Raw genomic sequence first — 72,089 nt, forward strand, 5'->3', positions numbered from 1 at the left:
AATAAAAATCTATCACATTTAATGTCACGAATGCATTGTACCAAATGACAAAACAGCGTTACAACTGATCGAAGAGCAACATTCTCTTTTTAGGTAAAAACAAAACTTAGTTCACGTACACAATCCACGTAGAAACTATAAAGCCGCACTCTAGAAAAACAAACTAGTGTAGTCATAGTTACTATAAAGATTTCATTAAGGAAGTGAAACCGCACCACCGTCATCTCCGGCACCAGGACCTCCACCACCAATCCCACCGCCACCCAGAGCCGGCAAACCACCAAAACCATTAGCAAGGCCTCCAAAAGTTCCAATACCACCGGCGGCTGCACCGGGCCCACCAAATCCATAACCTGCACCCACACCTCCGATCCCATTGTCAGTGCCAATGCCAGCTCCAATGCCACCCCCACCAATGGGTTGGCCGTCGTTACCAATGCCAGAAAAACCACCTAGTCCGCCAAAAGTGAACACGTTCTTTTGGTCGGTGAGACCAACAATGCTTCCTTTGTTGTCGGTCTCACTTGGAACGTTTCTAGCGATAGTAACTTGTGTTACTATCGCTAGAATTGCAACTAACAAGAAACGCCATTTTGACATTTCTTCTTTGAACCACTTTTTGTATGTATTTAGTTATAAGTGTATATGTTTGATGCAAGAATTTGAAATGTGGAAATGCCCCTTTTAAAGGGAAAAGTAAGGCAGTAGAGAACGGTTGGGAAGAGTAAATGATCACCTATATTTCACCCATAATCTTCGATTTCATTTTTTTATATTTTGATTGATTGATACATCAATCATTTAAGATCATAATATTTTTTTTGTTCATTAGATGGAAACAACCAATGAAGATCAGATGCTCAAATTGCTTCGTTGAAAGTTTTGGTCGATATAATCACGAGAAAACATGTTTTGTTTATGAGAACGATATGTTAGATTTAGTCTTTCGATCAACAAGATCAATGCAAAACATGTTGGAAGCTTCGACGAGCCCAACACACCCACTATTGAGGACCTAGATTATACTACACTCACTACACCAACACTTTGACGTTGGTTAGCCTTTAATTTTATGAATCCTTAGTGCACAATAATAGTGAGGCGACAGTGTCGACCATATATCATTCAGGCGGTATAACCGACCATATATAACTTAGGCGGCAGAGCCGACCATATAATGAGAACAACTCAAGTGCACTAAGAACTTAAACACAAACTAAGGCTTAACCGGGAAACTTAAAAAAGAACACTTTTATTAATACAAAGAAACAATTACAATATTATGAACTCAACTCACACTCTTCTTTACTTCTTCACAACTTCTTCTAACTCTTCTTAACTTCTCTACTTCACTCTTTTCACAACTTACTTCACACCTTACACAAATGAACCCACCACCTATATTTATACTACTCCATGGAAGTTTCTAGAAACTAGATATTTTCATGGATATATAAATATCTAGATATTTTTATACATAGAAATATCTAGATATTTCTTACACATATAAATATCTAGATTTTTCTATACATTTTAATATATAGATATTTTTCATATACCTATTAATATCTAGATATTTTACCCATATACATTTACTAATTCCATATTATTCTAAATTTGCATTGTATTTTAACAAAACAAAACTCCTGTGCTACTTCTAATGCTCCCATCACTAGCTTGTTAACTTGCTAAGGTTGACTCTTTTGATTGATATATTGAATTAACATCGAGATTGTGATAACATAATAACCATATATATTCGATGAATTAAAAAGGCTATTAATCACTTAGAAGATTAAGTTGATGACTAATAATTAACATGAAGATCTTGTTGGATCGAAATCAGATAATCATATGTAAGTCAATAATTAAATGTATAAACTGATGAAAAAACGCACACATATATACAACTTTCTTTTGCGTTGACCACTCGTTATGGTGACTGTCACGTAAAGGCATTTTGGGTTTTCTGGGCAGGATGTGTGTTGGGCGACAAATGCCATTTTTTGGAGGGGTGTTACGTGGGAGTGTGGTCGGAAGTGTTGTGGAAGGTTTTGATGACATAGAAAACATGATTGGAAGTTACGTGAAGAAGAAATAAATTAATAATATAATGATGTGTCAAAATTTGATTGGCTGTGGATTTCAACTTGCCTATTGCCTTGGATTTGACGGGTGTCATGATCGTCGTTTTTGTGTCGCCTAGCTAGGATTTGACGAGCGTTATTTCTTTACGTAAAGAATTATCTTAAAACCATATCAGGCCACTTAAATTCCATTATAATGAATGATATTACAAGAGCTTCTCTTTAACACTCATGCTGATCGAATACAATAACATGACATAGTGTCGTGGTTATTTAATCACCATCCCTAGAGACTCACCATAAGAAAACAATCACTAATCAACTCTCATTGAAACTCTCTTTTTCTTTAATCTTCCAACAAATCAATCATATATAAACAGAATACAATCATATATCCTAATTTTGACAACAAATCAAGTCCCAATTAAAGGATTTATTACCCAATTAATCTACATGATTTAGGTTTTTTTTTTTTTTTTATTGGCGGATAGAGTCACTGATGGTCCGAGCGCGATGTCGGAACCCACCCACCCGATCATTTCCTGGTATAAATATTACAGTCCTATTGCTCGTCATGAGGCAACCCCCTCGACGAATCCATACGAACATCGCGTGTGGTAAAACCTCCTCGAGTGAGGCTCGAGCGCAAGACGTCCACAACTTCCGAACCCATGAAATTAGCGCGTAGCTTCAAAAAGAATATTTTGTAGCTCATGGGATCAAACCCCCTGAGCTAACACACTAACACTTTGAGGTTAGTTGATATAGTTACCTGAATCATATTGTACACATAGATCTATAGACACATCAGATAGATGCATTATTATATTATACAGAAGAGATGCATGATTGATCATAGATGAATATGCAAGGAATGAGTGACGTAAAGATGAAGGTAGATCATATCATATCATGTAGTAACTGTAGTCATGCAAATTTTCTCATCTACACTAGTAGCTATACTACACCAAACAAAGACCAACATTTACTGCAATTAATTTTTCTGTCAGAACACAGCATACTGAGTAAAGACAGAGGGTCCATTTCTAACCAAATCCATATGGGGATTGGAGACAACAAGAGATGGAGTAACTGCAGCCATTTGTTATTTTAAGTGTGTACATATATACTGTATATATTAACTAGAGAAGGTAAACTAGTTATAGTTACTGAACCATCTCCAATATGGTCAGAAACGATAGATTGAAAAATTATGTGTGGAGCCATTTGTAATTTGAAGTGTGTACATTTATGAATCAGAGAATGTAAACTACATTACAGAACAATCTCTATGCTCCAAAGATTGAATAATGTGGTAACTTTATATAGTTTTGTACTTTTGGTTCAAAATAAAATTCTGGAGTCACACAACCATTTTTATTTAGAGTCGTTATATAAACCAATGTTCAACATACAAAACTTTAACGTCTATCCATATAATCTGGTAAGACTTACACATGCACGGGATCATTGTAACCAGCTATCGAGGTCATAACTCTTGTCTAAAGTCATCAGCAGCAACACTATCGTAATCATTGTCAGAAGAAACAGCATCATAATCATTATGTTTGACATACATATGAATATAATTTGAGTACCATTCTAACATCCCTTCTTCATGTTTTTGTTGAAAAAGAAAAATAGATGACTCGTTGAGAAACATGCCAACCACTTCTTCCATTGTTGGCCTAAGCATTGGATCTAATACAATACACGACAACCCGATGTTGATGAATATTTCAGCAGTACTTGCATCAACATTATTGGGATCAGTCAGATATGCAATTGGTCCTTGTGGCAACATTCTCCAAGCCTACATCAAGTCAACATGTTTGTTACTGTACTATTTTTTTTCTTTCACATGTACTTCTAGCATTTGTACGAACAGGACAATACTTCCAAGAATCAAGATTGAAAGAAGTGGAATAATTAATATGCTTGTCGATTAACTTAACGTCTTCCAAAAAGTATGTTATAAGTTGAAAAAGTCAGGTTACCCTGCACGCCGTAATTTCTTTCCATGTCAATTATGTTTTTGGAAAGTATTGGGTTTGATTTGTAAATGATAAGAATCCATCTATTTTTAAAATTTTGGATTCTATACAAGCACAACTCTAATGCTCTACCATATCATTGTACCTGGTAATTGTTGCATTGTACCAACTGAAGGATCTCCAATACTTTACGTCCGGTTATAGTTTCCAAAACCAATAGACCAAAATTAAAAACATCTACCTTGGTTGATACACATCCAGTTATCAAATATTCTGGTAGAATGTGTCCCCTGTTACATTTGCAGGTATCAGGGTCAATTAAAAAAAATAAATTACAACAATATAGAGAAAGGGCGACCGGAGGTCCAAAGGGTTATGATTGTCTACATCTCACCTCGACTTACCCTGCGTCGGGATTGGATAATGTTGTTGTTTTTCATTAGTATAGCCAATATTTAATTAGTAAAACAGAATTGCTTATAGTAATTTCAATCAGAAGGGGATGATGGCCAATATGATTGTGATTGTGATCACATTTACTCCTTTAAGTAATTTCATTATACTTGGTTCGTCCCTATTACTACTATTTTGGATTATCCAGTGCACTCTTGGCAATAGTTTGTTGATAATGATAATTAGGAAAAGAGAACTTTGTCATGTTTTATGAGCAATTCAATATTTAGCAAAAATATGACGCAATGGCAGGGCACTTACTATTTCTGATTATCCAATGCACTCTTACTACTACTTTTTATTATAATCATGTACTCATTGAAGAGGATAGAAGTACTGGGTTTGGATTAAAGACTTTTTAAGTTGGGTCTTCTATGAAAACATGAATCTTTAATTTAGTGTATGTGTAGTTTTAACTAAACCATTAATATTTTTTGTTGTTGTTACCTGTTGATAAGTAGGTTTGGATTGCAAACTTATTGATTTGTGAGTACCATGAAGACCTGAATATTTATTTTAGTGTATATTTAGTTTTAACAAATGGTGATTATTTTTACCCATTTAGGTGATATTTTGGGTTAATTTGTATTAATGTCGAACAACATTATGCAAATTGCAAAAATAATAGGGTGTTGATGCCAAATAGCATTATATTCAAAGTTCTAACAATTAATTTTGTTTCTGGATTATTCAATAAAACCGTAATTTCACGTGTCATTTAACTAGTGTAGTTCCACTGAGAGGCTCCTTCAACAAAAGAGAAAAAAACAAAGATGGAGAAATTCTAAAAACTTTGAATATATGTGCATGAGCTAAAAATTATGTACTTACTGGGTCCCACAAATCATATCAACCTCAACGTAGTCACTTTCTTCAATTTGCAAGGCGAACCCAAAATCTGACAGTTTTGGGTAAAAGCTTTCATTTAAAACAACGCTTCTAGAATCTAAATCACCATATTGTTGGAGGTTTTATTAAATTCTTTCGTGTAGGGTAAATTAATCGATAGCCGGATAAATCACTGAATCGTGGTATCACTTTCCGAAAGTAATTATTCGACCCTTATAGCCTGGGTTACACGAATATCACTTTGGGATAAGACAGAGATTAAATTCTTGTTTTGGCAGAAACAAGAATTCCTTTTGCAGAAGAATATTTTGGTGTTCGTAACTTGTATATATTTCTCATGCATATTGGTTAATATATTTATATACACCCTTAATAATGAAAGAGTCTTTTATTAAAATCAATTGGCCGATTGATTAATAAAAGTATCTTCTATAATATTCAAAAGTGGTTACAGGAAGAATATTTCTATAAACAAATATTATCACTTCCATCATTAAAGTAAAAGTTGTTACTTTTACAATAAACAAATATTATATTTTACAACTATCAAAGCATGAGTGATCACTTTATAATAAACAAGTATTATTCCTTCAACCACTAAAACAAAAGTGGGTGCAAGAATAATTCTTCCGTAATCACTCAAAATTGTGTTAAGTGTTTTCTTACTGCTGTCTCTTAAGAACCAGCACTGCAAAAGGACCAGCAGCGTAAAAATCAGCAAACAGGACCAGCAGCGCAAAAGTCAGCATACAGGACCAGCAGCGCAAAAGTCAGCATACAGGACCAGCAGCGCAGAGGAACCAGCAAACAGGACCAGCAATGCAGAACAACCAGCACAAAACACTTAGCCAAATTTCAGCTTACTAAGAAAACTTAGTACTGAAAACACTTAGTCAAATTTCAGGTAGACCAAGTCATGATAGTAAATAATGGAAAATCACTTTTGGGTTCGGATAATCTATCACTTAATAGGTGTACACTCCGTACCTCCAAACCCATTTACAAGTGTAGATTAAAACCCAAAATTACACTAAATTTACAACAATCCTCCCCAATTTAGTGCAATTCGTTTCATGAGAATTAAACAAATTAAAACAAAACTCATGCATAAATGAAAATATCTTGAAGATTGAATTTTCACCTTAGTACATTACACATTCCAAATATTCGAGAATCGGGGTGTTCTAAGAATTGAACCCTTCAACCCATTTGAATAACTGAAAATAACATACACATAAGTTTTCAAATACTCTAAAGCTATCCTGACACTTTACAAGCCATGTGTCCATATCCATTCATGAATGTATCTAAAGCAAAAGTCCAAGCTTTGTTGAAGCGGCAAAACTTCACATTCACATAGGTAGTTCATTTCAGTCATGCACCTGCTATTGCACTTTTTCAAACAAACCACTAAGAAGCTAAACTTCATCCTCACCTTCAACATGTCCGAGTACATACCTTACCTTGGGATGATACAAAATTTTGTACTCCAAATTTCTAAGTATAAGTCTTCCACATTGAATTCAACTTCTAATTTTCATCAGAAGGGAATTGGGTATCTTATAATTAGAAATTTATGTGGACTTTAAACCCATCCCCACAGCAGACTTGTTCACCAAGTCTCTTGCCAATCCCTTCGTCAAGTGATCAGCTAAATTCTGTTGTGACCTCACGAACACTATAGAAATCACCCCATTCATGATGAGTTCACGAATCATGCTATGTCTGACACCTAAGTGTCTAGACTTTCCATTGTACATCTGGCTATAAGCCTTTGCCAATGTCGCAGCACTATCACAATGGATAGACATGGGTGCTATAGGTTTAGGCCATAATGGTATCTCATGGATCAAGTTTCTAAGCCATTATGCTTCTTTACCAGCAGCAGCTAAAGCAACAAACTCAGATTCCATCGTTGAGTTGGTAATACATGTCTGCTTCTTAGAAGCCCATGAAATAGCACCTCCCCCAAGCAAGAACACCCAACCACTCGTTGAAGAATGATCTTCAATATTGGTTATCCAACTCGCATCAGAATATCCTTCTATTACCGAAGGAAACCCATTATAAGATAAACTATAGTCCATAGTTTTCTTCAAGTACTTCAGTACCCGCCTAATTGCTTGCCAGTGATGAGTACTAGGATTACTAGTATATCTACTCAGTTTTCCCACAGCAAAAGCAATATCCGGCCTTATACAAGTCATGGCGTACATCAAACAGCCAATCACCTGAGAATACTCAAGTTGTGATACAGCTTCACCTTGATTAGGCATAAGCTTCTCACTTGGATCAACAGGGGTACTCACAGGATTACATTCAAAGCAATTGAACTTTTTCAACACCTTCTCAATATAATGAGATTGACAAATCGAAATTCCTTTGCTTTCACGTTTGATCCTAATGCCAAGGATAACGTCAGCCCCCCCCATATCTTTCATGGAGAATTTTGATGACAACAATTCTTTTGTTAAATCAACCTGACTTTGGTCAGTCCCAAAGATTAACATGTCATCAACATATAGACAAATTATAACTCCTTTACCAGAATCATCAAATTTACTATATACACATTTATCTGCTTGGTTTAATTTAAAACCACTAGATAAAATCACTTCATCAAACTTTTGATGCCATTGCTTAGGTGCTTGTTTCAAACCATATAAGGATTTCACAAGTTTGCACACCTTGCCTTCATTTCCTGGCATGACAAAGCCCTGAGGTTGGTTCATATAAACCTCCTCATCCAATTCACCATTCAAGAATGCTGTCTTCACATCCATCTGGTGAATAACTAGATTGTGAATCGTAGCCAAAGCAATCAGCAGTCTAATGGTAGTGATACGTGCCACGGGAGCATAAGTATCAAAATAGTCAATTCCAGACTTTTGTCTAAAGCCTTGAATGACTAACCTTGCCTTGAACTTTTCAATAGTTCCATCCACCTTCATCTTCTTTTTGAAAATCCATTTGCAACCCAAAGGTTTGCAACCAGGAGGTAGATCAGCTAACACCCAAGTGTTATTGCCCATGATAGAATCTATCTCATCATTAATTGCCTCTTTCCAGAATGCAACATCCTGAGACCTCATTGCTTCATCATATGTTTTAGGATCATCATCAACATTGAAACAATACGAATATTGGGTAGAAACATCATCCCTAGAACCTTCAACTAAGTATAGTTGAAAATCTGGTCCAAATGATTTAGGTTTCCTTTTTCTTTTGCTTTTCCGAAGCTCAAGTGACTGATCAACGGCCTTTTCAGAGACTTCATCATTACAATCCTTATTGATTCCATTGTTACTTGGAATCATATCCTTTGGTCTAGGTATAGATGAAAATCGATTTTCATCAAAGATTGCATCCCTTGAATCAATCACGGAATTGATTGAGACAAACTCATTAGGCTCTATTACATAGAACCTATATGCCTTGGAATGTTCAACATATCCAACAAATATGCAATCTATACCTCTTTCACCTAAACTTTTCTTCTTGGGATCAGGTAGTCTTACAACCGCCCTACAGCCCCATACCCGAAGATAATTCAAGTTAGGTTTCCTTTTATTCCAAAGTTCATAAGGTGTAATCTTGTTTCTTTTGTTAGGAACTCTATTAAGCAAATAACAAGCTGTTAACATAGCTTCCCCCCAAAATCCTTCACTTAAACCCGAATAGGATAACATGGAATTAACCATTTCCTTAAGGACCCTATTCTTCCTTTCAGATATACCATTTTGTTGTGGAGTATAAGGAGCTGTGGTCTCATGGATAATACCAACGGATTGGAAATACGATTGGTCAATGTATTCACCTCCCCTATCTGTTCTAAGTCTTTTAATCAAAGCCTTTTGTTGTAATTCTACTTCAGTTTTAAATATTTTAAATTTATCTAATGCTTCATCCTTAGTATGTAACAAATAAACATAGCAAAATCTAGAAGCATCATCAATAAAAGTCACAAAATATTTCTTGTTCCCTAAAGTAGGAGTAGCATGCAAATCACATAAATCACTATGTATTAATTCCAAAATTTCAGTATCACGATGTACATTTTGAAATGGTTTCTTAGTGATCTTTGTTAACATACACGTTTTACACTTTTCATTGTTCATGTCAAAAGCCGGTATTAATCCATCTTTAGACATATCTTGCATTCTTTTAAAGTGTATATGTCCTAGTCTAGCATGCCAAAGTGTAGAATTATTTATGCTAGAAGTAGATATAAAAGCAAAATTAACATTCAAGTGATTAATGTTAAGTCTAAACATTCTATTGCATAAATAACCAAAACCAACAAACATACCATGTTTTGACAAAACAAACTTATCAGATTCAATCACTTGTTTATAACCACAACAATTTAACACACTACTGGAAATCAAATTTTTTCTTATTTGTGGTACATGCAAAACATCAAACAAACAAATAGTTTTTCCAGAACTAAAACACAAATCCACACTTCCACGTCCATGAACAGAGGCTGTTGACTCATTTCCCATATGAAGAATTGATCCATCAGTCATGGACTCGTAAGTCTTGAACCAAAATCTATCCTTGCATACATGGGTGGTGGCTCCCGAGTCAACCCACCACGCGACATCATCATCCTGCACAAAATAAGCCTCAGATATATATGAAACATAATAATTCTCATTTGAATTATTAAATATATTCTGACCTTTCGAGTTGTGGTTGTTTAAACCATTTCCCGAACCGCTTGTGCTAGATCCTTTGGCATTATTATTACCAAAATTAACCTTGCAATCCTTTTTCATGTGTCCAGTTTTACCACACTTCCAACAAGTCAATTTAGACTTCTTGTTCGGAATAGCCTTGTTATAACCTTGATGTTTACGTTTGCCCTTTTTGTCATTATTACTAGTGAACTTTTTATGTTCCACCATATTGACAACAGACGTACCAGCAACTTCGTTGCTCTTTGGCTTGTCATTATCCTGCAACCTGAGGGATTCCTCAATACGCAGATGACTACCCAACTCAACAAGAGTTAACTCCTCCTTCTTATGTTTCAAAGAATGTTTAAATTCTTTCCAAGATGGAGGTAGTTTATCAATTATGCTTGAGACTTGAATAGACTCATCCATATTCATCTTATGTTGTATGAATTGACCAAGTATACGAATGAGCTCATTGTATTGTTCCAAGACCGGTCTAGAATCGACCATCTTGTAATTATTAAAATTACTCACAAGGAACTTTTTACTAGAAGCATCCTCAGACATATACTTGGTTTCTAAACAGTCCCATAGTTCTTTAGAAGATTCAATATTTAGGTAAATATCAAAAAGGGAATCAGCCATACCATTGAGGATTAAACCTCTAGCGATGTAGTCATCGTTCTCCCACTTGCACCTTTTCCGAATTTGTTCAATAGTGGCATCATCACCATGATCGTCAGGAATTGGTGTGCTGAGTACGTACATCACACTCATGCTGCTCAGAAAGAAGTGCATCTTCTTTTGCCATCTCCTAAAATCAATTCCCTCAAACTTATCAAGTTTGGAGAAATTCGCCGTCATGTATTTCATCGTAGCCGCCATCGATTATAACAAATAATTACTTTCGATTGTTGGAGGTTTTATTAAATTCTTTCGTGTAGGGTAAATTAATCGATAGCCGGATAAATCACTGAATCGTGGTATCACTTTCCGAAAGTAATTATTCGACCCTTATAGCCTGGGTTACACGAATATCACTTTGGGATAAGACAGAGATTAAATTCTTGTTTTGGCAGAAACAAGAATTCCTTTTGCAGAAGAATATTTTGGTGTTCGTAACTTGTATATATTTCTCATGCATATTGGTTAATATATTTATATACACCCTTAATAATGAAAGAGTCTTTTATTAAAATCAATTGGCCGATTGATTAATAAAAGTATCTTCTATAATATTCAAAAGTGGTTACAGGAAGAATATTTCTATAAACAAATATTATCACTTCCATCATTAAAGTAAAAGTTGTTACTTTTACAATAAACAAATATTATATTTTACAACTATCAAAGCATGAGTGATCACTTTATAATAAACAAGTATTATTCCTTCAACCACTAAAACAAAAGTGGGCGCAAGAATAATTCTTCCGTAATCACTCAAAATTGTGTTAAGTGTTTTCTTACTGCTGTCTCTTAAGAACCAGCACTGCAAAAGGACCAGCATCGCAAAAATCAGCAAACAGGACCAGCAGCGCAAAAGTCAGCATACAGGACCAGCAGCGCAAAAGTCAGCATACAGGACCAGCAGCGCAGAGGAACCAGCAAACAGGACCAGCAATGCAGAACAACCAGCACAAAACACTTAGCCAAATTTCAGCTTACTAAGAAAACTTAGTACTGAAAACACTTAGTCAAATTTCAGGTAGACCAAGTCATGATAGTAAATAATGGAAAATCACTTTTGGGTTCGGGTAATCTATCACTTAATGGGTGTACACTCCGTACCTCCAAACCCATTTACAAGTGTAGATTAAAACCCAAAATTACACTAAATTTACAACAATCCTCCCCAATTTAGTGCAATTCGTTTCATGAGAATTAAACAAATTAAAACAAAACTCATGCATAAATGAAAATATCTTGAAGATTGAATTTTCACCTTAGTACATTACACATTCCAAATATTCGAGAATCGGGGTGTTCTAAGAATTGAACCCTTCAACCCATTTGAATAACTGAAAATAACATACACATAAGTTTTCAAATACTCTAAAGCTATCCTGACACTTTACAAGCCATGTGTCCATATCCATTCATGAATGTATCTAAAGCAAAAGTCCAAGCTTTGTTGAAGCGGCAAAACTTCACATTCACATAGGTAGTTCATTTCAGTCATGCACCTGCTATTGCACTTTTTCAAACAAACCACTAAGAAGCTAAACTTCATCCTCACCTTCAACATGTCCGAGTACATACCTTACCTTGGGATGATACAAAATTTTGTACTCCAAATTTCTAAGTATAAGTCTTCCACATTGAATTCAACTTCTAATTTTCATCAGAAGGGAATTGGGTATCTTATAATTAGAAATTTATGTGGACTTTAAACCCATCCCCACAGCAGACTTGTTCACCAAGTCTCTTGCCAATCCCTTCGTCAAGTGATCAGCTAAATTCTGTTGTGACCTCACGAACACTATAGAAATCACCCCATTCATGATGAGTTCACGAATCATGCTATGTCTGACACCTAAGTGTCTAGACTTTCCATTGTACATTTGGCTATAAGCCTTTGCCAATGTCGCAGCACTATCACAATGGATAGACATGGGTGCTATAGGTTTAGGCCATAATGGTATCTCATGGATCAAGTTTCTAAGCCATTCTGCTTCTTTACCAGCAGCAGCTAAAGCAACAAACTCAGATTCCATCGTTGAGTTGGTAATACATGTCTGCTTCTTAGAAGCCCATGAAATAGCACCTCCCCCAAGCAAGAACACCCAACCACTCGTTGAAGAATGATCTTCAATATTGGTTATCCAACTCGCATCAGAATATCCTTCTATTACCGAAGGAAACCCATTATAAGATAAACTATAGTCCATAGTTTTCTTCAAGTACTTCAGTACCCGCCTAATTGCTTGCCAGTGATGAGTACTAGGATTACTAGTATATCTACTCAGTTTTCCCACAGCAAAAGCAATATCCGGCCTTATACAAGTCATGGCGTACATCAAACAGCCATTCACCTGAGAATACTCAAGTTGTGATACAGCTTCACCTTGATTAGGCATAAGCTTCTCACTTGGATCAACAGGGGTACTCACAGGATTACATTCAAAGCAATTGAACTTTTTCAACACCTTCTCAATATAATGAGATTGACAAATCGAAATTCCTTTGCTTTCACGTTTGATCCTAATGCCAAGGATAACGTCAGCCTCCCCCATATCTTTCATGGAGAATTTTGATGACAAAAATTCTTTTGTTAAATCAACCTGACTTTGGTCAGTCCCAAAGATTAACATGTCATCAACATATAGACAAATTATAACTCCTTTACCAGAATCATCAAATTTACTATATACACATTTATCTGCTTGGTTTAATTTAAAACCACTAGATAAAATCACTTCATCAAACTTTTGATGCCATTGCTTAGGTGCTTGTTTCAAACCATATAAGGATTTCACAAGTTTGCACACCTTGCCTTCATTTCCTGGCATGACAAAGCCCTGAGGTTGTCATAACCCGTCCTTAACCATAAGAACGTGTTAGATAACGTATGATTTCATTGCGAGGTATTGACCTCTATATGCGACATTTTTAAAAAGGAAAACTGCATATATTATACATTACAAACCAAACCATTATTTTTGTTACAAGCTTTAGACAATAAAAAGATGATTATCGTTTAACGATAATCTTCGACTTACAAACTTTACAAATGATAATAACAACACGATTTCTAGCATATTTTACAACACACGTCCTCGGATATGCAGTTTTATTTTTGACACAAATATGAGTACGCATGATCCTGCTTAGATTCAACATAATGCAGCGGAAGCTTTAATTATCACCTGAGAATAAACATGTTTAAAAACGTCAACATAAAGTTGGTGAGATATAGGTTTAGTGCGCAGCAATATATATATAGACCACAAGATTTCGTATATAAACATTTCAATAAAAATATTCTAAGTGGTTGAGCACTTGGTAACCATACTTAACAATTAATCACGTCGCATATCCCCTTTAATATGAAATCTTACTACACTGTACCAAGTGTAGTCACGAAACGAAGTACTGTGCAACCGTTGAATACTGGTCGTCCAGTCCGATTGGGGTTGTCAGGCCCGATAGATCTATCAACAGGATTCGCGTTTACAATACCGCTGTAAATATTAGTTACCAAGCTACAGGGAAGTATGCCAGTGGTACAACTCAACGTAGAATATATTTTTCAGTTACTTGTGTCCATAATGTAAAACATAAAATACATGTATTCTCATCCCGAAATATTTAGAGTTTAAAAGTGGGACTATATACTCACTCTTGTCTTGATGATATATATATTTTGACTCGGTCTTCCGGTTGATATCACGAACCTATCCATATATAATATATCAATATGTTTTCATTTTAAAACAAACGTTATATATATATATACTTGTTATACTTTTAATATTTTGAATATTTCCTTAGTCCGTAGTTAGCATTCCGATGTTAGTAATTCAATTTTTAATGGTTCATTTTTAGATGTTTAATATACCCGCAATAAACAAAACCCCCAACGAAATAAATAAAACCCCATCGTATATGTATTGGTCGAGATTAATCTTGACCCATGGTACCGGTGTTGTCAAATGACGTGTTGCGTACATAAAGTACCGGTGTTGTCAAATGACGTGTTGCGTACAAACATGGGATCTTATGATTAATCTTCTCGTATTGTTTACGGGTGATCCTGAACCATATAAAATTATAAAATATCATGTTATCTTAGAAATATGTGATTTATATCATTTTTTTTCCAATTGATCCCGTAGTTGAAATGATCTAGGATAACCAATTTTGTTTCGGTCATAGTTTCTTCGTTACAAATCCGTTTTCGTTGATTCAAATTGCCATCTTCTTGGATCGAGTTCTTCTTTAAGACTATGAACTGTAAATACCTTGGTTTGTATTCAAAATCATACGGCATAAGTGAAACATTAGTGAAACATATGAAGTTAAACATTTTTTTGTTACAACAAAATCATTTAATGACCATTTTTCTAAAAATACTTATACTTTGAAAAAACAAGTTTTACCTTGTTAAATTAGTATATACATAAGTTATATTACAGGTCTTGAAGTATTTTAAAAGTTAAGTTAGAAGGATCTATTTAGTTTGCAAACAAGTTTGAAAACATTCAAACTATGTTCTTGTTGTTAAACTTTTGTACCACAAAATAAGATAGCTATATATATATGAATCGAATAAGGTTATGAACATAGATTCTACCTCAAGTTCCTTGGATGAAGTTGCTGTAAGAGAGAAGTAAGAAGCTAGAATCAAAAGGGTGATGGAAGTGGATGAAAGATTGGAAGTAAGTTGGTGTTCTTGGAGGGTTTTCTTGAAGTGTTGTTGTATGGTTTTCTTATGGTGTTTTAGTATGGTTTTTGAAGCTAGATCTTCTTGGAAACTTTGCTGAATTGATTAAGGGTTTTAAGGGTTGTGAAAGAGTGTGTGTTTAACTAAAAATGAGGTTAGAAAATGAACTAGAAATGGTGATACTTATAACCTAAAAAAAACATGTATCATGTAATACATGATAAGATTTTTAGTTTGTAATTTTGTTAATTAGTCAAGTAATCATCCAAAAGTAATTACCTAGCTCTAAGGGCATGAATAATGGCTGGTTAGGTGGTGATTTTGATGTGTATTTACTATTAGTAAATACGTATAGGAGCTAGGTATGATACGAGTACAAATACTCTAAATATACGTATAGAAATTTTGTGAAAAATGGAATGAGGATTCAAATATAGCTATCTTTTGTGAATACACTTATATGATTTTATGTATTTAAGTTCTTAAAAGTGATTAAATACATTACTTATACAATATATGTATAAACATTATAGTCTTAAGTATTTAAGTCAAATAACGTTACGTATTGTTATCGTTTTGAAAACTTAAGTTAGTAGTTTCAAAATACACATATAACTTGTTGTTATTAATACAAAATGAGATATTAAAACATTTATTAATCATGTTAAATATGTATATATACATTTATATACACAAACGTATAATTATCATATATTGTATAGTTCGTGATATCATCGGTCAAACTAGACGGTCAAACGTTGTGTAAAACTCTTTTCGGAAATATAAGTCTCGACAATTTGGATTGCTTATCATGTTGGCAAGGTTTAATTTATGTAAATATTAATCTTATAAGTATAGTATGATCGAAAAAGTGCGGGTCGTTACATTACCTCCCCGTTAAATAAATTTCGTCCCGAAATTTTAAAATTGTACCTATTTTGCGTCATCGAGAAACAAATGCGGATACTTTCGTTTCATCTGATCCTCTCGTTCCCAAGTAAACTCGGGACCTCTTCTAGCATTCCAACGAACCTTAACAATCGGTATATTGCTCTGTTTGAGCTGTTTAACTTCACGGTCCATGATTTCAATTGGTTCTTCGACGAATTGTAGTTTCTCGTCGACATGGATTTCTTCAAGAGGAATGGTGAGGTCTTCCTTTGCAAGACACTTCTTCAGGTTTGAGACGTGAAAGGTATTATGTACTCCAGCGAGTTGTTGCGGTAACTCGAGTCGATAAGCTACCGGTCCAATGCGTTCGATGATCTTGAACGGGCCTACGTACCTTGGGTTCAGTTTACCCCTTTTGCCGAAACGTATTACACCTTTCCAAGGTGACACCTTTAGCATAACCATGTCCCCGACCTGAAACTCTAATGGTTTCCTTCGAACATCGGCGTAGCTCTTTTGGCGACTACGGGCTGTTTTCAATCTCTCCTTGATTTGCACTATCTTCTCAGTCGTTTCATGTATGATCTCGGGACCAGTTAAATGTCGATCTCCTACTTCATTCCAACAGATAGGAGATCTACACTTCCTTCCGTACAATGCTTCGAATGGCGCAGCTCCAATGCTCGCATGATAACTATTATTATACGAGAATTCTGCTAACGGTAGATATTTATCCCATCCGTTTCCAAAATCGATCACACATGCCCTGAGCATGTCTTCGAGAGTCTGAATCGTTCTTTCACTCTGTCCATCGGTTTGTGGATGATATGCGGTACTCATATACAAACGAGTTCCTAGTGCCTCCTGTAGTGATTGCCAAAACTTTGAGGTAAATCTACTATCACGATCGGATATAATGGAAATAGGTATTCCATGCCTTGAAACAACTTCCTTTATATACAATCGTAATAGTTTCTCCATTCTATCCGTTTCCTTTATAGGCAAGAAATGTGCAGACTTGGTGAGACGATCAACAATCACCCAAATGGTGTCGTATCCCCAGGCAGTCTTTGGTAACTTCGTGATGAAATCCATGGTAATACCATCCCATTTCCATTCTGGGATTTCTGGTTGTTGAAGTAACCCGGACGGCTTTTGATGTTCTGCTTTGACTTTGGAACAAGTTAAACATTCCCCAACATATGTTGCAACGTCTGTCTTCAAATTAGGCCACCAATAATGCGTCTTAAGATCTTGGTACATCTTTCCAACTCCAGGATGTATCGAATATCTTGTCTTATGTGCCTCGTTCAATATCAACTTCCTTAATCCACCCAACTTCGGTACCCAAATACGATTTGCAAAATATCGAATTCCATCTTCCCGCATAACGAGTTGCTTCGCATACTTCTTCATTATTTCATTTCCTATATTTTCTTTAGTAAGTGCTTCTCGTTGAACTTCTTTGATTTGTGAGTTGAGATTCATGCGAATTTTTATGTTCATCGCTCGTACTCGAATTGGTTCTCGTTCCTTTCTGCTTAGTGCGTCAGCCACCACATTCGCTTTCCCGGGATGATAACGAATTTCACAATCATAGTCGTTTATTAACTCGACCCACCTACGTTGCCTCATGTTCAATTGTTTCTGATCAAAAATATGTTGAAGGCTTTTATGATCAGTAAACACAGTGAATTTAACCCCATACAAGTAGTGTCTCCACATCTTCAATGCAAACACGACTGCTCCCAATTCTAGATCATGCGTCGTATAATTTCGCTCGTGAATCTTCAATTGTCGGGATGCGAATGCAATAACTTTCTTCCGTTGCATAAGAACACAACCAAAACCTTGTCGCGAAGCGTCACAATATATTTCAAAATCATCGTTCCCTTCTGGTAACGATAAAATAGGCGCCGTAGTTAACTTCTTCTTCAGTAATTGAAATGCGTTCTCCTGCTCCGAGGTCCATTCATATTTCTTCCCTTTTTGCGTTAACGCTGTCAACGGTTTAGCTATTCGGGAAAAATCTTGAATAAACCTTCTATAATAACCGGCTAAACCCAAAAATTGGCGTATCTGCGTTGGTGTCTTAGGAGTCTCCCATTTTTCAATAGCTTCAGTTTTTGCTGGATCAACCTGAATTCCTTCGCTATTAACAACGTGACCAAGAAATTGCACTTCTTTCAACCAGAAAGCACACTTAGAAAATTTAGCATAAAGTTGTTCTTTTCTCAACAACTCCAGTATCAACCTTAAATGCTCTTCATGCTCTTGCTCACTCTTGGAATAGATAAGAATATCATCAATGAAAACGATAACAAACTTATCTAAATACGGACTACAAACTCGATTCATGAGGTCCATGAATACAGCTGGCGCATTCGTCAATCCAAACGGCATAACCAAAAATTCATAATGACCATAACGTGTCCGAAAAGCAGTTTTCGGAATATCCTCTTCTTTGACGCGTAGTTGATGATAGCCCGATCTTAAGTCGATTTTTGAATAAACACATGATCCTTGCAATTGATCAAATAAGTCATTAATTCTCGGTAGTGGATACCGATTCTTGATAGTTAACTTATTTAATTCACGATAGTCTATACACATCCTAAAAGATCCATCTTTCTTCTTAACAAACAAAATTGGAGCTCCCCACGGTGAAGTACTCGGTCGTATGAATCCACGGTCCAGTAATTCTTTTAACTGACTTTGAAGTTCTTTTAACTCGGACGGTGCAAGTCTATATGGAGCACGAGCCACTGGTGCAGCTCCTGGTACTAAATCTATTTGAAATTCTACCGATCTAAATGGAGGTAATCCCGGCAATTCTTCCGGAAAAACTTCAGGAAAATCTCTTGCCACAGGCACGTCGTTGATGCACTTTTCTTTCTTTTCGACTTTATTAACATGTGCTAAAATAGCGTAACATCCCTTTTCTAAACACTTCTTGGCTTTCAAACAGCTAATGAGTTTTAGCTTTGAATTACCCTTCTCTCCATAAATCATCACTGGCATTTTATCCTTACCAGGAATACGAATTGCCTTCTTGGCACAAACAACTTCCGCTCCTATTTTGGACATCCAGTCCATGCCGACTATTACATCAAAACCTCCTAATTCTACGGGTATTAAGTCGATTTTAAACGTTTCTCCAGCTAGATTTATTTCACAATCACGACAAATTTTATCGGCTTTAATTAGCTTACCATTAGCTAACTCAATCAAGTACTTAGCATCTAGAGGTAATGATGAACAATTCAATTTAGTGTAAAAATTTATACACACGTAACTTCTATCGGCGCCAGTATCAAATAAAATAGATGCTGATAAGTTATTAATGGTAAACGTACCCGTAACAAGTTCCGGGTCTTCTCGTGCCTCTCTAGCATTAATAACAAACGCTCTTCCACGTGCAGGTCCGCCATTCTGATTCGGGCACTGGCTCTTATAATGACCTTGTTTTCCACACCCAAAACAAGTAATGTTAGCCAAAGCAGTTCTATTTGCGTTGGTGGCAGGAGTCTTGTTGCCATTTGTAACGAGAGCCTTACAATCTTCCGCAAGATGACCTTGTCGATTACACTTGGTGCATAACACACTACAGTAACCAAAGTGATGTTTGTGGCAACGGTTGCATAAAGGATTTTGTCCTTTATAACCAAAGCTTAAACCACTACCCGCACCTTGCGTGTTTTCTTGTTTCTTAAAAGATTGTTGTTGGTTACCTCGATCATAATTTCCATTCCACTTTCTTTTGTTACCTGATACCTTCACATCAGTATTGGATACTTTCTTATCCATGATGACCTGATCCATTAGCTCGTTTGCCATGGTTATAGCTTCATGAATTGTCTTAGGTTTCGATGCTGTAACATTTGCCTTGACCTTTTTGGGCAAACCAGCTTTGTACATTTCAATCTTCCGTTCTTCGGTTGGAACCAATTCAGGACATAGCAAAACTAATTCCATGAATCGCTGGTTGTAGTTGGTGATTTCAGTACCAACCACCTTCAAACTTCGTAACTCATCTTCTAACTTAATAACCTCATTCCTGGGACAATACTCGGTGATTATCATTGCTTTGAATTCTTCCCATGGAGTATCATAAGCTACATCTCCTCCTACCGCCTTCACATAATTCTTCCACCATGTGAGTGCACTATCTTGTAAAGTGCACGATGCAAACTTGGTCATGTCTTTTTCATCACAACCGCTGATTTTGAACACCGTCTCCATCTTTTCTATCCATCGGGTTAAACCGATAGGTCCTTCCGTTCCACTGAATGATGATGGCTTGCAAGCTTGGAACGTCTTGTAGGAGCATCCTACACGAGGATTTGGATTAACTGCAGCAGCTCTTGCAGCCTCAACCCATAACATTCTGTCGTTCACTCGCTGGTTGATGAAGTCCTCGACTTCTTGTTCCGTCATTCGATTCAATCGCGCCATTTCCTAATGAAAGAAAATAATTATTCACATGGATTATTATAGATGTAGTGTGTATTTATAGTACATTATAGCTTATTAATAATATGAACTAGGTATTATTATAAAAGCCTTTTCTTCTTATTAGCGTTTTATAATTATATCTTGGGTAGTACCTACCCGTTAATGTTCATACTTAATAGCTTAGTACAGAATCAATTACTACAATCTAAATAATACTTAACCATGGAAAATTATTGCATTTCATACTTCAATATTTTACATATGCTTATCTTACATCGAACATTAAGCAAACCACACTATTAATATTATACAAAACATTATTCGGTTCCATGGTTTGACACAGCAGCGCATCGTTTGATCTATTTTCTAGGACGTTTAGACACAAAGATTTGCTTAACGCTTATCCTAACTGTCTGCCTATATTTTGGCTGTGGGACTGAAGAACTGGATGCCGGGACAGAACGAATAGGAATAGCGGGGATAGGGGTGGTAGTGTTGAGTGGAATTGGTGCCACATCATTCTCATTAAACTCGGGATTTGGATTTTCTAATTCATTAGCCTTTCGTTTCTTTCCTAGTTCGAACTCGTCTTTTGTAATTTCCTGTATTTCTTCCTCGGGTTCACTTTCCTCCTCGGGTTCACTTTCCTCCTCGGGTTCACTTTCCTCCTCGGGTTCACTTTCCTCCTCGGGTTCACTTTCCGGGTTCTCTATAGTTGGTTCATCCGGAATTTGTGAGTCTTCCCCAAGGATATCATTTTCGTCATCGGACAGGTTAATGACTGGAACGCCATCTGAAGATTCTGATTCGGAGTCGTTGATTGTGATAACAATTTTTGAGCTCGACATCTATCACACAACAACTAACCCATTAGTACTTATATAATATTTACATATAAATTTTAACCAACAGTGATAAGCAATGGTTTTTTTTTTTTTTTTTTTTAAATCAGACCCGGTCAAAGTCCAGACTTACTAATGTATCCTAACGGCTTCTCGGTTAGACACACTAATGCAGACCTGGTTCGCTAAGACCAACGCTCTGATACCACATGTCATAACCCGTCCTTAACCATAAGAACGTGTTAGATAACGTATGATTTCATTGCGAGGTATTGACCTCTATATGCGACATTTTTAAAAAGGAAAACTGCATATATTATACATTACAAACCAAACCATTATTTTTGTTACAAGCTTTAGACAATAAAAAGATGATTATCGTTTAACGATAATCTTCGACTTACAAACTTTACAAATGATAATAACAACACGATTTCTAGCATATTTTACAACACACGTCCTCGGATATGCAGTTTTATTTTTGACACAAATATGAGTACGCATGATCCTGCTTAGATTCAACATAATGCAGCGGAAGCTTTAATTATCACCTGAGAATAAACATGTTTAAAAACGTCAACATAAAGTTGGTGAGATATAGGTTTAGTGCGCAGCAATATATATATAGACCACAAGATTTCGTATATAAACATTTCAATAAAAATATTCTAAGTGGTTGAGCACTTGGTAACCATACTTAACAATTAATCACGTCGCATATTCCCTTTAATATGAAATCTTACTACACTGTACCAAGTGTAGTCACGAAACGAAGTACTGTGCAACCGTTGAATACTGGTCGTCCAGTCCGATTGGGGTTGTCAGGCCCGATAGATCTATCAACAGGATTCGCGTTTACAATACCGCTGTAAATATTAGTTACCAAGCTACAGGGAAGTATGCCAGTGGTACAACTCAACGTAGAATATATTTTTCAGTTACTTGTGTCCATAATGTAAAACATAAAATACATGTATTCTCATCCCGAAATATTTAGAGTTTAAAAGTGGGACTATATACTCACTCTTGTCTTGATGATATATATATTTTGACTCGGTCTTCCGGTTGATATCACGAACCTATCCATATATAATATATCAATATGTTTTCATTTTAAAACAAACGTTATATATATATATACTTGTTATACTTTTAATATTTTGAATATTTCCTTAGTCCGTAGTTAGCATTCCGATGTTAGTAATTCAATTTTTAATGGTTCATTTTTAGATGTTTAATATACCCGCAATAAACAAAACCCCCAACGAAATAAATAAAACCCCATCGTATATGTATTGGTCGAGATTAATCTTGACCCATGGTACCGGTGTTGTCAAATGACGTGTTGCGTACATAAAGTACCGGTGTTGTCAAATGACGTGTTGCGTACAAACATGGGATCTTATGATTAATCTTCTCGTATTGTTTACGGGTGATCCTGAACCATATAAAATTATAAAATATCATGTTATCTTAGAAATATGTGATTTATATCATTTTTTTCCAATTGATCCCGTAGTTGAAATGATCTAGGATAACCAATTTTGTTTCGGTCATAGTTTCTTCGTTACAAATCCGTTTTCGTTGATTCAAATTGCCATCTTCTTGGATCGAGTTCTTCTTTAAGACTATGAACTGTAAATACCTTGGTTTGTATTCAAAATCATACGGCATAAGTGAAACATTAGTGAAACATATGAAGTTAAACATTTTTTTGTTACAACAAAATCATTTAATGACCATTTTTCTAAAAATACTTATACTTTGAAAAAAACAAGTTTTACCTTGTTAAATTAGTATATACATAAGTTATATTACAGGTCTTGAAGTATTTTAAAAGTTAAGTTAGAAGGATCTATTTAGTTTGCAAACAAGTTTGAAAACATTCAAACTATGTTCTTGTTGTTAAACTTTTGTACCACAAAATAAGATAGCTATATATATATGAATCGAATAAGGTTATGAACATAGATTCTACCTCAAGTTCCTTGGATGAAGTTGCTGTAAGAGAGAAGTAAGAAGCTAGAATCAAAAGGGTGATGGAAGTGGATGAAAGATTGGAAGTAAGTTGGTGTTCTTGGAGGGTTTTCTTGAAGTGTTGTTGTATGGTTTTCTTATGGTGTTTTAGTATGGTTTTTGAAGCTAGATCTTCTTGGAAACTTTGCTGAATTGATTAAGGGTTTTAAGGGTTGTGAAAGAGTGTGTGTTTAACTAAAAATGAGGTTAGAAAATGAACTAGAAATGGTGATACTTATAACCTAAAAAAAACATGTATCATGTAATACATGATAAGATTTTTAGTTTGTAATTTTGTTAATTAGTCAAGTAATCATCCAAAAGTAATTACCTAGCTCTAAGGGCATGAATAATGGCTGGTTAGGTGGTGATTTTGATGTGTATTTACTATTAGTAAATACGTATAGGAGCTAGGTATGATACGAGTACAAATACTCTAAATATACGTATAGAAATTTTGTGAAAAATGGAATGAGGATTCAAATATAGCTATCTTTTGTGAATACACTTATATGATTTTATGTATTTAAGTTCTTAAAAGTGATTAAATACATTACTTATACAATATATGTATAAACATTATAGTCTTAAGTATTTAAGTCAAATAACGTTACGTATTGTTATCGTTTTGAAAACTTAAGTTAGTAGTTTCAAAATACACATATAACTTGTTGTTATTAATACAAAATGAGATATTAAAACATTTATTAATCATGTTAAATATGTATATATACATTTATATACACAAACGTATAATTATCATATATTGTATAGTTCGTGATATCATCGGTCAAACTAGACGGTCAAACGTTGTGTAAAACTCTTTTCGGAAATATAAGTCTCGACAATTTGGATTGCTTATCATGTTGGCAAGGTTTAATTTATGTAAATATTAATCTTATAAGTATAGTATGATCGAAAAAGTGCGGGTCGTTACAGAGGTTGGTTCATATAAACCTCCTCATCCAATTCACCATTCAAGAATGCTGTCTTCACATCCATCTGGTGAATAACTAGATTGTGAATCGTAGCCAAAGCAATCAGCAGTCTAATGGTAGTGATACGTGCCACGGGAGCATAAGTATCAAAATAGTCAATTCCAGACTTTTGTCTAAAGCCTTGAATGACTAACCTTGCCTTGAACTTTTCAATAGTTCCATCCACCTTCATCTTCTTTTTGAAAATCCATTTGCAACCCAAAGGTTTGCAACCAGGAGGTAGATCAGCTAACACCCAAGTGTTATTGCCCATGATAGAATCTATCTCATCATTAATTGCCTCTTTCCAGAATGCAACATCCTGAGACCTCATTGCTTCATCATATGTTTTAGGATCATCATCAACATTGAAACAATACGAATATTGGGTAGAAACATCATCCCTAGAACCTTCAACTAAGTATAGTTGAAAATCTGGTCCAAATGATTTAGGTTTCCTTTTTCTTTTGCTTTTCCGAAGCTCAAGTGACTGATCAACGGCCTTTTCAGAGACTTCATCATTACAATCCTTATTGATTCCATTGTTACTTGGAATCATATCCTTTGGTCTAGGTATAGATGAAAATCGATTTTCATCAAAGATTGCATCCCTTGAATCAATCACGGAATTGATTGAGACAAACTCATTAGGCTCTATTACATAGAACCTATATGCCTTGGAATGTTCAACATATCCAACAAATATGCAATCTATACCTCTTTCACCTAAACTTTTCTTCTTGGGATCAGGTAGTCTTACAACCGCCCTACAGCCCCATACCCGAAGATAATTCAAGTTAGGTTTCCTTTTATTCCAAAGTTCATAAGGTGTAATCTTGTTTCTTTTGTTAGGAACTCTATTAAGCAAATAACAAGCTGTTAACATAGCTTCCCCCCAAAATCCTTCACTTAAACCCGAATAGGATAACATGGAATTAACCATTTCCTTAAGGACCCTATTCTTCCTTTCAGATATACCATTTTGTTGTGGAGTATAAGGACCTGTAGTCTCATGGATAATACCAACGGATTGGAAATACGATTGGTCAATGTATTCACCTCCCCTATCTGTTCTAAGTCTTTTAATCAAAGCCTTTTGTTGTAATTCTACTTCAGTTTTAAATATTTTAAATTTATCTAATGCTTCATCCTTAGTATGTAACAAATAAACATAGCAAAATCTAGAAGCATCATCAATAAAAGTCACAAAATATTTCTTGTTCCCTAAAGTAGGAGTAGCATGCAAATCACATAAATCACTATGTATTAATTCCAAAATTTCAGTATCACGATGTACATTTTGAAATGGTTTCTTAGTGATCTTTGTTAACATACACGTTTTACACTTTTCATTGTTCATGTCAAAAGCCGGTATTAATCCATCTTTAGACATATCTTGCATTCTTTTAAAGTGTATATGTCCTAGTCTAGCATGCCAAAGTGTAGAATTATTTATGCTAGAAGTAGATATAAAAGCAAAATTAACATTCAAGTGATTAATGTTAAGTCTAAACATTCTATTGCATAAATAACCAAAACCAACAACATACCATGTTTTGACAAAACAAACTTATCAGATTCAATCACTTGTTTATAACCACAACAATTTAACACACTACTGGAAATCAAATTTTTTCTTATTTGTGGTACATGCAAAACATCAAACAAACAAATAGTTTTTCCAGAACTAAAACACAAATCCACACTTCCACGTCCATGAACAGAGGCTGTTGACTCATTTCCCATATGAAGAATTGATCCATCAGTCACGGACTCGTAAGTCTTGAACCAAAATCTATCCTTGCATACATGGGTGGTGGCTCCCGAGTCAACCCACCACGCGACATCATCATCCTGCACAAAATAAGCCTCAGATATATATGAATCATAATAATTCTCATTTGAATTATTAAATATATTCTGACCTTTCGAGTTGTGGTTGTTTAAACCATTTCCCGAACCGCTTGTGCTAGATCCTTTGGCATTATTATTACCAAAATTAACCTTGCAATCCTTTTTCATGTGTCCAGTTTTACCACACTTCCAACAAGTCAATTTAGACTTCTTGTTCGGAATAGCCTTGTTATAACCTTGATGTTTACGTTTGCCCTTTTTGTCATTATTACTAGTGAACTTTTTATGTTCCACCATATTGACAACAGACGTACCAGCAACTTCGTTGCTCTTTGGCTTGTCATTATCCTGCAACCTGAGGGATTCCTCAATACGCAGATGACTACCCAACTCAACAAGAGTTAACTCCTCCTTCTTATGTTTCAAAGAATGTTTAAATTCTTTCCAAGATGGAGGTAGTTTATCAATTATGCTTGAGACTTGAATAGACTCATCCATGTTCATCTTATGTTGTGTGAATTGACCAAGTATACGAATGAGCTCATTGTATTGTTCCAAGACCGGTCTAGAATCGACCATCTTGTAATTATTAAAATTACTCACAAGGAACTTTTTACTAGAAGCATCCTCAGACATATACTTGGTTTCTAAACAGTCCCATAGTTCTTTAGAAGATTCAATATTTAGGTAAATATCAAAAAGGGAATCAGCCATACCATTGAGGATTAAACCTCTAGCGATGTAGTCATCGTTCTCCCACTTGCACCTTTTCCGAATTTGTTCAATAGTGGCATCATCACCATGATCTTCAGGAATTGGTGTGCTGAGTACGTACACCACACTCATGCTGCTCAGAAAGAAGTGCATCTTCTTTTGCCATCTCCTAAAATCAATTCCCTCAAACTTATCAAGTTTGGAGAAATTCGCCGTCATGTATTTCATCGTAGCCGCCATCGATTATAACAAATAATTACTTTCGATTGTTGGAGGTTTTATTAAATTCTTTCGTGTAGGGTAAATTAATCGATAGCCGGATAAATCACTGAATCGTGGTATCACTTTCCGAAAGTAATTATTCGACCCTTATAGCCTGGGTTACACGAATATCACTTTGGGATAAGACAGAGATTAAATTCTTGTTTTGGCAGAAACAAGAATTCCTTTTACAGAAGAATATTTTGGTGTTCGTAACTTGTATATATTTCTCATGCATATTGGTTAATATATTTATATACACCCTTAATAATGAAAGAGTCTTTTATTAAAATCAATTGGCCGATTGATTAATAAAAGTATCTTCTATAATATTCAAAAGTGGTTACAGGAAGAATATTTCTATAAACAAATATTATCACTTCCATCATTAAAGTAAAAGTTGTTACTTTTACAATAAACAAATATTATATTTTACAACTATCAAAGCATGAGTGATCACTTTATAATAAACAAGTATTATTCCTTCAACCACTAAAACAAAAGTGGGTGCAAGAATAATTCTTCCGTAATCACTCAAAATTGTGTTAAGTGTTTTCTTACTGCTGTCTCTTAAGAACCAGCACTGCAAAAGGACCAGCAGCGCAAAAATCAGCAAACAGGACCAACAGCGCAAAAGTCAGCATACAGGACCAGCAGCGCAAAAGTCAGCATACAGGACCAGCAGCGCAGAGGAACCAGCAAACAGGACCAGCAATGCAGAACAACCAGCACAAAACACTTAGCCAAATTTCAGCTTACTAAGAAAACTTAGTACTGAAAACACTTAGTCAAATTTCAGGTAGACCAAGTCATGATAGTAAATAATGGAAAATCACTTTTGGGTTCGGGTAATCTATCACTTAATGGGTGTACACTCCGTACCTCCAAACCCATTTACAAGTGTAGATTAAAATCCAAAATTACACTAAATTTACAACACATGTATGATCGGACCAGGAGCCTGGTTGTGAAGGTAAACAAATACTCTAGCAATTCCTAGTAATATTTGGTACCTTTGGTTCCAGTCCAAAAGAGTACACAGTGGATCTACAAACAAAGATCACAAAACATATGATTATCAAATTTCTAGCAAAAAGTTAAATACATGAGCTACCACTGTAATATATGATATAAAATTTACCAAAGGGACATTGGTCAAGTGGTATCAAATTCCAATCATGAGGTTGTCGTTTCAAGTTTAAGGGTGGGGACATATTCGTGAAAATATGTATAAATTTGTAGTGGACTGTGTGAATTATTGTCTTTAAAAATATATATCTAATATGGAGTATAGGATTTTTATAAGAAACGATTTAAAAGTAAGAGTTCATACCATGTAACATGCTATGCAGGGTTTTACGCGAAGCCAAATTATAGACGAGAAGCATTATTGGTCCTTGAATGCAATATCCAACCAACTCAATCAAATTCTTATGTTTAAGCTTTACAAGTATTGATACTTCATTCATAAGATGTTTATACAGTACTTCATCTACACCTTGTTTATTTTTAACTAGATTGTCAAGTTGAAACATAGAATCAGAATGAGGTCCAAGAATTGTAATAGCTTGTCCATATTGTAGCCTTCCCTGAAATTAGGAGAAACCAATCTGAAACATTTAGCAAATCAGGGAAAAAACTAGAGTAAAAGGAAGTATCAGATACCTTGTACATGGAACAATATCCCCGAACGAAAATATTATTAGCTTCAGAGAAATTATCAGTTGCAAATTTGATAGTGTCAAAATGGAACCTACGTAATTGTTGGTTTTCATCTAGAAGAGTACTGAGGTATAGTTCCACGAATTTTAAACTTCTTGCTTCAACTAAAAGTTCAACGAATAACATGTAACTAAACAAAAATAATAATAATAATAATAATGTACATTTTTTGCTGTAAATAGGTACATTAATCTAAGGAAAAACAAATTGAAAAGAACATGATAATATGATACCTAGGTTTTCCCAATTGGAAGGAAAGACAGATGTAGAAATCTTTTTCCCAAATATTGTCATGCCTCAGGCCTGCAATTTATCATCTTCTTTCACCTGTAAAGCTAGGATATACTCAAGGGCCGAAACAACCTGACCCATTGTAGGGCGCTGTTTCGGATGGTTATGCAAACACCCAACCGCTAGCTGCGCAAACTCTTTTAAACATCTAGAAGATATTTTGTCACTTATATTGTGATCAACGATTTGCTTTAGCCTACCTTCTTTGATACAGTCTTGTACCCAACATGCTAACCCCCATTGATCCTCATCAAGACTTCTATCTACTGCTCGTTTCTCACACAAGACTTCAAATAGTACCACCCCAAACGCATATATATCAGACTTTCGGGTTAGCCTACCCGTCTGATAATAATCAGGATCTAGATATCCGAATGTACCTTTCACTAGAGTGTTGACACCAGTATCTGTCTGATTTATTGGACCTATCTTGGACAGCCCAAAGTCTGAAATCTTAGCAGCCCAATTGTCGTCCAACAGTATATTTGAGCTTTTAACATCCCTGTGTATCACTCCATGATTTATACCTGTACCCGTGTGAAGGTAATCTAACCCACGAGCAGCCCCTATACATATTTTTAGCCTTCGAACCCAAGTGAGAAGAGCTCGTAATTTGTGGAGATGATCTTCAAGGGTCCCTCGAGGCATAAATTCGTAAACAAGTATCATCTCTTGCACATCATTGCAATAACCAATCAAAGACACTAAATGACAGTGCCTCAACTTAGAAAGCATCTTAACTTCTGCCCAAAATTCGAGTGCTCCTTGATTGGAAGTTGTATCCAGTCGCTTTACGGCAACATCCAAACGAGTTACCCCATTAGTAATTGTTCCTCTATAAACCTTGCCAAAACCCCCACGTCCGATAACCAGCGATTCATCAAAGTTATCAGTTACTAACTGAATCTCGGCAATTGTAAACTGACGACATGGGTACTGTAATGACTCTAGGGATATGGAGGTTTCAGCATCCACACCGGACATGGTTATTGACATGATCTTTTAATACAATAATTGTTGATGATGATCTTCTAATACAATAAATGATGATGATATGGGCTTTAGTGTGAAATGAGAGACTTATAAATTGATTACAGAGTATAATTTTGTCATAATAACTACTAGTGACTAACATGGTTTCCAAGAAATTACACGGATATGACACTGTCAACTTCACATGTTGTCGTGTTGTATTGGTCAATTGTCAACACACAAAAAAGAAAGAACAAATTAAAAAGATAAACATAGATCCAAAGTGTTTCTACACGAAGGTTCCTTTTTTTTTTTTTTTTACTTTTCTTGATTGCATTCACTTTCAATCTTCAAAAGTAACAACCACAATTAATTAATAACCATTTGTTTTTAGGTTTAAAAAATTTAAGCTGGAGGTTGTAATAAAAATGACATATACCTTTTGTTTGACCTATCCCTTTCCTGGAGGTTGTAAAAGAAAATAGAAGCTGGAGCTTGCAACTCAAATTCCTGCTATTTAATTTTGTTTAATTTACTCCTTTAAACAGAAATTATTCTGAATCCTTCAATTTATCATCATGATCATTCACTCGCTCAAACGACGAATTCCTGTTCGTCTCAATAACATCAATTTTCTCTTTATTCTCAGACTCAATTTCAATTTCTTAAAACCTCGTTTTAATTCCACAACTTTATTATTCAATTCTAGTGAATTAGACATTGATGAAATTAAATCATGTTGTAGCCTACATACCTCATATTTAAAACTTTCAATCTCATCTTCAAGTTGCTTGCTTTTAACAACTGATGATTGCTTACCGTTAACAAGTAATGGTTTGTCTTGCTCAACAACTGAAATTGAAACAATGTTTGCTCGAGAATCTTGCTCCGGTGATGATATTTCGACGTTTACATCGCCGTGACGTTAACGACTGTTTATCAGAAGCCCTAGCTAGGGTTTGTACGGTTTCGAATAAGTTTTAAACAAACCGCATCGAATGATTCTGAAATTCTAGGGATTTTTAGTTGAGGTACAGTCGTTAATTCTTACAACGTTGTTGAACACGAGTGAACATCAACAAAAAAAACAGAGATCAAAATTGTGTTTTTATTTTTGGTGTGTGCGCCATTGAATCAGTTATGTATAGTACATGTATATACATTATTGTTTGTAAAGAGAAATAGTTGAATTGACAAATATACATTCACAGTTACTTTATTTGATCCAACCACCCCCTAGTGAAATTTTAGACTACCGTAACTGAAATTGATTGACCCAACTTGATCAAGGTGACCACCTAAGTTTAAAAAAAAAAAAAAAAAATACATGAACCACCCGTGTAATTTGAAATAAACCACATGTAGTACTTGGAAGCAATCTCTTTATCTGTCGGACATAGAGAACTTTCTTTACTTTTAGAGTGTTTCAATCGGAGTAGAGAAATGACTTCTCTTTATTCAAAGATAGAGATAAGATTGTCTACAGTTGCGTAACCAGGATTATAACTCGTTGGTGTCATAAAATAACGTCAAAATGTATTAAGTTGCAAAAATTATCGACAAATTAGGATTATGTACAAAATAAAAAATCAAGTTAGTTTCAATCACAACTATCCCTACGATATTTCATTCGTTGGTAACGATTCATAATTGTTTCATATGTAACACTAGCAAGCACTTTTCTTTCTATGACATCAAGAAGACAACCATTCAAAATTTCATCATTCACTCAATTACGTAAATCTGATTTTACAAGCTTTATTGTCAGAAAATACCTTGGCCATTACAACAGGCAAAACACCTCTCTATTGTGTTATTATTATTATTATTATTATTATTATTATTATTATTATTATTATTATTATTATTATTATTATTATATGAATATGAAATATGAAATATGAATATGAATAATTATAAAACTCCATTTTGTTTCGCAAACTTAGGTAACACCAACGATTTTTATTTGTTTTACTAAAATTGATAATTGGGCTGTATATAGTAATAAACAATTAAGTTACGTAACTGCATTTTCAAATCAAGATATCCAATAGGAAAATTGTATTAAACATATAAACTTTTGTTTAGTGGGTCGTGAGATTATTAAAGTGGGATGCATCATGCATGCGTTGGGGTCAATTTTTAAGAATCTACAAATTCCACCTACTAAATTGTGTAAACTACTAGCAGACCATTTTATTTTTATTTCGATGGTGTCATTTGACCACACCAAGTAACATGTGGCTCCGCCACTGATTGTTTACGTCTCACATCTTCATAATTCACGCATGTGAGATTGGATTTGTTATTGTTGTATCAACTACATAAATTATTATTATAAACTATACAAATCTAGTATCATCAAATTGTATGAAAAGAATATTCACACTTTTTTCAAAGGGAACACATTACCCGATACGAATTTTACAAGAATATATACATAATATTCACTAAATCATGAACCCAGGTTCTCAAGTCAAAGGGGTATCTCGATGCCCCAAGGCCTCACCTTTTGGTATTCACACTTATCAGAGTGTGTGAATAAATGAGATGTAACAAATTTACTCACAATTCTAAAAGTGATTAAATTTGTCTTTATATACACTAATAAGTGTGTAAATTTTCTTAATATCAACCAGCAACAACAGATCTCGAACAATACCTCATACGATTTGCTAATCAATCAGCCAAAATCTTAAGCACAAAATATCTAGATGCTCTCAGAAGAATGAAACATGAAACTCGGTTTACAATATGTAACTGAAACAAATATATAAATCTAAAATCACATTAAGATGATATGGTTATCTAAAAGTCAAAATTAAGAAAGATAAATATGAGAGCAAAATATGATCTGATTGAATATGAACTCGGAGAAAAACTGCCACCAACCCTATTTGATATCGAATTGAAGATGGAAGATTGAAGAATACTAGCTTTGGGCCCTTTAATCCCATCAACAGCATTCAAGCCCCTTTCAACTCTTCAAGACCAACTCAGCAACCCTTCTAGTTTCCTTTATGCCCAATCCAGTCCTTCAATTTCAGCAATTCCTTGATTGATTCTAAAATAAACTAGAAAGAACAAATAAGTAACAAGATCGTTATAAATGCAAAAGTCTTTTATATTCCCAAAATAAGCTTGCATAAATTTAAATAAAGTGTGAATATTATTTCTCTACAGTTCTATATGTGAAAGTTTAATAATATTCTACATTTATAAATGTAAAATATATATGCATATTTATAAGTTGGAGAAATTTAATAAAAAATTCACACTTTTTTTATAAGTTGGAGCAATTCCTTGTATTTTTTTTAGATGAACTGGTGGTACATGTGGGTGTTCATATTTGTATTTGTATAGTCAATAAATTTCAACACGTGACAAAATGATAAAAAAAATAAAAGAAAAATTACCATGATGTGCTATAACTTGAGTTAACGAAAAAAATTAATGGTCGTCGGCTATAGGGACGGTTCGTGCAAAAGATAAATCATGAGGACGAGAAATGCAAAAAAAAAGTATTTAAGGATCCGAAGTGAAACTTTGTACAAATCACAGGGATGAACTGTGTAATTGTTTTTATAATTATAGAACAAGTTTCTCGAGTTTGATGCATTGGTGATGCAATAATAGTCTAAGGGGGCGTTTGGTTCGTGGATTTCAATTCTCAGGATTTGAAATCCTGAGATTTGAAATCTTATATTCTGTTTGGTTCGAGGTTTTCAAATCTCAAATTTGTAATGCGAACCCGAACGGGAACGCGATCGCAAAACAAAAACCCGAAATCGAAACGTGAATCCAAAACGAGAATGCGACCGTGATACGCGAACCCGAAACCGAAATGCGAACCCGAAACTGAAATGCTAACCCGAATGGACAACGAAACGCGAACCCGAAACGCGAGCCCGAATCGCGGTATCCGAAATGTGAATCCGAAACTCGAACCCGAAACGCGAACCCGAAATGGAGCCCGAAACTCGAACCCTAAACGCGAACCCGAAACGGGAATCAGAAAAGCGAACCCGAAACGCGAACCCGAAACTCGAACCCGAAACGTAAATCGTAAACGTAAAATCATAGAACATGAGATTTCAAATCCCTCATATATACAAAGGATTTTCAAATCCTTCATCTATGAAATTTCAAGGGATTTGAAATGCAAATCCCACGAACCAAATCCTCCAACCAAACATGGAATTTCATGAAATTTGAAATGCAAATCTCACGAAATCTCACGAACCAAACGCCCATAAGCTACAGAAAGATGATGGGTAAGGATGAGTAAGCAAGATTAAAAAACCAACTTTGACTAACTTTTAAAAGATTAATTAATAATTACATTTTTATGTTTTAATATTAATATCTAATTTATTATATAATAAAAATTAAATTAATACTCCAGTAAAACCCCTTTCTCTCTATCTTCCTTCCATGATCCATCCATATCCATCCCATATCTTCTATATCTATATCATCTATCTATATCTTATCTATATCTGTATACGTAATAAATTAAAATTTATTTCACTCCATCTATCCCTCTCCCATTCATTTCACACACCTCTAACCCAAAATCTGACGCCACCGCCTCCATCGCCGCCGCTGCCTGCCACTTTGCGCCGCACAAACCGGCGTATGTCCTTTTTATTGCTTAACGTACAAACCGGAGATGCACAAGTTACAATCAAACAAAGCTTAATACCAGCCCCTTGTTTTCATTTCTTGTTTTCTCTCCAGAACACCCAAAGCAAAAACAAAATTTTGTCTTTTTATTATGAAACTCATTTCCAACAACTTAATCCATTTATCAACAAGTGTGTTACACTGATCTTGGCCGGTCGTTATTTTGTTCTTTAGGTGGTTTTTACTGATCTAGGGTTTTGTTTTGTTAAGAATATTGTGTGTTTGAGAAATTATACTGTAGAATTTGTTGTTTGAAAGGGATGTACGTGTGTGTAAATTATTTAATTTTACTAATGTAAATAATATTAAGATGTTGTTTTTTGCACTTTCATCAAGTACAAGACTACAAGAGATGATACTTTTTTCAGTTACCCCCTTTTTTTCTATCTAAGATTAAGATCTAGTCTAGTGATATAATTGAAATTAAATCCATGTATCCAAAACAAGAAAAAGTTGATATGATGGAAGTTTATGCATATATTGATGAGCAGGAAAACCGTCAAAGTACTAGTTTAGATGCATTGGGTACAACTATGATGACAAGCACCGATAATCAAAAAGGGATCTTCAAGGAGATTGATGTTAAACCACAACAACAAATTTTACTACCAGAATTGAATGATCCATCCTTTTTTTACAAAGATCAGTTCCCTCAAATTCCTGACTTTCGACGCATGTCTTCTTCATCGTCGAATCCCACGCCTACGAAGCCGATTTCCTCGGCCCAGTCATGGGCCGTGTTGAAGTCGGAGTATGTGACCAAAGAAGAAGATGCCCCTTTTGTATTGACAACGGCCGCGGGTGTTGAACACGGTGGTATTCAAATGCCGCGACCGTTGGAGATGACCAAAGATGAAGTTGCTCTCGTTGTGTCAACAATAGCCGCGGTGTTTGAACATGGTGGTGTTCAAATGTCGTGCCCGTTAGATATGACCAAAGAAGAAGGTGCTCCCTTTGTGTCAACAATGGCCGCGGGTATTGAACATAGTGGTATTCAAATGCCGCGGCCGTTGGATATGACCAAAGAAGAAGGTGCTCCCGTTGTGTCCACAACGGACGCAGGTTTTGAACAGGGCGGTGTTCAAAAGCCCCGGCCATTGGAGATGACGGATGGTAGTGGTACTATTGACTGCATGAATCTTATTGAAGGGAATGAGATGGGGGACCCTTGTTCGATTTTCGAACACGATTCCCAGAAGTTGCAACAAGAACAAGGTGGTGGTGGCGTTGCAATTGGAATTGGTAACCAGAGTGAGGTGGTGCAAGAGAGTGAGATGAATGAAGAAGGTGATGGTGGACGGTTAGATGAACTCGGGACCATGTTTTCTGATTGGTTGAAATCGAACAAAGAAGTTATATCAATCAAAGATATGAGTAACATTAAGTTAAAAAAATCGACAGTTGAATGTGCTTCAAAGACATTTGGATCCTCAAAAGAAGGAAAAAAGCAACTGCTCAGATTGATACTTGAGTTGGTGCAACAGCACCAACTACAAAAGAAAAATAGCGGCTGCGGCGAATTACTCACTTCAGCCGCTACAGGGGTCAACATGACACAAATCCTAAATCAGACCCAAATCCCAAACGAAACCCAAAACCATATACAACATTACCAAGGACTCCCACTGCAGCCGCACGACCCGCACCAGGTTACCATGGTGGGGTCTCCAACTAAAGAAGAGCGTAAGCAACGAATGGCCAGTCAGTGGCAGACGTATTTTAACCATCATTCAATGATGGTTGATAATGATTGCTCTGGAAAATCGTACCGTGGAAGTTGGCCATCACCACCTTCCACCACCACCGTTCCACCGCCGCCTATGGAGCGGTCGTCCTCCATACCGTCTCAGTCTGGTGACCGTCTAACTAAACAAAATTCATTTGATAAATGTCAGGTGTGCAATTGAATGAATTATGATGTAGTTTTCGGATATATGTTTTTGAGTTATGGTTGGAAATTTGGTTTATTAGATTTTTTAATGTGATAAGTAGGGTGTAAAGAGTTGGAAGGATTTGAAGTTTCTGTTTCGGAAAATATTGAGGAATACTGATGTTGGAAGTCTTGGGAGGATTGTACTGCCTAATGTATGATCTTCGATTATTTATAACATTTAATTATTAATATGTTTTATGAATTCAAGTTTATCATTATATTGTAATGTTATATGATATATTTGTGCTTGAATTTAATTTAATCAACAGAAAGAAGCTGAGAGTAACCTACCTGATCTCGACTCGGGAGATGGAATTTCGATTGCTATGGAGGATGTTGGGACTTCTCAAATGTGGAATATGCGTTATCGGTACATACACTATCTTTGATCTTGATACGATGCTAATTTCAATTAGAAGACATGAAATGCCCTAAATTATTTTGATTTAAGTTCAATTTTTAAGCATGAACTAAGTTATTTTTGGTTTCTTTTGAATTTTGGAGCTTCAGGTTTTGGGAAAATAACAAAACCCGAATGTACTTCCTAGAGAACACAGGTTTGAATATCATTTACTGCTTTGCACTAATATTCGTAATTAACGTTTGGTAAGATTTGCCTTTTGAATACATCTTCTAGAACTCACCGAAAACATTTCGAGTTTTCGACTCAATAATTGCCCTGTAGTCGTTGTTTTATTAATTAGTAAATAGATCTTTTTTTATGTGCTGATAGATCAAGTGCCCATTTCAATTGTAAATATTTCTCTTGTGGTTACCGTCCATTTCATGGGCCTTGGAGGCTTCGGACGTCTATGCGTTTGAGCCTCACTCAAGCGGGTTTTACCACATGCGATACCCGTATTGATTCGTCGTCCTGAGGGGCGTTAGGACTGTAATAGTTCGTCCAAGGAAATGATCCGGTGGGTGGGTTCTGACATCGCGTTCGGACCCCGTCAGTGACTCTAACCGCACTTAAAAAAAAAGTGCCACATGAAAAAAGCTACGATCCATGTATGTTCAGTCCATCAGTTCTGTTACTTTTATTCTTTATGCTGATTCTGATTCTGTGTTTACGTTTCAGGTGATTTCGTGATAGCAAATGGGCTTCAAGTGGGAGATTTCATAGTGCTATACTCCGATATCAAGCGGGGAAAATACGTAAGTGTGTACACGAATTGAACATTTCTTCTTGATCGTTATATAATTCTCCAGAACCAAAATGTTACAAATGATTCCTTAATTACAAGTGAACCTATGCAAACCACAGACTGGATTTAAGCATGTGCAAGGTGTGCGCTGCACGTGGTCCGTAATCCAAAAGGGCCTATGATATATCGTAGCATGCACGTTACTCTTTTTTTTTTTTTTTTTTTTTTTTAATGTTAATAATCCAAACTTCAAAGGAACCTCCCAGCCGAATAAAAGAGGCCCGATCATTTTTGTATTATTTAACTTGTAAATGCAAAACTTTGTTATACAAAAAGCCTACTTTTACTTATTTTTGAACAGTGCTCATAAAAAATTGACAGTAAAGCCTTGTTGTTAAATGTACGTTTGAGATTCTAAAAGCCTATCAATTGTTCGGTAGAAGTTCAATTACACCATCTCGTAGTGCAAAATAAATACCTTATGTATGTATTAACACATTGGGTTTATGATTATGATTGTATATGCGTGCAGTTAATTAGGGGTGTGAAGATACGGCAACAAGCCAGAGATGAAAACGAGGTCAAGAGATCTGGTAAAAGAAGCTATTGGGGCACATCCTAATCTGTGAAAAGCTCACCCTCGTCACTTGCTACGATAACCATTATTTATGTAACTTTAACATGCAACATTGTCATCATACAGGAATGTGGGAGCCGAATTCATGTGTATGGGTCGGTAAAACCTCCCTCACATTCTTTTTACAGAGTCGGGATCGAACCCTTGACCTCAACCGTGCCCAATACTCGAGGTATTGGGGTTGAACCGTTGGGCCACACAGGTGGTTTTATTCATTATTCATTTTCTGTAGAGTATTACGTGTTGTTCGCTATATTTGATTGTTACGTATCAATTTTTGAACTTGTGTTTGTTAAATTTGTATTTGATGAAAGTTTATATGCAATTGAGAAGTCAAAGTTTGCCTTCTCCACTTTGGTATACCAAATACGAATTGATAAGTGACTTTATATAAAAGTACATTGTACCATTAGTCAATAAAATAAGTGACTTTGTACAAAGTACATTGTACTATCAGTCAATCAAATTTCTTCCATCTGGATATTGTACTAACTAAACCTAAGCCAACTTTGATTTGCTAATAAATCTAAGTTATACTCATATTTTTATTCTCCGCTTCCTATTTCTTACATTTTTGCCATTGTTATCGTATGAGAAAATATATATATAAAAAAATAACTGCATAAGTTTCAAGTTCTTGAATTTTCGTACAAAAAATAAGAAAACAAGAAGCTAGAGAGACAGCAGAGCACACAAACTCCTGTTATTTCTTGCCTATTTTCTCCAAATAACATGAAAAAAAATAATAAAAAAACTCTACAATCAAATCTCTAAAACAGTAAGGCCACACCATCTACTAACTTCCATTTTTACCAGCATTCGACGAGGAAGAATACAACAGCGACGACGCAGAGAAGCTCGAGGTATTGCTTTCAATGTACAACGACTTCATTGCATCCTTCGACGGGCCCACTCTCACCTCGTGCTCTTCTTCTCCTTTAACACCTGCATCCAACGACCCTTTAAGGGTCATCGTAGGCTCGGGTTTTGAACCATCTTCTCTATCTTGTCTAATCTCCTTTAACATCGCTTCGATGTCTTTCATTGACGGCCGATCATCAGGTGCTGGTGCAACACAAAGTAAGGCCACACCAATGGTTTGCATCATCTCTTCGAGCTCAGGTTCGGGCCGGGCCTGTAAGCTTAGGTCCAACACTTCGACCCCACCTCGTTTTCGTCTAACCCAGTCCACAATGTGGAGCCCGTCTTCTATGGTGGGATCGATTGGTTGCTTTCCGGTTAGTACTTCTAGCATAACCACGCCAAAGCTGTACACATCGCTCTTTTCGGTTACTTTCATCATGTACCCGATCTCTGCAAATATTATAAATAATTATTTTTGACAAAATAAAACTATGATGACGTTCAAATATTTAATAACCCTAAAAATGTAATACTCCTACTTGACTAGTTATGCTTTTCAAGATCACAATCAAGATTGAAATTGGGTGGAGACGGTCGGGACCTTAAAGGGCCGAGACAGTTGAGACGGAGTCGAGACAGTCGTTGACTAATGTTGACTTTTGAATATAAAAATATAAAAATTTATATACATATGTTAAAGCCAAAACTTCCATTGACTAATCTGTATCTATAAACGCAATCAACGTTAATTTATTACAAAAAAGAAAAAAAAAAATCAGACTAAAATATGACCATTTTAACTGATTTGTCCAACTTTCTAACTTTTAACCGACTTTTCCCGACCCTGACCCAACTTTTGACCGATAGTCACTAATTTGTACTTATGACCGATAGTCACTGATTTGTAATTCTGTACTTTTGACCGAGACAGGATGGGCTAGTCACCAGACCGGCGCAACGGCATGAGACAGGGTCGTTTGCAACCATGATCACAATAAACTGTGACTCGATATATTTTTCAAGTTTATATTTGCATGTCAACTCGAATTACTTTGCAGTCTTATATTAATTGGTCAACAAGGATATTTCAAACAAAGATGGAACTAACCTGGAGCGATGTAGCCAAACGAACCAGCAACCGTGCTTGAAGACCGGGCAAAATCTCTATCATCAACAAGTTTCGCAAGGCCAAAATCAGCAATATATGGTTCAAAATTAAGCCCTATAAGAATATTATTCGCCTTAATATCCCTATAAACAATCGGAGGAACACAATCATGGTGTAAATAAGCCAATCCTTGAGCCGAACCCAATATTATCTGATACCTTAAATTCCATTCTAAACAACAACCACTATTTCCATGTAGCAAACTACCTAAACTTCCATTAGGCATGTGATCATACATAAGCAGCCTCGTGTTTCGGTTCCTGCAACAACCCAAAAACCTAACTATATTCTTGTGACGAATTAACCCTAACGTTTTAACTTCAGTCGAAAAAGAATCGCGAACTGTACTCGAAGGTGCTCGATCATTGTCACAATATGTCGCCGCCATTGTTGTGGGCCATAGTTTCTTGACGGCGATCGCTTCACTACGATCGAGATCTACGCGATAAACTACACCTGAAGACCATTTTTCGATCACATTGGTGTCAACCAAAGATCTTAGTATTTGGTCTATTGTGAAACTAAGCTTTTGAAACGGTGTGAATTTCCAATTTGATGAACTAAAGTTTCCCGTTTCGGAATCGGTATCTTGCGGTTTACCTTTCGGGACCCGGTAAACAGCTATTAAACCAAGAATTACTAATAACACAGCTAACACTGCTAATAAAGCAATCACAATTTTTAGCTTCTTTGACTGCCCAAAACCCTTTTTGTTAGACTCATGTTGACCGAGAAAACATGACTTAAATCCCAACGGGCATAGCCCGTTGTTTCCCGCTAATTCTTGGACAGATAACTATCGGAAAAGCTTGGTGTCGGGTAAAAAACCGGTGAAATTGTTGTAAGAAACGTTTAAAGAGACGAGATTTACGCGACCTGTTTATGACCAAGGTACACAACCATACCTGCATTAACCAAGTTACAAAATCAACTTACTTTTTACTGTTTTGAGCTGAGATTACAAGAGTTGACTGCATATGACATATTTTGACTTATTTCACCAATTGGTCAATATTGGTCAATGCATTCATAGTAGCAGTTATAATGGAACATTTTAATATAACATTACAGCAGAATATCAAAACAGTAAGCAGAAGATCAACCACAATCAACAAAATAACCAAAATCCATAAAGGCATTAAACAGAACTTGATCAAAAAACATAGTCTTAACTATTGTACTGAATCAAAATACATGTTCAAAAGACAACTTCCACAAAAGAAAAAGACAAGTTCAACAATAGTTGCTGAAATTATTAAAAAAAACTATAAAGACAAGTTCAAAGAGCTGCAGTTTAAGCAAGTTTTTTTTTTTTCTGTTTTTTTTTTTTTTTTTTTTTTTTTTTTTTTTCACTTAAGTTGTAGCAGCAGAATACTTTTTAACAATCATACTGTGTAACATTTATGGATAAACATATGCAGTAGAATATATATAGATATAAAACTTGAAAAAGTGGATTAACACATGAAAAAAATAAACATAACATACCATACGATTCCATCAATTTATCGATCCCATAGACGATTCTGATCGAATAGAATGAATCAATTGGCATCTTAGTTGTGTTTGTTCGTATTATTTTTTGGCTTTTTGTTAAAGTCGATTGTAGAAGTAGGGTTTACGTACGTGACATGATGACTATACGTCGTAGGGTTTGATTATGAATGCAACAGTGTTTTGTATTATACAACAGACGTGGGTTTTTCCAGGAAATAAAAAGTTGTGTGGACAAATTTTTTTTTTGAAAGGCAAGCTTGCATCAGTCCGGACCGAAGTCTAGTCATCATTTACACACACACGCGCTTTCGGGCAGGAAACCCGAACCACACTCTGAGGATCCGACCCTTAAACCATCCCGAGGGGCAGGCGGGCCGGACCTTAGTCCCGGAGCGGGTCGGTAAAACATTCCCTTTGGGCCACCTTCAAGGAATATATTTCAATTCCTAGAGCGGGTGACGAGGTTCGTGTAGTGACCCGAACTTTTCCATGTTTATATATATTAATTGAGATTGATATTTACATGATTAAATGTTTCTAACATGTTAAGCAATCAAACTTATTAAGACTTGATTAATTGAAATATGTTTCATATAGACAATTGACCACCCAAGTTGACCGGCGATTCACGAACGTTAAAACTTGTAAAAACGACATGACAATATATATATGGATATACATATGGTTAACACGAGATTATGATAAGTAAGTATCTCCATAAGTATATTAACAATGAGTTATATACATATAAACAAGACTACTAACTTAAGAATTTCGAAACGAGACATATATGTAACGATTATCGTTGTAACGACATTTAAATGTATATATATATATCATATTAAGATATATTAATATATCATAATATCATGATAATATAATAATTTAACATCTCATTAGATATAATAAACAATGGGTTAACAACATTAATTGAGATCATTAACTTAAAGGTTTCAAAACAACACTTACATGTAACGACTAACGATGACTTAACGACTCAGTTAAAATTTATATACATGTAGTGTATTTAGATGTATTAAAATACTTTTGGAAGACTTCAAGACATATATTAAAACACTCATACTTAACGAAAATGGTTACAGTTACTTTCTCATTCTTTTCTTTCATCAAGAATTCTAGTCGTATTCTTACCCGTATTATACACAGCTTCAAAACGTACTTACGATGGGTATATACCAATAGGAACTAGCATGGGATTCCACTCTTGATTATGTCATGTATGACTAATCAATTTTAACTTCTACCATGAGCTAGTCAACTAACTAGAACTCCTTTTAACCCCACTCACCACTCACCAATTACCACTCATCATTCACTCCATTTCACTTCCAATTCTCTTTCTAATTCTCTCTCAACACACACACACACACTATTATGAACGTATTTTTCCAGTAGTTAATCATCATCTTCATCAAAAATCACTTCAAGAATCAAGCTATAATCATCATAGGAAGAACACTTCAAGAACACTTCAAAAATCCCTTCAAGTTTACTAATTTACTTCCAAGCTTTCTAATCCATTCCAAGTAATCATCTAAGATCAAGAAACCTTTGTTATATACAGTAGGTTATCTTTCTTATTCAAGGTAATATTCATATTCAAACTTTGATTCAATTTCTATAACTATAAACTATCTTAATTCGAGTAAAAATCTTACTTGAACTTGTTTTTGTGTCATGATCCTACTTCAAGAACTTTCAAGCCATCCAAGATCCTTTGAAGCTAGATCATTTCTTTTCACTTCCAGTAGGTTTACCTACTAAACTTGAGGTAGTAATGATGTTCATAACATCATTCGATTCATATATATAAAACTATCTTATTCGAAGGTTTAAACTCGTAATCACTAGAACATAGTTTAGTTAATTCTAAACTTGTTCGCAAACAAAAGTTAATCCTTCTAACTTGACTTTTAAAATTAACTAAACACATGTTCTATATCTATATGATATGCTAACTTAATGATTTAAAACCTGGAAACACGAAAAACACCGTAAAACCGGATTTACGCCGTCGTAGTAACACCGCGGGCTGTTTTGGGTTAGTTAATTAAAAACTATGATAAACTTTGATTTAAAAGTTGTTATTCTGAGAAAATGATTTTTATTATGAACATGAAACTATATCCAAAAATTATGGTTAAACTCAAAGTGGAAGTATGTTTTCTAAAATGGTCATCTAGACGTCGTTCTTTCGACTGAAATGACTACCTTTACAAAAACGACTTGTAACTTATTTTTCCGACTATAAACCTATACTTTTTCTGTTTAGATTCATAAAATAGAGTTCAATATGAAACCATAGCAATTTGATTCACTCAAAACGGATTTAAAATGAAGAAGTTATGGGTAAAACAAGATTGGATAATTTTTCTCATTTTAGCTACGTGAAAATTGGTAACAAATCTATTCCAACCATAACTTAATCAACTTGTATTGTATATTATGTAATCTTGAGATACCATAGACACGTATACAATGTTTCGACCTATCATGTCGACACATCTATATATATTTCGGAACAACCATAGACACTCTATATGTGAATGTTGGAGTTAGCTATACAGGGTTGAGGTTGATTCCAAAATATATATAGTTTGAGTTGTGATCAATACTGAGATACGTATACACTGGGTCGTGGATTGATTCAAGATAATATTTATCGATTTATTTCTGTACATCTAACTGTGGACAACTAGTTGTAGGTTACTAACGAGGACAGCTGACTTAATAAACTTAAAACATCAAAATATATTAAAAGTGTTGTAAATATATTTTGAACATACTTTAATATACATGTATATATTGTTATAGGTTCGTGAATCAACAGTGGCCAAATCTTACTTCTCGACGAAGTAAAAATCTGTGAAAGCGAGTTATAGTCCCACTTTTAAAATCTAATATTTTTGGGATGAGAATACATGCAGGTTTTATAAATGATTTACAAAATAGACACAAGTACGTGAAACTACATTCTATGGTTGAATTATCAAAATCGAATATGCCCCTTTTTATTAAGTCTGGTAATCTAAGAATTAGGGAACAGACACCCTAATTGACGCGAATCCTAAAGATAGATCTATTGGGCCTAACAAACCCCATCCAAAGTACCGGATGCTTTAGTACTTCGAAATTTATATCATATCCGAAGGGTGTCCCGGAATGATGGGGATATTCTTATATATGCATCTTGTTAATGTCGGTTACCAGGTGTTCACCATATGAATGATTTTTATCTCTATGTATGGGATGTGTATTGAAATATGAAATCTTGTGGTCTATTGTTACGATTTGATATATATAGGTTAAACCTATAACTCACCAACATTTTTGTTGACGTCTAAAGCATGTTTATTCTCAGGTGAATATTAAGAGCTTCCGCTGTTGCATACTAAAATAAGGACAAGATTTGGAGTCCATGTTTGTATGATATTGTGTAAAAACTGCATTCAAGAAACTGATTTCGATGTAACATATTTGTATTTTAAACCATTATGTAATGGTCGTGTGTAAACATGATATTTTAGATTATCATTATTTGATAATCTACGTAAAGCTTTTTAAACCTTTATTTATGAAATAAAGGTTATGGTTTGTTTTAAAAATGAATGCAGTCTTTGAAAAACGTCTCATATAGAGGTCAAAACCTCGCAACGAAATCAATTAATATGGAACGTTTTTAATCAATAAGAACGGGACATTTCAGTTCGAACCCGAGACCTCTAGCCCTGCGAGTACACAAGTGTAACCGCGGTACCGCTGGACCGAAGATCCGTTGGTGTGTGGACAAAATTACCCTCACATGTTTGGCAAGTGAGTTTACTAAACGTCCAAAATTTAACAGGGTTAATTAGTTGGGTCATCCATGCCGATAATTGATAGTTCAGGGGAATGTATGTCGAAAAAAAAAAAGATAAAGGTTGATCATACTTTTTGGTACAACCATCATGGGTCATCCGCACAATTTTGTCTTTATTTTAACTAACATAAAAATAATTATTTTTTTAAACTACCACTTGATTATAAACACAAAATGGAATAGTAGTGTATATACCAAAATGTATACGAGTAAACAAAAGTAAAAAATAATTATAAATTTTTTTTTATAATTATCTTTTAATGAATATATATATATATATATATATATATATATATATATATATATATATATATATATATATATATATATATATATATATATATATATGGGCAGGATCAATGGGGAAGTAACCAATCGGGGGGAAGCAAATTTTTTTTTTTTTGTTTTTTGAAAAAACTTTGTTCACGAACATTATAGATTGGATGAAAATAAGAACGTTTAGAAAAGACACTTCGTGGTGAATGTTATTATTTTGGCGGGAAAACGATTGACAAAAATAACATTCAAGATAATATTGTTCGTGAAGAATGTTAACGTTTTTTTTTCTTCATGTTTTGTGAAGTAAAATTTAGCCCGATTTAGAGTTTAGGGTTTAGGGTTCCTAAACCCTAAACCCTAAACTCTAAACCGTTCGTGTTAAAAACTCAATCTAAATCCTAAATCTAAACCCTACATCTAAACCCTAAACCCTAAATTTCTAAACCCTAATATCTAAACCTTATAAACCCTAATATCTAAACGCTAATGTCTAAAACCTCAATATACGCTCGAAAAACACGATAATTGTTATATATTACTTCTTCGAGCGTTTTCCCGCAAAATAATAACATTCATCACGAAGTGTCTTTTCTAAATGTTCTTATTTTCATCCAATCTATAATGTTCGTGAACAAAGTTTTTTCAAAAAATGAAAAAAAAAAAATTACTTCCCCCCACTTCCCCCGATTGGTTACTTCCCTCTTGATCCTACCAATATATATATATATATATATATATATATATATATATATATATATATATATATATATATATATATATATATATATGAGTTGTAATCACTTGCATCCATAAATTTGCTTGAAAACAAAGGGACCAATGGGAACGCGACATGTGGCGCAAAAATCACATGTGATTGAAAAAAAAAATTCGAAATTTTTTTTTTAAAATTTTTTTTTTTCGAAATTTTTTTCCCGAAATTTTTTTTTTCGAATTTTTTTTTTAAAATCATATGTGATTATGCATGTCAATCATATGTAATTGTAAACCCAATCACATGTGATTATGCATGGCAAATACAATCACATGTGATTGTACAATTCAATCACATGTGATTGTAAAAAAAAAAAATTAAAAAATTTTTTTAAAAAAATTTCGAAAACATATTTAAAAAATTTTGTTTCGAAAAAATTTTTTTGAATTTTTTTTCAATCACATGTGATTTTCGCGACACATGTCACGCTCTCATTGATCCCTTGAATCTCAACTTAATTTATGGACTCAAATAAATATTACTCATATATGGGGAGCTGATACTTCCACCATAATTATATGTTTTTCTTCCGGTTATAACCCTGAATAAATTAAAACAAAAAGTTTGTGTAAGTTATTCATTAAGGGTATTTAAGTAACTCTAGGTGGAAGAAGTAATTGTAATGGTGAAAATATCATTTCCCACACATATATATATATATATATATATATATATATATATATATATATATATATATATATATGCTTTTCAAAAATAAAATAAAAAATATTATTAAATACTCCATCTTCACCCACCTACTACCTCTTCCCATCTTCTCTATTCTTCTATCAAAATACAGAACCCGATACTAGTTTTTTGTACGGTACATCTCATCTTCTTCATTTGAGACCTTCTTCCATTAACACTATAAAACTGAGTTTTGTCATGTAGCTCACAAAGAGGAAATAGCCATTTCAACGGTAAAATCTGATCCAGTGGTCCGACTTCAGTTTAAAGGCTTCGCAAATCCATGGTGATTAATATTGTAGGTAACGATTGCAGGTGACGAACTGCTGCCTATAGCACCAAACAGGTAACGATTCGGTAACTATGAGTGGTCTAAGATTAAGATCTAGTGTAGTGATATAATAGAAATTAAACCCATGTATCCAAAGCAAGAAAAAGATGATATGATGGAAGTTTATGCATATATTGATGAGCAGGAAAACCGTCAAAGTACTAGTTTAGATGCATTGGGTACAACTATGATGACAAGCACCGATAATCAAAAAGGGATCTTCAAGGAGATTGATGTTAAACCACAACAACAAATTTTACTACCAGAATTGAATGATCCATCCTTGTTTTACAAAGATCAGTTCCCTCAAATTCCTGACTTTCCATGCATGTCTTCATCACCGTCTTCGTCCTCGAAATCCGCAGCCACTCAGCCGATCACCTTGAGCACTACAAGGGCGTCGGTGTCTTCGGCTTCTTCTCCGAATTCTTCTGCCCAATCATGGGTCGTTTTGAAGTCGGAGTATGTGACCAAAGAAGAAGGTGCTCCTTTTGTGTCAGCAACGGCCGCGGGTGTTGAACACGGTGATATTCAAATGCCGCGGCCGTTGGAGATGACCAAAGATGAAGTTGCTCTCGTTATGTCGACAATAGCCACGGTGTTTGAACATGGCAGTGTTCAAATGCCGTGGTTGTTAAACATGACCAAAGAAGAAGGTGCTTACGTTGTGTCGACAACGGCCGCCAGTGTTGAACATAGTGGTATTCAAATGCCCCGGCCGTTGGAGATGACCAAAGAAGAAGGTGCTCACGTTGTGTCGACAACGGCCGCGGAATTTGAACAGGGCGGTGTTCAAATGCCGGGGCCTTCGGAGATGACAGATGGTAGTGGGACCATTGAATGCGTGGATCTTATTGAAGGGAATGAGATGCGGGACTCGTGTTCGATTTTTGAACATGATTCCCCGAATTTGCAACCAGAACAAGGTGGTGGTTGTGGTGCAATAGAAAATCGTAACCGGAGTGAGGTGGTGCAAGAGAGTGAGATGAATGGAGAAGGTGATGGTGAACGGTTAGATGAACTCGGGACCATGTTTTCTAGTTGGTTGAAATCTAAGAAGGAAATTATATCTCTCAAAGATATGAGAAACATTAAGTTAAAAAAATAGACAGTTGAATGTGCTTCAAAGACATTTGGATCCTCAAAAGAAGGAAAAAAGCAACTACTCAAATTGATACTTGAGTTGGTGAAACAGCACCAACTACAAAAGAAAAATAGCGGCTTCAGCGAATTACTCACTGCAGCTGCAGCGGCTACAGGGGTCAACAAGACCCAAATCCCAAACGAAACCCAAAACCCTATACAACATTACCAAGGACTCCCACTGCAGCCGCACGACCCGCACCAGACGTACTTTAACCATCATCCAGTGATGGTTGATGATGATTGCTCTGGAAAATCGTACGGTGGAAGTTGGCCATCACCACCTTCCACCACCACCGTGTCCCCGCCATCTATGGAGCGGTCATTCTCTAGACCGTATCACTCTGGTGACCGTCTGACTAAACAAAATCCGTCAGATAATGATAGACGTCAGGTGTGCAATTGAATTATGATGTAGTTTTCGGATATATATTTTTGAGTTATGGTTGGAATTCAGTTTATTAGATTTTTTAATGTGATGATTAGGGAGTGGAGAGTGAGAAGAATTTGAAGTTTCTGCTTCGGAAAGTATTGAGGAATACTGATGTTGGAAGTCTTGGGAGGATTGTACTGCCTAAAGTATGATCTTTGATTATTTATAACATTTATTAATATGTTTACAGAATTAAGTTTATCATAATATCGTATGTTATACGATATACTTGTGCTTGAATTTAATTTAATTACCAGAAAGAAGCTGAGAGTAACCTTCCGGATCTCGACTCAAAGGAAGGAATTTTGATTGCTGTGGAGGATATTGGGACTTGTCAATTGTGGAACATGCGTTATCGGTACATACAATTGTTAAATACTCCGTATAATCTTTATTCACGATCTTTGATCTTGATATGATGCTAAATTCAATTAGAAAACATGAAATGCCCTAAATTCTTTTGATTTGAAGTTCAATTTTTAAGGATAAACTAAGTTATTTTTGGTTTCTTTTGAATTTTGGAGCTTCAGGTTTTTGCCAACTAACAAAAGGCGAATGTACCTCCTAGAGAACACAGGTTTGCAACTCATTTACTACTTTGCACTAGTATTTGTAATTAACATTTGGTAAATTTTCCTTTTGAATATATCTTCTATAACTCACCGAAAACATCCCGACTCAATAATTTCTATCTCACCGAAAACATCCCGACTCAATATTTTATTTTATTTTATTTATTAAAATTTTTTTTTTTCCTTTTTAGGCTGGAGGTCACGGAAGCAATCTCTCTACCTTGGATGGAATAGAGAGAGGGATGAGTTTTTCTTCTTGTGGGTGGAGGAATTTTTTCTCGACTCGTGGTTAGAGAAACGACCTCTCTTCTATTCTAGGGTAGAGGAAGGATTGTCCACATCTCACCTCCCAATACCTCGCATATGCGGGATTGGGTACTATTGTTGTTGTTGTATAGATATTTTTCATGTGCTGCTGGATCAAGTGCCCATTCCCGTGTGGTTACCCGTCCATTTCATTGGCTTTGGAGGTTTCGGACGTCTATGTGTTTGAGCCGCACTCGAGGGGTTTTACCACACGCGATTCGCGTATAGATTCGTTGTGGGGTTTTCTCCTGAGGGCGGTGGGACTGTAATTGTTCGTCCAAGGAAATGATTGGGTGGGTGGGTTCCAACATCTCGTTCGGACCCTCTGTCAGACCGTCAGTGGCTCTAACCGGTGTTAAAAAAAAAGTGCCACGTGACAAAAGCTACGATCCACTATATGTTCAATTCATCAGTTCTGTTACTTTTATTCTTTATGCTGATGCTGAGTTTGTGTTTATATTTAAGGTGATTTCGTGATAGCAAATGGGCTTCAAGAGGGAGATTTCATAGTGCTATACTCCGATGTCAAGCGGGGCAAATACGTAAGTGTCTAGACGAATTGAACACTTCTTCTTATCGTTGTATAATTCTCAAGAACCCGAATGCTACAATTTACACCTTAATTACAAGTGAACCTATGCAAACCACGGCCGGATTTAAGCATGTGCAAGGTGTGCACTACACATGGTCCATAATCCAAAAGGGCCTATAATTTATCGTATCATGCATGCAACTCTTTGTTTTTAGATGTTAATAATCCAAACTTCAAAGGAATCTTCTAGCAAGGCCCCAACATTTTTGTATTATTTAACTTATGCTTGTATATGCAAAACTTTGTTATACAAAAGCTTACTTTTTACTTATTGAACATGGTTCATAAAATTGACCGTTGTTAACTATACGTTTGAGATTTTAAAAGCCTATCAATTGTTCGGTAGAAATTCAACTACACCATCTTGTAGTGCAAAAAAAATAAATACCTTATGTATGTTATTAACACATTGGGTTTATGAACCCACTCTAGTGGCCCAGTGGTTCACCCTTTTACACTTGTGTATTGGGATGGGGTGGGGAGGTCTCAAGTTCGAGTCTCTCCCCTTAAAATATCCATGGGATTTATCTTCTGAAAGCCGGATTGCTCCGGGGAGGTTTTACCGACCCGTATTCATGACCTAGGTCCGACCCGTCTGCCCCTCGGGATGGTTTAAGGTTCGGATTCCTTTAATGCGGTTCGGGTTTCTGCCCGAAAGCGCGTGCGTGCATGGCAAATGAGAGTATTCGATGCCAACAACTTGTCTTTCAAAAAAAGCACATTGGGTTTATGATTATGATTGTATATACGTGCAGTTGATTAGGGGTGTGAAGGTACGGCAACCAGCCAGAGATAAATCCGAGGTCAAGAGATCTGGTAAAAGAAGCTGTTGTGGCACATCCTAATCTGTGAGAAACTCACCCTCGTCCCCTGCTACGATAACCATTAGTTAAGTAACCTTAACATGCAACATTGTCATCAATTGTACAGTAAAGCTTCTTCGTATAGCAGTTAATGTATGAAGGATTTTCTTGTGCCCGAGAGACATAATAAATTAATGTGGCTTACATGTTGTGATCCAAGTCGGGTCATACCCAATAACAAACTTTCAACACACTCTTTGACTCTAGCATTTTGAAAATAATACTTGCAATTTCCTCTCCTTTTCTTCAAGGGATTCTTGGTTGATTTTTTGCAAGTAATTAAGTGTCTAAAATCCTAACCAAGTCTTGGGTGTTGATTATTGCTTGTGGGTATCAAAGATTTGAGGCTTCAAGTTAGAAGTTTTCTTCATCTACATCATCTTCTTCATCCTAGTTCTTCACCTCCATTTTGGAGTAGGTATAAACATCTAACTAGCTCTATTTACATTTAAGTGTATTTTCAAGACTAGATCTTTAATGGATTTCAAATTTAAAAGGGTTAAACTTTACATGCATAAACTTGAAATTGCTTCCGCTTTATATATACATATACACACGAATTTATATGTAACAAAATGGGTTTGTGACTTTGTTTATGTATTGAAATCCATCAATGGTATCTAGAGCCAAAGTCTTGTTAATATGCTTCTTGTTTTTGGCTAGTAAACTCACTTTCTTTACAATCTACCAACATGCATGAAAGTAGAATGTAAAAATATTGAGTTTTGGTGGGTGTATGGTGATGGCCGAAATATTTGGTCCCAAAAATGGGTTTGGGATTTCAAGTTTTGGCCATGTTTGATGTTATGTTGTTGTTCACAATCGAGCCTAGGCCATGTGTTTGTTTGGTTGATTGATTTGGTGATTATTCATGGGTGTAATATTCATTCATATGGCTTGTAATTATTTTGTAATTTTGGTTTGTAAAAGTTGTAATTAATCTTGTATTTTGTATGTAATTTGTTCTATTTTGGTTTGTAAAATAGAATAGGTTGTTATTTCATTTTCTAGAAAAATTGTATTAGGATATGATTTTGTAAAATGAAAGTGAAGATTCATGAAGAAGATTACAAGATGAAGTTTTGAAGATTACAAGATTAAGTGGGAGATTTTGGTAAAATCTCTTACTTTGGTTTAACCCCTTAGGTGACATTTGTTTATTGGCTAAACAAATGTCTACCAAAATGGCTCTTGATTGTGAACACTTTGCTATGCATGTTTGTGTATGTTTGTATGTTTGGTTGCTACAAGATCATCACATGATTACACTTGCATAATACATTATAAAATGGTTATAATAAAACATAACAAAATGACACTAATAATTGGTTATTAGACTTGAATAAAATGGTTTATTTAAAAAGGTAATGAAATGGTTAAAACTAGTAATTGGTTACTAAAAGGCACATGAAAATGGGTTTTTCATAAACATACTACACACCAAATGCATGTTGGTGTATAGCACTTTGTTTTCTAAACTAGAATGTAGAAAACCTAAAATCCCTTTACTAATACAAGATAAACAAGTTAAACGCCATCCTTTTGTGGAAACACTTAGACATATTAGGAATCTCATGATGGGATAAAGGTCACCTAACCGTCATGAGTGAACTAATATGAATAAAGTACACTTTGCATGCTTGTGGGATAAAGGTCACCTAACCACTTGTATGTTAAGTCTACATGTCTACACAAGTAGGACGACTTGATTTGGGAATCATGAACTTAGGGTCACCGAAGCATGAGGAACAAATAGGCGTTGATGGGATTAATATGCCATGCAAAAGGATTGCATGATCCCATAACTTAGAAGTTGCAAAAGGATTGCAATTGTCATTATGACTACCTAGCTAAATCAAATGACGGGATAAAGGTCACCTAACCGAAATTTGATTTACCGTTGGATTCTAATATTTAATAAAACAAATTAAAAGGGTATTGTTTATTAAATCCAAATCGATACTTAAAAGAACTTTGTTGAATTTTGTAGATGGCCGCTAATAACAACAACAACATGAACAACGCACCACTTAACTTTAACAACCTATCGTTACGGTCTCTCCTCGAGAAAGACAAACTCAACCATACAAATTTTATGGATTGGTTCCGCAATCTTCGGATTGTCCTCAAACAAGAGGATAAAATGTATGTGATTGAGGACCCCATTCCCGACCAACCGGATGAGAGTGATGTGGAGGCAATGGCCTCTTACGATAAGTATTGCCACGACTCCCTTCAAGTCTCATGCTTAATGCTTGGGACTATGATACCCGAACTCCAAAAGGATTTCGAGCATCATAGCGCTTACGACATGATAACACAATTGAAGGAGATGTTTCTCCAACAAGCACGTGTTGAGCGTTTCGAAACGGTTCGGGCGCTTCATGCTTGTCGTATGGACGAATCCCAATCGGTTTCATCTTATGTACTTAAGATGAAAAGCCTTATCGATCGTGCTAACCGTCTCAACCTTAACATATCTAATGAGTTAGCCACCGATCTTATCCTTAACTCCCTATCAAAGAGGTTTGATCAATTTGTAATTAATTACAACATGAATGGGATGGATAAGAGCATAGGTGAGCTTCATGGTATGCTTAGGACGGCGGAAACAAGCATGGGTAAAAGAGCTTTACCCGTGTTAGCAATCGATCAAGGTGGGTCTAAAGGTAACACCTCTAAGCCAAAGGTGGCTAAGAGAAAAGGACCCGTCCATCAAGGCAAAGGGAAGGGGAAGATGGTTACCCCAACCATCAACAAGGCCAAGAAGCAAAAGGTAGCCGAGAAGGCAAACCCCAAGGAAGACCCATGTTTCGGTTGCGGTGAGATGGGTCATTGGAAACGAAACTGTCCGGTCTATCTTAAAGAGTTGAAGGACAAGAGGGATGCAGGGCAAACCTCAGGTAATATATATATGGTATATATAGAGCTTAGTATTACTTCTTCTAATACATGGGTATTAGACACGGGATGTGGAACTCATATTTGCAATTCTTTGCAGGGGTTCAAAAGAAGTGATCATAAAGCGGGAACATCAAGTCTCTATATGGGCAATGGTGCAAAGGTGCATGTTAAAGCTCAAGGAGAATTTGTTTTGAAGCTTCCAAGTGGATTGGAGCTTATTTTAGAAAATGTTTTGTATGCACCGGATTTATGTCGAAACATTATTTCTATTTCTCGCTTAAGACAATGTGGTTTCAATGTTAATTTTATTGATAATGATATCCATTTTTCTAAAGATGATATATTCTATTTCAAGGCTACGCCTTCAAATGGAATTTATGAATTGGTTCATGATGATGCATCATCTAATAGCTCAATATACCATACTAGCACCAAGAAACTCAAAAGGGATTTGAGTGATTCCTATCTATGGCATTGTCGCCTTGGACATATAAACAAGAACCGAATGCATACACTTCAAAGGAATGGACTTTTGAAATCAAATGAAATGGATTCGTTTGATGTATGTGAATCTTGTTTACAAGGCAAGATGACTAAAGCACCTTTCAAAGGCACTCATGAAAGGGCTAAAGATTTATTGGGTTTAATACATTCGGATGTATGTGGACCCTTTAAACCCATAACTAGGAATGGTGAAAGATACTTTGTTACTTTCATTGATGACTTTAGTCGTTTCGGATATGTCTATTTACTAAGACACAAGGACGAAACGTTTAAAGCATTCAAAGAATATCAAAACGAAGTACAAAATCAACTCAATAGGACAATCAAGGTACTTCGTACCGATAGAGGAGGTGAATACCTAAGCGATGCCTTCCAAGATCATCTTAGGAGTTGTGGGATCATCTCACAACTTACTCCACCCGGAACACCCCAACTTAATGGAGTATCCGAAAGGAGGAACCGAACCCTAATGGATATGGTTCGATCTATGATGGCTAGAAGCTCGTTACCTCTATCATTTTGGGGTTATTGTCTAAGCTCCGCGGCTCGTATTTTAAATATGGCCCCAACCAAGAAAGTGGAACGAACTCCTCATGAGATGTGGTTTGGAAAACCTCCTTCTCTTTCATACTTGAAAGTATGGGGATGTGAAGCTTATCCTAAGCGTTATGTAGCAAATAAGCTACATGCTCGATCCACAAAGTGTATCTTCATAGGATATCCCAAAGATGACATGGGATATTACTTCTATGATCCATCCGAGCAAACGGTATTTGTAGCTCGGAAAGCGGAATTCCTTGAAACCAAGTTCCTTATGGAAGGTGATGGTGAAAGAAAAATAGATCTTGTAGAGGTACAAGATCAAGCCGATGATACACAATTGGTTGACACTAGCACTCAACATGAGGATGCTGAAAATGATCAAGTGGATGATCAAGGTACACAAGACGTTCGAAGATCTAGTAGGATTAGTAATCCTCCCGAGAGATATGGGTTTCTCGTGGATGGTTGCTATACGGTTGATTTGGATGAACCGACAAACTACAAAGATGCTTTATCAAGGATAGATAAAGATAAATGGCAGGAAGCCATGAACGCCGAGATGCAATCCATGTATGAAAACCAAGTTTGGGAACTTGTTGAGCAACCTCCTAGCTCTAAGCTAGTTGATTGCAAGTGGATTTTCAAGATGAAAACCGACATACATGGAAACTTGGATACATACAAAGCTAGACTTGTAGCAAAGGGTTTCACTCAAACTCAAGGGGTTGACTATGATGAGACCTTCTCGCCTGTGGCAATGCTAAAGTCTATTAGGATATTATTTGCCATCGCTGCTCATTATGATTACGAAATTTGGCAAATGGATGTCAAAACCGCTTTCCTAAATGGATATCTTGAGGAAGATGTCTATATGGCACAGCCCGAAGGTTTTGTCGATCCGAAAAATCCTAAAAAAGTATGCAAGTTAAAGAAATCAATCTATGGGTTGAAACAAGCATCGAGAATGTGGAATCATCGTTTTAATGAAGAGGCAAAGAAATTTGGCTTTATTAAAAATGGTGATGAAGCTTGTGTATACAAGAAGGCTAGTGGGAGCTCCATAATGTTCCTTGTGCTATATGTGGATGACGTATTATTATTTGGGAATGATATAACCACAATGCAAGAGGTCAAAACTTGGTTAAAAAGTTGCTTCTCCATTAAGGATCTTGGAGAAGCACAATATATATTGGGGATTGGAATCTATAGGAATAGATCCAAGAGATTGATAGGCTTAAGTCAAAGTACATACATTGATAAGGTCTTGAAAAGGTTCAAGATGGAAAACTCTAAGAAAGGTTTGGTACCTATTCAAAGAGGAACCGTTCTCAGTTCATCTCAGTGTCCTACCACGAAAGATGAACAAGAGAGAATGAAGAAAGTCCCATACGCATCTGCTATTGGGTCTATCATGTATGCAATGATATGTACTAGACCGGATGTGTCATGCGCTCTAAGCTTGACAAGTAGATACCAGAATAACCCAGGAAATAGTCATTGGACTGCGGTTAAATGTATATTGAAATACCTTAGAAGGACTAAGGATATGTTTCTAATATATGGGTCTGGTGAGGAGGAACTCGTTGTAAAAGGTTACGTGGACGCGAGTTTCCAAACTGATCGAGATGACTCTCGGTCACAATCCGGTTATGTATTCATGTTAAATGGTGGTGCGGTCTCTTGGAAGAGTGCGAAACAGGAAGTTGTTGCGTTATCCACTACAGAGTCGGAGTACATTGCCGCCTCATTGGCAGCTCAGGAAGCTGCATGGATGAAGAAATTCATCGACGACTTAGGAGTGGTCCCTTCCATTCAGCGAAGCTTTTACATGGGCCAAAACATGAGGGACATGTTTGTGCATTAGGGCTTCGACATTCTAGTGATTGGAATTGATCTACTTTATGTATTGTAACGGAACGAATTAGTTCAAACTCATTAATATAATTATGGTATTAATTTAAATTATGAGTCATGTTCTAATTTAGCATATTTTATCCATGAATAAATTATTATTCTAAATTCCGTAGTTGATCACATTTGTGGGAACAAGTGTGAGGTCTAGACTATTATGAACTTGGATTGGTTAACATTCAAATGGTGAATGTAGGGCAAGGTTGCAACCAAGGTTCATAGATATTTGTGGGACACAAATATTGGAAGACCCGCTCTCAAGATTACTTTATGGAACCTTTGTGGTTGATCACATGTAATCTTGAGTAAAGGAGAATATCATTATATCCTCTGACCTGAGACACATATTGGGTTCAGATATTCACCGAATATTGTGCCTTGATTCTTTCCTTCGCTATTCTGAAACATGGTAGTACATAAGGGAGGTTTCAGGTATGGTACGAAGTGTAATGTCTAGGACGTATGTAGTCAAGATGGAATTTGTCCCTCTTATTCGTTGAGAGTCAGATGTCTAAGGCCTGACAAAGTTAAATCTATAAGAGAGTGATCATTCTATGTCTCTTGGATTTAACATGACATCTAGGGCAAAAGGATATATTGAAAGATTCACCTAAATCATATTCGAAATGGAAACTCGAAAGGGATGATGTTATTGAATGGCACTAAGTCATAACATGTTGGGGGTGATGGACGGTCGTTAGGTGGTATCTGTCACTTGCATTAATTCCTTATGTTTCTCGTGCAAGTGGGAGATTGAAGGATTTTCTTGTGCCCGAGAGACATAATAAATTAATGTGGCTTACATGTTGTGATCCAAGTCGGGTCATACCCAATAACAAACTTTCAACACACTCTTTGACTCTAGCATTTTGAAAATAATACTTGCAATTTCCTCTCCTTTTCTTCAAGGGATTCTTGGTTGATTTTTTGCAAGTAATTAAGTGTCTAAAATCCTAACCAAGTCTTGGGTGTTGATTATTGCTTGTGGGTATCAAAGATTTGAGGCTTCAAGTTAGAAGTTTTCTTCATCTACATCATCTTCTTCATCCTAGTTCTTCACCTCCATTTTGGAGTAGGTATAAACATCTAACTAGCTCTATTTACATTTAAGTGTATTTTCAAGACTAGATCTTTAATGGATTTCAAATTTAAAAGGGTTAAACTTTACATGCATAAACTTGAAATTGCTTCCGCTTTATATATACATATACACACGAATTTATATGTAACAAAATGGGTTTGTGACTTTGTTTATGTATTGAAATCCATCAATGTAAACTGTTGACCTAGTTCGGCTTATTAATCTGATGATAGATAGATAGATGTTTCATAGTGTTAGGTTGAAGAGAACTTTTGATCTTAAAAGGTCTCTACCGATATGTTTAGTTAATTGTTGTCATGTATATAGATGTAATTTACTTCTTCTGTATGCGGATCATAGTATGTGGTATGTAATGTTCAAGGTAACTATCTCCCCTTTAGATTATATATGGGTGGAGTAACTCGGTTCATTTGTGGCAACTTTCTAAGTTTGTGTGCTTGGTTAATTTTGTATATCTTGGTGATTTTAGTATCATCTAACAACATGTGTATTTCTTACATCATGCATCTTTGTATATACTACTTTTAGATGTGTACTAAGTTCATCATATTTGTCTGTATAGTTTTTTTTTTTTTTTTTTTTAAAGTAGGGTTCGGAATTACTAAAGGAGAATCAAAAGTCACACATCCTATCATTTTTCACGCACACACGTGTTTTCGGACGAAACCTGAACCCCATAATAGGGACCCCATCTATCAATCCATATAGGAATGTGGGAGCCGAATTCCTGTGTATGGGTCGGTAAAACCTCCCTCACGGACTTTTTACAGAGTCGGGGATCGAACCCATGACCTCAACCGTGCCCAATACTCGAGGTATTGGGGTTGAACCGTTGGACCACGAAGGTGGTTTTTCATTATTCATTTTTCTGTATAGTATTACGTGTTGTTCACTATATTTGATTGTTAAGTATCAATTTTTGAATTTGTGTTTGTTAAATTCGTATTTGATGAAAGTCTTTTGGTATATTCAATTGAGAAGCCAAAGTAAGATCATAGAAGGCTTGCCTTCTCCACTTTCGTATACCACGAAATTGATAAGTGACTTTGTACAAAAGTACATTGTACCATTGTATCATCGGTCAATCAAATTTCTCCTATTCATTTCCAACTGAATTTTGTACCAACTAAACCTAAGCCAACTTTGATCTGCAAATAAATGTTAGTCATATTTTTATTCTCCTCTTCCTATTTCTTACATAATATATTTATGTTCTCTTTCTATTTTCTATTTTCTATATATACTAAACCACAACCTAACTTTGGTCGTTCAATAATAATGAAACGACATCAAAAAAAAAAAAAAAATTCAAAACAACCACTCAAATTACGTCAAATTTAAAAAGTGTAAAAAACCTATTTTATTAATAAAAAAAAAATTAAACAAAGCCCACCAAAATTTTTAACGGGCCGTATCTTCTCGCTCGCCAAGAGTTAAATTTCTGCGACATCACCGTTCAACTCGAAATAATTTTACGAACGCAACACAACTAACTAGACGCGAAACGGACTCTTGCTAAAAAACTAAATATTTCGGGCTATTTGACATACATATATATACACGTACGATAAACAACCCAAACTAACTACACCATATCGAAAGTTCCTTCCCCCTTTCTACGCAATTTTCCCGGCGTCAAAAAAGCGCACACCATTAAGTATACTAGGTACTACGCACTTATATCCAAACACGCCCGCAACAACACGTTTTTAATTCTGTAAATACATAGCTCTACGTTAAATATGGATATGCAACCCGAAAAGTCCCGCCGCATCGCGCGGGCTGATCCAACTCTAGTTTCTTACATTTTTGCCATTGTTATCGTATGAGAAAATATATATAAAAAAAATAACTGCATAGGTTTCAAGTTCTTGAATTTTCGTACAAAAAAAAATAAGAAAACAAGAAACTAGAGACATCAGAGCACACAAACTCCTGTTATTTCTTGCCTATTTTATCCAAATAACATGAAAAAACTAAAAAAACTAAAAAAAACTCTACAATCAAATCTCTAAAACAGTAAGTCGCACCATCTACTAACTTCCATTTTTACCAGCATTCGACGAGGAAGAATACAACAGCGATGAAGCAGAGAAGCTCGAGTTATTACTTTCAATGTACAACGACTTCATTGCATCCTTCGACGGGCCCACACTCACCTCACGCTCTTCTTGACCTTTAACATCTTTATCCAACGACCCTTTGTGGGCCATCGTAGGCTCGGATTTTGAACCCTCTTCTCTATCTAGTCTAATCTCCTTTAACATCGCTCCGATGTCTTTCATTGACGGCCGATCATCAGGTGCTGGTGCAACACAAAGTAAGGCCACACCAATCGTTTGCATCATCTCTTCGAGCTCAGGTTCGGGCCGGGCCTGTAAGCTTATGTCCAAAACTTCGACCCCACCTCGTTTTTGTCTAACCCAATCCACAATGTGCAGCCCGTCTTCTATGGTGGGATCGATTGGCTGCTTTCCGGTTAGTACTTCTAGCATAACTACGCCAAAGCTGTACACGTCGCTCTTTTCTGTTACTTTCATCATGTACCCGATCTCTGCAAATATATTATAAATAATTATTTTCGACAAAATAAAACTATGACGACGTTTAAATATTTAATAACCCTGAAAATGTAATACTTGACTAGTTATGCTTTTCAAGATCACAATCAAGGTTGAAAAACGGTGGGGACGGTCGGGACCTTAATGGGTCGAGACAGTTAAGATAGGGTCGAGACGGTCGTTGACCAGTGTTTTGATTTTAAAAATATAAATAAACATTTATATACATATGTTAAAGACAAAACTTTCTTCGACTAATTTGTACCTATAATCGCAATCACAGTTACTTTTTTACAAAAAAGAAAAATAAATAAAAAAATAAAAAAATATATGACCATTTTAACTGATTTGACTAACTTTCTGACTTTTAACCGACTTTTCCCGACCCTGACCCAACTTTTGACCGATAGTCACTAATGTGTACTTTTTGACTTTTGACCGATAGTCACTGATTTGTACTTTTGACCAAAACGGTCGACACGGGACGGGCTAGTCACCAAACCGCCGCAACGGCACGAGACAGGGTCGTTTGCAACCATGATCACAATAAACTGTGACTCGATATATTTTTCAAGTTTATATTTGAAGTCAACTCGAATTACTTTGAAGTCTTAAATTAATTGGTCAACAAGGATATTTCAGACATGATGGAACTAACCTGGTGCGATGTAGCCAAACGAACCAGCAACCGTGCTTGAAGACCGAGCAAAATCTCTATCATCGACAAGTTTCGCAAGGCCAAAATCAGCAATATAAGGTTCAAAATTGAGCCCGATGAGTATATTATTTGCCTTAATATCCCTATGAACAATTGGAGGAACACAATCATGGTGTAAATAAGCCAATCCTTGAGCCGAACCCAATATTATCTGATACCTTAAATTCCATTCTAAACAACAACCACTATTTCCATGTAGCAAACTACCTAAACTACCATTAGGCATGTAATCATACATAAGCAACCTCGTGTTTCGGTTCCAACAACACCCTAAAAACCGAACTATATTCTTGTGACGAATTAACCCTAACGTTTTAACTTCAGTCGAAAAAGAATCGCGAACAGTACTCGAAGGTGCTCGATCATTGTCACAATACGTGGCAGCCATTGTTGTGGGCCATAGTTTTTTAACGGCAATCGCTTCACCGCGATCGAGATCTACGCGATAAACTACACCCGAACACCCTTTTCCGATCACATTGGTGTCAACCAAAGATCTTAATATTTGGTCTATGGTGAAACTAAGCTTTTGAAACGGTGTGAATTTCCAATTTGATGAACTAAAGTTTCCCGTTTCGGAATCGGTATCTTGCGGTTTACCTTTCGGGACCCGGTAAACAGCTATCGCACCAAGTATTACTAATAACACAGCTGCTAATGATAATAAAGCAATAGCAACTTTTAGCTTCTTAGATTGACCAAATCCCTTTTTGTTAGACTCATGTTGACCGAGAAAACATGACTTAAATCCCAACGGGCATAGCCCGTTGTTTCCCGCTAATTCTTGGTCAGATAACTGTCGAAACAGCTTGGTGTCGGGTAAAAAACCGGTGAAATTGTTGTAGGAAACGTTTAAAGAGACGAGATTTACGAGGGAGGATAGTACCATTAAGTCACCCGTAAACGTGTTATGTGAAAGATCTAACGTTGAAAGCTTGTTTAATGAAGAAATTTGAGGTGGGATTGTTCCATTAAATGAATTCCAACTTAGATTGAGAGCAATATCTAATGAAACTAAACTGAAAAGCTCAACAGGAATGTTACCCGAAAGTCGGTTGTTACTAAGATCAAGTAACTGTAGATTTGAACAACGACCCAGAGTTGAAGGAATGGGTCCCGATAACGAGTTCCCACTAACTGAAAAACGGTTGATGACCGAAAGTTGACCAAAACTTTCAGGAATTTGACCCGAAAACTGATTGTTTGAAACATCTAAAGCTTGAAGATTGGGTAAAAAAGCAAGTGAACTAGGTAAAGGGCCAGAAAGAGAGTTATTGCTAAGGTTCAACATTTGAAGATGTGAGCAATTTCCAATTTCATCTGGGATTAATCCAGTGAGATTGTTTTCAGATATATCAAGAAAATCAAGATTTTCAAGAAACCCGATTACTTTAGGAATTGAACCACTAATTTTGTTATTTACTAGCCTTAATCTAATGAGTGAACTACAGTTACCTAAAGAAGACGGGATTGGACCCGAAATAGAGTTCGATATCAAGAGTACTTTCGTTAAATTCTTCAAGTCAAATAAACCAGAAGGTAAACTACCATTGAGAAAATTATGAGATAAATCAAGTGATTGTAAACTTTTTAAACCTGCAATTGTTGAAGGTATATTTCCTTCTAATTGGTTCTGCCATGCAAAGAACACCGATAACTCCTCTAACATCCCGATCTCGACCGGGATCGAACCCGATAACCCGTTTCTATCCAGCTGCAGTTGTATCAAATGAGTACATTTCGAAAGAACGGGCGGGATTGACCCCGAAAGATTGTTGTTACTCAACATCAACTCTTCAAGATTAGCCAAATTTCCAAGTGAAGAAGGAATCGAACCAGAGATAAAATTTAAAGAAAGATCGATAATTTGCAAACTTTTACAGTTTCCTATCTCTATAGGTATGGACCCCACAAAATTATTTTGCCACAGTAACATCTTCTCTAACTTGACTAAATTTCCCAACTCAGATGGGAGTGAACCAGAAAGATCATTTTCATATAAATATAAATCTATAAGTTCAGAACAGTTTCCAATTTCTTTTGGGATCTCACCACTAATCAAAGTTGTATAAACTGATAAAGTTTCAAGCTTGCTTAAACTACCTAAAGATCTAGGAATAGACCCTGAAATTTTAGTAACTGCAAGCCCTAAAACTTGCAAATTTTTACAGTTACCCAACTTATAAGGGATGTTTCCAGATAAATCTTTGTTCCCACCAACCCTAATAACTTCCAACATTCCAAGATCCCCAATCTCAACAGGAATCTCACCAGTTAAATAATTATCAAACAGAACAAGATTTTTCAAACTAGAACAGTTACCAATCTGTGGTGGAATCACACCAGTGAGTTGATTTGAGTTTAATACCAAATCTTGAAGATTAAAAAGCTTACCAATAGTTAATGGAATCCCACCCACAAGACTATTGAAACTTACATCAAACACTTGGAGTGCATTACAGTCACCAACTTCATCAGGTATGTTCCCAGTCAAATTAGTACCAGATACCACAAAAGTATCAAGATACTTAAGTGATGAAAGGTTACTAGGAAATGGAAGGGCTAATTCAATAGAATCAATATTAATTTGTGTCACATATTTTTGTGATGAACAAGTAATATAAGACCAATTACATGGGTTTTCATCATATTGGTTCCAAATTTTAGGAAAAAGATTTGAACTTGATAATGATGGTGATGTATGAAGCCATGAAAGTAAAACAAGACCTTCATTGTTTAAACCATTAACAACAAAAACAAGAATAGATATCAAGAAGAATAGATATTGTTTGTGTATGTAATTGTGCCCTAATATTGGCATTTGCAAAAATTAGGGCTCGGTTTTGGGATTGAATTTTTTTTCTAGGGTTTTGTTTCATGAAATTAGACAACAAAAATTGCTTTAAGGGGAAGCAAGAAAATAAGAGACATAAAAATTGGGAACAGCAATTCACATTCATATAGCTATAGCTATAGCTATAGCTATAGATATACATTACACTAGTATAATTATAATTATTGTATTGTATGTACCTCGGGGTTCTGCAATTTCTTGAACTGTGGTGTTGGTTTTGGATTAACAATTGGGGATTTGAAGAGGTGAGTGTGAAGGTACAAGTGAAGATGCAGAATGTACAAGTGATTGACCTGAAAGTTGAGTATGGGGAAAAGTGAGTCATGTGGGTTTTGCTTGGTTTTCTTCAACGAAATGAAGGTGATGAGTGTTTATGTGTTGGCTTTTGCGCCAATCTTTTAATTTTAAAAAATTATGCAGGTTTTATAAATACAAAATTACACGGATGGTCCTTGTGTTTGTCAAAAACCACATGGATAGTCCATACTCGATTATTTAACATTTTTAGTCCCTTAGTATGCACTCGACAATCCAATTTCATGACAGACGTGATATCTTCATTAACTGCAAGGCATGTGCCAGGCGTGTTGAAATGTCCCGTTCATATTGATTATAAACGTTCCATATTAATTGATTTCGTTGCGAGGTTTTGACCTCTATATGAGACGTTTTTCAAAGACTGCATTCATTTTTAAAACAACCATAACCTTTATTTTATCATTAAAGGTTTCAAAAGCATTACGTAGATTATCAAATAATGATAATCTAAAATATACTGTTTACACACGACCATTACATAATGGTTTACAATACAAATATATTACATCGACATATGTTTCTTGAATGCAGTATTTACACAATATCATACAAACATGGACTCCAAATCTTGTCCTTACTTTAGTATGCAACAGCGGAAGCTCTTAGTATTCACCTGAGAATAAACATGCTTTAAACGTCAACAAAAATGTTGGTGAGTTATAGGTTTAACCTATATATATCAAATCGTAACAATAGACCACAAGATTTCATATTTCAATATACATCCCATACATAGAGATAAAAATCATTCATATGGTGAACACCTGGTAACCGACATTAACAAGATGCATATATAAGAATATCCCCATCATTCCGGGACACCCTTCGGATATGATATAAATTTCGAAGTACTAAAGCATCCGGTACTTTGGATGGGGTTTGTTAGGCCCAATAGATCTATCTTTAGGATTCGCGTCAATTAGGGTGTATGTTCCCTAATTCTTAGATTACCAGACTTAATAAAAAGGGGCATTTTCGATTTCGATAATTCAACCATAGAATGTAGTTTCACGTACTTGTGTCTATTTTGTAAATCATTTATAAAACCTGCATGTATTCTCATCCCAAAAATATTAGATTTTAAAAGTGGGACTATAACTCACTTTCACAGATTTTTACTTCGTCGGGAAGTAAGACTTGGCCACTGGTCGATTCACGAACCTATAACAAATATGTACATATATATCAAAGTATATTCAAATTATATTTACAACACTTTTAATACATTTTGATGTTTTAAGTTTATTAAGTCAGTTGTCCTCGTTAGTAACCTACAACTAGTTGTCCAACGTTAGATGTACAGAAAAAAATTGATATATATTATCTTGAATCAATCCATGACCCAGTGTATACACGTCTCAGGCTAGATCACAACTCAAAGTATATATATTTTTGGAATCAACCTCAACCCTGTATAGCTAACTCCCACATTACTGAATATAGAGTGTCTATGGTTGTTCCAAATAATATATACACATGGGTCGATATGATATGTCAAAACATTTGCATATGTGTCTATGGTATCCCAAAATTACATAATATATTAGAATACATGTATAATACAATATAAGTTAGCTAGGATATGATTAATATAGATTTGTTACCAATTTTCACGTTGCTACAACAAGAAAAATTATCCAATCTCGTTTTACCCATAACTTCTTCAGTTTAAATCCGTTTTGAGTGAATCAAATTGCTATGGTTTGATATTGAACTCTATTTTATGAATCTAAACATAAAAAGTATAGGTTTATAGTCGGAAATATAAGTTACAAGTCGTTTTTGTAAAGGTAGTCATTTCAGTCGAAAGAACGACGTCTAGATGACCATTTTAGAAAACATACTTTCACTTTGAGTTTAACCATGATTTTTGGATATAGTTTCATGTTCATAAGAAAAATCATTTTCCCAGAAGAACAACTTTTAAATCAAAGTTTATCATAGTTTTTAATTAACTAACCCAAAACAGCCCGCGGTGTTACTACGACGGCGTATGTCCGGTTTTACAGTGTTCTTCGTGTTTCCAGGTTTTAAATCATTAAGTTAGCATATCATATAGATATAGAACATGTGTTTAGTTGATTTTAAAAGTCAAGTTAGAAGGATTAACTTTTGTTTGCGAACAAGTTTAGAATTAACTAAACTATGTTCTAGTGATTACAAGTTTAAACCTTCGAATAAGATAGCTTTATATGTATGAATCGAATGATGTTATGAACATCATTACTACCTCAAGTTTTCTGGATAAAGCTACTGGAAATGAGAAAAATGGATCTAGCTTCAAAGGATCCTTGGATGGCTTGAAAGTTCTTGAAGCAGAATCATGACACGAAAACAAGTTCAAGTAAGATTTTCACTCGAAATAAGATTGTTATAGTTACAGAAATTGAATCAAAGTTTGAATATGAGTATTACCTTGTATTAGAAAGATATCTTACTGTAAATAAGAAAGATTTCTTGAGGTTGGATGATCACTCTACAAGATTGGAAGTAAGCTAGCAAACTTGGAAGTATTCTTGATTTTATGAAACTAGAACTTGTAGAATTTATGAAGAACACTTAGAACTTGAAGATAGAACTTGAGAGAGATTAATTAGATGAAGAAAATTGAAGAATGAAAGTGTTTGTAGGTGTTTTTGGTCGTTGGTATATGGATTAGATATAAAGGATGTGTAATTTTGTTTTCATGTAAATAAGTCATGAATGATTACTCATATTTTTGTAATTTTATGAGATATTTCATGCTAGTTGCCAAATGATGGTTCCCACATATGTTAGGTGACTCAAATGGGCTGCTAAGAGCTGATCATTGGAGTGTATATACCAATAGTACATACATCTAAAAGATGTGTATTGTACGAGTACGAATACGGGTGCATACGAGTAGAATTATTGATGAAACTGAACGAGGATGTAATTGTAAGCATTTTTGTTAAGTAGAAGTATTTTGACAAGTGTCTTGAATTCTTTCAAAAGTGTATGAATACATATTAAAACACTACATGTATATACATTTTAACTGAGTCGTTAAGTCATCATTAGTCGTTACATGTAAATGTTGTTTTGAAACCTTTAAGTTAATGATCTTGTTAAATGTTGTTAACCCAATGTTTATTATATCTAATGAGATGTTAAATTATTATATTATCATGATATTATGATATATTAATATATCTTAATATGATATATATACATTTAAATGTTGTTACAACGATAATCGTTACATATATGTCTCGTTTCAAAATCATTAAGTTAGTAGTCTTGTTTTTACATATGTAGTTCATTGTTAATATACTTAATGATATGTTTACTTATCATAATATCATGTTAACTATATATATATCCATATATATGTCATCATATAGTTTTTACAAGTTTTAACGTTCGTGAATCGCGGGTCAACTTGGGTGGTCAATTGTCTATATGAAACATATTTCAATTAATCAAGTCTTAACAAGTTTGATTGCTTAACATGTTGGAAAAATTTAATCATGTAAATATCAATTTCATTTAATATATAAAAATATGGAAAAGTTCGGGTCACTACACATGTGTCAGGCATGTGAGGGCATATTTGTCATTGGGTCTTTTATCTCTTCACTCACTTATTTCGTTCCTCTACCTTTTAAAATATACACACCTAGCACCACCTATTTTTTTTTATTCTAATCATTTAACTTTTTAATTACTTTACTTTTTATCATCATCATCTAACCTTTAGCACCACCTAACCAGCTAACCTTTTAATTATAGAAAGAAAGGTACCAATGAATCACCGACAATCTATCACTATTCCTGATTTATATATCATGCCTTTTCATAAGTAATATTTACAAACGAGACACCAGAGAAATGTGTATATATCAACACAAAAAAAAATTAAAGAAATCGTGGTGTTTTGTGGTATTTTTCAGTTGAAAGAATCGCCATGAACAAATCATTTTCGCTCGGTGGTGGCCATTCAAATCACCAGATATTATTTCAAGATCTGACTCAAATCTGATAAGGATTAAGAGATATAGTGAACTCGATAAAGTTCACCACCCCTGCTGGTAATTCCGTCCAGCGCCACCGTAGACAAACCCTAAAACAAACCCTAAATCGAAACGATGACGATGGTGGCGAAGATGTTGTTGTTAACGACGATAATGGTTTCAGACTCGGTCACGTGGGTGACAAATTAGTGTTGTATGTATTTCATAATTCATGCCTTTTTTTGAAAAGCAAGACGAATATTATTATATCAACGAGAGTACACGATAAGCGCAATGGGAAAAAACACCCCCACGCACATTAACCATACGCGAAATAAAAATCAAAAAGCTACATGCTTGCGGAGTTAGCAAGCAATTACCACGAGAATACTATACATGTTACATGCTTGTAAGATAAATACTAGGATCACTAATCCACGTTAACCAATCAAGTTTTCTTCCTTTCGATCAATGCGATATCCACTCGAATTATCTAATTTGGATCTCGTTTATTGCAACCGGAATGCTCCAAGATTTGTTGTTGAAGGCTACATTATTACGATTCTTCTAAATGTAGTAAGCGCTAACCCATTCAACCGCTTGCCAAATTTCACTACCGAACTTTGACAAAGTGATTGAAGAGCTAACTTTACCACGCAAAATTTCGTTTGTGCTATAATTAGAGAATTGACCAAGCTTCCACCAACGATGAACACGATTCCATATTTCCAATGAGAATTTGCAAAACACCAAACAATGATCTACACTTTCTATGTCATCATCACACACCGGACATCTAACAGAGTGCAAGTCGATACCCCGTTTGTCAAGCTCCAACCTTACCGGAATGCGTTTCTTAATTCCGCTCCATACTGTAGCAAATCACTGTAGCAAAGTCTTTTCACTGTAGCACTGTAGCGAAATACGGTTTCACTGTATCACTGTAGCAAAATACGGTTTTCACTGTAGCAATAGTGTTTTACTGTAGCAAATAGTGTTTTACTGTATCACTGTAGCAAAATACGGTTTTCACTGTAGCAAATAGTGTTTTACTGTAGCAAAGTCATTTTACTGTAGCAAATAGTGTTTTACGGTAGGAAAGTCGTTTTTACTTGTACATATATACATATACATACATATAATTGTTCATGAATCGTCGAGAGCAGTCAAATGTAATTTAATACATGAAACAGTTCTAAAATTTTGAGATTCAACTTCATAGACTTTGCTTATCGTGTCGAAAACATTAAATCATTTAAAGATAAAGTTTAAATTTGGTCAGAAATTTCCGGGTCATCACAATGACTGTCATCACAAATGAAAAAAATGAGCTTATTCCTACTAGGACTGTAACAGGATGGCGTGTTTGTATTGATTATAGAAAATTAAATGACGCCACCAGAAAAGATCACTTTCCCTTACCTTTCATTGATCAAATGTTGGAAAGATTAGCCGGGAATAGTTACTATTGTTTTCTTGACGGTTTTTCCGGATACTTTCAAATTCCAATAGCACCCGAGGATCAAGAGAAAACCACATTTACGTGCCCTTATGGTACTTTTGCTTACAAACGCATGCCATTTGGACTTTGCAACGCCCCTGCAACCTTTCAAAGGTGCATGATGGCGATTTTTCACGACATGATAGAAGAATGCATGGAAGTTTTCATGGATGACTTTTCAGTCTTCGGTGATACATTTGAATCATGTCTAGTTAATCTTGAACGAATGCTAATTAGATGCGAACAATCAAATCTAGTTCTTAATTGGGAGAAATGTCATTTCATGGTTAAAGAAGGCATCGTTCTTGGTCATAAAATTTCAAAGGAAGGAATTGAAGTGGATAGAGCTAAAGTAGATGTAATTGCTAAACTTTCACATCCCACCAATGTTAGAGGAGTTAGGAGTTTTCTAGGGCATGCCGGTTTTTACCGACATTTCATAAAAGATTTTTCTAAAATTGTCACTCCTATGAATAAACTCCTAGAAAAGGATGCTCCATTCATCTTTTCAGATGAATGCATCAAATCTTTTAATATTCTTAAAGAAAAACTCACTAATGCGCCGATCATGATAACTCCAAATTGAAGTCTACCGTTTGAACTCATGTGCGATGCAAGTGATTTTGCATTGGGAGCCGTTTTAGGACAAATGATTGAAAAACGATTTCAACCTATTTATTATGCTAGTAAGACGTTACAAGGAGCACAAACGAATTACACAACTACTGAAAAAGAACTCCTTGCTATTGTCTTTGCTTTTGACAAATTTCGTTCATATCTCGTTCTAGCTAAAACGGTGGTCTATACCGACCATTCTGCTCTTAGTTACCTATTTTCAAAACAAGATTCCAAACCAAGATTAATCCGTTGGATCTTACTCTTACAAGAGTTCGATATTGAAATCCGAGATAAAAGGGGAGCAGGAAATCTCGCAGCTGATCATCTTTCTCGTCTTGAAAATCCCG

The 72,089-nt window shown here is 35.4% G+C and overlaps 5 protein-coding genes, 1 long non-coding RNA gene and 1 pseudogene across 7 annotated transcripts in view; 2 read left to right on the top strand and 5 right to left on the bottom strand.

The window, feature by feature from the left end:
- Positions 1-3,336: 3,336 nt before the first annotated feature.
- On the bottom strand, positions 3,337-30,066 carry LOC139872008 (cysteine-rich receptor-like protein kinase 44). The gene is made up of 7 exons (XM_071859793.1): positions 29,414-30,066; positions 29,124-29,284; positions 28,792-29,047; positions 28,398-28,505; positions 5,366-5,489; positions 4,227-4,371; positions 3,337-3,900 (listed from the first exon to the last, which is right to left on the bottom strand). The coding sequence occupies exons 1-7, from the start codon at positions 29,472-29,474 to the stop codon at positions 3,577-3,579; spliced, it is 1,179 nt and encodes a 392-aa protein (XP_071715894.1). The 5' UTR covers positions 29,475-30,066; the 3' UTR covers positions 3,337-3,576.
- Positions 29,478-30,140, bottom strand: LOC139870127 (receptor-like protein kinase ANXUR1). Its single transcript, XM_071857977.1, has one exon. The coding sequence runs from the start codon at positions 30,138-30,140 to the stop codon at positions 29,478-29,480; it is 663 nt and encodes a 220-aa protein (XP_071714078.1).
- An 8-nt stretch (positions 30,141-30,148) lies between these two features.
- LOC139873546 (uncharacterized) lies at positions 30,149-31,555 on the bottom strand. The gene is made up of 3 exons (XR_011767376.1): positions 31,198-31,555; positions 30,883-31,052; positions 30,149-30,499 (listed from the first exon to the last, which is right to left on the bottom strand). It is a non-coding gene; the product is annotated as an uncharacterized lncRNA (long non-coding RNA).
- Positions 31,556-34,939: 3,384 nt separating this feature from the next.
- LOC139871931 (B3 domain-containing transcription factor ABI3-like) lies at positions 34,940-39,224 on the top strand. Of its 2 annotated transcripts, none has more exons than XM_071859686.1 (6): positions 34,940-37,024; positions 37,122-37,214; positions 37,332-37,432; positions 37,567-37,619; positions 38,144-38,220; positions 38,743-39,224. In XM_071859686.1, the coding sequence occupies exons 1-6, from the start codon at positions 35,561-35,563 to the stop codon at positions 38,830-38,832; spliced, it is 1,878 nt and encodes a 625-aa protein (XP_071715787.1). In that variant the 5' UTR covers positions 34,940-35,560; the 3' UTR covers positions 38,833-39,224. The 2 variants fall into 2 exon arrangements, with proteins under 2 accessions (XP_071715787.1, XP_071715788.1); XM_071859687.1 differs by having other exon boundaries at positions 37,573-37,619; positions 38,743-39,223.
- Positions 39,225-39,528: 304 nt separating this feature from the next.
- LOC139870128 (LRR receptor-like serine/threonine-protein kinase RGI1) lies at positions 39,529-42,434 on the bottom strand. Its single transcript, XM_071857978.1, is given in 3 exon segments — positions 39,529-40,161; positions 40,820-41,755; positions 42,368-42,434. Coding segments are annotated over 3 exon segments (1,521 nt in total). The 3' UTR covers positions 39,529-39,643.
- Positions 42,435-48,231: 5,797 nt separating this feature from the next.
- On the top strand, positions 48,232-52,296 carry LOC139870129 (B3 domain-containing transcription factor ABI3-like; annotated as a pseudogene).
- Positions 52,297-61,136: 8,840 nt separating this feature from the next.
- The window catches only part of LOC139870130 (uncharacterized), a 23,028-nt gene continuing 12,075 nt past the window's right edge, over positions 61,137-72,089 (bottom strand). Inside the window, exons 4-8 of the mRNA XM_071857979.1 lie at positions 68,176-68,207; positions 62,636-65,211; positions 62,418-62,560; positions 61,240-61,752; positions 61,137-61,147 (exon numbers count right to left, since the gene is read on the bottom strand). Coding sequence (XP_071714080.1) covers positions 61,137-61,147; positions 61,240-61,752; positions 62,418-62,560; positions 62,636-65,211; positions 68,176-68,207 — 3,275 coding nt within the window. The remainder of the gene's footprint in view (positions 61,148-61,239; positions 61,753-62,417; positions 62,561-62,635; positions 65,212-68,175; positions 68,208-72,089) is intronic.

The sequence above is a fragment of the Rutidosis leptorrhynchoides genome, chromosome 10, assembly GCF_046630445.1.
Source record: "Rutidosis leptorrhynchoides isolate AG116_Rl617_1_P2 chromosome 10, CSIRO_AGI_Rlap_v1, whole genome shotgun sequence".
Taxonomy (NCBI): domain Eukaryota; kingdom Viridiplantae; phylum Streptophyta; class Magnoliopsida; order Asterales; family Asteraceae; genus Rutidosis; species Rutidosis leptorrhynchoides.

What these genes read in the sequence shown, in the direction of transcription:
- LOC139872008 (XM_071859793.1), bottom strand. Translation starts at nt 29,474, where the DNA reads ATGACAATATTTGGGAAAAAGATTTCTACATCTGTCTTTCCTTCCAAT. An exon ending in TCCTGGTCCGATCATACATG is followed by an intron (nt 5,490 to 28,397) that starts TGTTGTAAATTT and finishes TCCAACAATATG; the next exon opens with GTGATTTAGATTCTAGAAGC. An exon ending in GATATGATTTGTGGGACCCA is followed by an intron (nt 4,372 to 5,365) that starts GTAAGTACATAA and finishes CAAATGTAACAG; the next exon opens with GGGACACATTCTACCAGAAT.
- LOC139870127 (XM_071857977.1), bottom strand. Translation starts at nt 30,140, where the DNA reads ATGATACTTGTTTACGAATTTATGCCTCGAGGGACCCTTGAAGATCAT.
- LOC139871931 (XM_071859686.1), top strand. Translation starts at nt 35,561, where the DNA reads ATGTATCCAAAACAAGAAAAAGTTGATATGATGGAAGTTTATGCATAT. An exon ending in GTACTTCCTAGAGAACACAG is followed by an intron (nt 37,620 to 38,143) that starts GTTTGAATATCA and finishes TTTACGTTTCAG; the next exon opens with GTGATTTCGTGATAGCAAAT. An exon ending in ATATCAAGCGGGGAAAATAC is followed by an intron (nt 38,221 to 38,742) that starts GTAAGTGTGTAC and finishes ATATGCGTGCAG; the next exon opens with TTAATTAGGGGTGTGAAGAT.